Here is a 72,089-nt window from a genome sequence, read left to right as displayed (position 1 = left end):
AACGTCTTTGAAAACTTCCTCAAGCATCCTGGTGAAGAAAGCCGTGGGTTTGGGCCCTTCGATGTCCTCAGGTAAGCCGATAACCCTGATGTTGTTTCTGCGGCTCTGGGACTCGAGTTCGATTATTTTCTTCGCGAGTTTGTCGTTTGTAGCCTGAAGGTTGACAATGGCCTCCTCGGCAGCTCTCAGCCTTGCTTCTCGCGCGTCGCCCTCACACTTAAGTGTTTCCATTTTCTCTTCATGTTCATCCACGGTCATTATGACCCCATTGAGCTTGTTTTCGAGAGCTGACAGGGTTTCCTTAAAGTCATCCGAGATAGCAGTTCGATGTGATTCAAGCAGGCTTGTAAGAGAAGCCATGGAGACCTCGGAGTTTGGCTCAGCTTGCTGTCCTTTTTTCGGCGGCATGGTACGTTGTAGTTACTTTAGTCACTCAACAGAGGAGACGTTGGATAGTTTTTTGGAGAGAGTATAGCTTGTAGTTTTTGGTTTTAGCAAAAGTTAGAAATTCATTTGGGGGAGCGAGATACAGCGTGCGTTCCACGCGTTACCACATCACCTGTCAATAAGACACGCTGCTGGAAGGATCTCTGCTGGTCACTCTGGTAGTTTTTCACATCTGTTATGATGTGTAACCGTAGTAACAGGAAAGTTGTTCACCTGTTGGTGCAGCTAACTGAGCTTCACAAAAGCCCAAAAAATGGCCGGAAAAATACCCCAAATCTGGATGAGCTGAAGAGGAGACATCTAGGATGCAGAGCAGGAACAAACTGGAGGAAAAGGAGGAGGAAGTTTAAAGCATTTCTTCGCTACGTGTGACATCATCAGCTGAGCTGTTGCTAAGCTACAGAAACAACAGCCCAGCCCACTGATGGAGACCTCTGAAGGTTTCTACCACACCTTCCTCTCTGCTACACTTCAGCTGATTACATTTTATTTAGTTCTCTGTAACAGCAGCTGATCTTTATTAATAACTAATCCTGCAGGGATATAATTTACCTTCAGGGATTAATGAGTATTGTTGAGTTGAATTCAACTGAGCTCATTTATAAAACTGATTTTGTTTGATTCATTTAAATGTTGATAAAATTTTAGCATAAAATCACATTCACCTAGTTAATGATAAAGTTTCCCGTCTCATGGCCTCCCCGTCCCAACGAGATGCTGTAAGGTGTGGTTGAGGTGCAGCTTTGAGCTTTCTTTCTGAGGCAGAAACTGAACTGTTTTACCTTCTGTCAGTGCGAGGTCCCAGCCTGGAGCCCTGAGGCGCTCCTGAGTGTGAGACTCTTTCCCCTCGCCATCCTGGACATATGCCTAAAGTCTCTGAAGGATAGGTGGAGGCTCTAAGTTATGGGGAAATGTCTTCATTTGTAACATTCAGTCACAAGACAAAAGAAACTCCTTAAGTCTAAATTAACTTTAATGATTACAAATCAGTGGAGGTCTGCTCAGGGCCCAAATGCTAATTACTCCTTTCAACAGCGGCATTCCTCATCAACTGTGACAAACGGGCATTTGTAAAGTCATTAATAAAAATGTAGGAGGATCTCCGGGTGAGAAGGAGCAGGAACAACGAGCGCACAAAGACAAAAGGTGATGGAACAGAGCTGATGACCTCCAGGTGAACTCTGAGGGATGGCAGAGAAGATTAGTGTAGAACATTTAGCATAGAACAGCGCAGCATAGCATAGCATAAAAGGGCATATAGCATAGCATAAAAAAGTAGCACAGCATAGCATTGAAGAGGAGCGTAGCATAGCATAGAAGGGCAGATAGCATAGCATTGAAGAGGAGCGTAAGGGCCAAGTGGAAGGGTAAATAATATATTAGTATAGTAAGGTATATAGAAAAATACCTCAATGTAAGATTAAGTATTTAAAACATTATGTAAGTAAGTAACATTATCAAATCAAATTTATTTATATAGCACATTTCATGTACAAACAGTTCAAAGTGCTTTACATAAAATAAAAGCATTGCAGCAGGGAGTGCAAGAAGCATTAAAAATACATACAAGAATATAAAGAGAAACAAATACAATCATTTAAATGAATTTAAAAACAGGCAACAGTCTAGATAAGTTAAAAGATATTGTGCAGATTTCATGCATAGACACATGAGAAAAGAAATGTCTTTAACCTGGATTTAAAAATGTCTACATTTGGTGAAAGTTTAATCTCCACTGGCAGTTTGTTCCACTTGTTGGCAGCATAACAGCTAAATGCTGCTTCTCCATGTTTAGTCTGGACTCTGGACTGGACCAGCTGACCTGAGTCCTTGGATCTAAGAGCTCTGCTGGATTTATATTCTCTGAATATATCACAGATGTATTTTGGGCCTAAACCGTTCTGGGATTTGTAAACCATCAGCAGGCTTTTAAAATCTATTCTGTGACTGACTGGAAGCCAGTGTAAAGATTTTAAAACTGCTGTGATGTGTTCAGATCTCTTAGTCCGGGTTAAAACTCTAGCAGCAGCGTTCTGGATGAGCTGCAGATGTTTAATGCTCTTTTTGGGAAGTCCTGTTAAAAGAGTGTTACAGTAATCGAGTCTACTGGAGATGAATGCATGGATGAGTTTCTCCTGGTCTTTTTGGGAGAGGAAACCTTTAATTCTGTTGATGTTTCTGAGGTGGTAAAAAGCTGCCTTGGTGACAGCTTGGATGTGGCTGCTGAAAGTCAGATCTGAGTCTATCAACACTCCGAGGTTACCAACTTGGTCAGTGATTATAAGGTCCCGAGTCTCAAGATATTTACCAACGCTGACCCTCTTCTCTTTGCTCCCAAACAGAATGATCTCAGTTTTGTCTTCATTTAAATTGTAGAAAATTGTCTCTCATCCAGGTGTTTACTTCTGTATTCTGTGATCTACAGTATCAAACGCAGCGCTGAGGTCCAACAGAACCAGGACTGAAACATTACCAGAATCAGTATTCAACCTAATGTCGTTTAACACTTTTACCAGAGCTGTTTCAGTGCTGTGATGACGTCTGAAGCCTGATTGAAAGTTATCAAGACTTCCACTTTTATTCAGAAAGTCGTTGAGCTGGTTAAATACAACTTTCTCAATAATCTTAGATATAAAAGAGAGATTAGAGACAGGTCTATAGTTGTTCATCATAGACGCGTCTAGAGTTCTCTTCTTTAGGAGTGGCTTAATGGCAGCTGTCTTTAGTGACTTGGGAAAAATGCCTGATGCCAGTGAGCTGTTAACTATTCGTAGGAGATCACTTTCTACTGAGGTAAAAACAGTTTTTAAAAAGTCGGATGGTATTATGTCCAGAGAACAAGTTGTTGATTTCAGCTGCCGAACTGTTTCTTCTAGGATTTTTAAATCTACAATATTAAATTGTGACATAACGTCAGAGTTATTTCTAGGTTTTAGACACAAATTAGTTTTCTTGTTTGTCTGTGTTGCGTGAATGTTTTGTGTAATTGTTTTGATTTTTTGGCTAAAAAAGTTGGCAAATTCGTTGCATTTCTCAGTGGAGAGGAGGTCTGGGTTTAACTGTTTAGGAGGATTTGTGAGTTTTTCAACCATAGCAAACAGAGTTCGAGAATTGTTGACATTCTTATTAATCATTTCAGATAAATGCAGCTGTCTGGCCTTGCACAGCTCATTGTTATAACTACGCAGGCTTTCTTTGTACAGCTCATAGTGAATCTGAAGCTTTGTTTTCCTCCATTTACGTTCAGCTTTCCTGCATTCTCTTTTCAGGTTTTTGACTGTAGTCGTGTTTCTCCATGGGGTTTTCTGTTTGATCAAAGTGCTCTTGATTCTTATCGGTGCAACAGCTTCCATTACATTAAAAATTTTCAAGTTAAAATGATCCAGCATTCCTTCAACCGACTCTGCGCTCATTGTTGGTAACATAGCTATGGCCTCCCTAAACTGAGCACTTGTGTTCTCATTAATGTACCTCTTCTTAACTGAGAAGCTGGTTGTTTGAACATTCTGAGTGATAAGTAAATCAAATAAAATACAAAAATGGTCAGACAAGGCCAAATCAATAACCACAACAGAAGAAATATCAACACCTTTAGAAATGACCAGGTCCAGAATGTGACCTCGAAGGTGGGTTGGTTCTGTTACATGCTGCCACAAACCAAACATGTCCAGCACAGAAGAAAATTCTTTGGCATTACCATCCGTCATATTATCTATGTGAATGTTAAAATCCCCGGTCAAGATTAAATGGTTAAAATCAGTCGAAATAACAGACAATAATTCAGAAAAATCATCAATAAAACTTGCACAGTATCCTGGAGATCTGTAAATGATTAAGAACAGGATTTTAGGAACACCCTTTAAAATAAAACTCAGATATTCAAAAGAAGTGAAATCACCAAATGATATCTCTTTACACTGGAATGTATCTTTAAATAAGGCAGCCTCCCCCCCACCTTTCTTACCATTTCGGCATTTATCCATAAAACTAAAGTTTGGGGGGGGCTGCTTCATTAAGAACAGTAGCACTTGTGCTCTCTGTTAACCATGTTTCTGTCAGAAAAAGAAAATCTAATTTGTGTGAAATTATGAAGTCATTAACTAACAGTGACTTATTGGACAGAGATCTAATATTAAGTAAGGCTAGCTTTGTGGAGTTTACACTGGTCTCTGTTGTATTCTGAGTTGTACGTGGTACCGTTAACAGATTAGATAGATTCACCCAGGAAGTTGACTGTTTTCGATTCCTTCTTTTACTAACTAATACAGGAATCCTATTGGGCCCCAGCTTGTTCTCAGAACAGCTGTCAGTAGTCGGACTACCATAGCAGGGACCCTGAACGCATCATGGCATGGTATCTTTGTTTTGAACAGTACTGTCTTTGTTTTGAACTCTGGATGTTGTGCTACTGTGGGTTTGCCATCCCAACAGCATGACGTAAATGTGCACCAAGTAATCTGCATCCAGTTCGATTGGGATGCACGCCATCAGGTCTGAAACGCTCCTTACAGTTCCAAAAGATATTAAAGTTATCAATGAACTTAATCCCATGGGCGATGCATGCATTTGACAACCATGTGTTTAGGCCAAGAAGTCTGCTGAAAAGTTCAATTCCTTTACCCACAGTAGGAATGGGGCCTGAAACGGAGACCCGGTGTGCTCCACAGTGACACAGTCTCTCCAACAGCAGAGAAAGGTCTTTCTTCAGGATCAGGGTTCCATCTGGTTCTGTTGACCTTCAGCTGCTCTGGAGGAGAGACTCGAGGCTTCAAAAACATCTTCCATTTAAGGTTAAGCAGCCACAACGATAATTGGCATGTGGTCATCACGTGTCTTGAGCAGAGAAACCCAGACGTCCCTGTCCCCTGCCACTTCCTCCAGCTCTTCTGGGGGGACCCCGAGGCGTTCCCAGGCCAGCCGAGAGACATAGGCTCTGTTTACATTAATTCATTTCACCATTTCTTCGTGTCGGCGTCTTGCAAACTATTTACATTTACACACAAAGTTGCTGTCCTCTGAAACGGGGATCGGCTGATTCGCTAGTCACATGACTAATCAGCCATCACATCATACATGGAGCGCCCAAAAGCGGCGCTCCATGTACGGCTTGCGTTGCTGCAGTGGCTGGGTTCTCATCATAAAAGCTTGTTGAATCTGGCGCCTCCTTGCCACGTATTGTTGTGCACAGCGTACTACCAGCAGTAGGACATGGAGCAGGCTCCCATGCTGATCGTGGTTGTCCATGATTTCCATATTCTTCTCGATGACACAAATAGAAATGAAGTGTGTAATTGAAGTGAAGCACGCCTGTTTGTTTTTAGTTTCCCAGCACTCAAGTCACATGACCAACGATACCAGCCTAGCGAATCAGGGAGGAGTACGTCATAGTGATGTTAGCTCAGCACTGCGGATCCTCGTTTCTCAACGTTTACAACTGCTAAAATCAGCATCGTATGCGAATGCTTACGTGGGCTCCGGCGTCTTTGAATCCTTCCACCTATGAAGTCGTATTCCAGTATTTTAATGTAAATGGACAGTGCATCCGCGATAGAAACGATATAGAAACAGATTAGTATAAATGGCACCATAGTCTCTCCAACGTGTCCTGGGTCTTCCCCGGGGCCTCCTCCAAGTGGGACGGGCCCGGGACACCTCACCAGGGAGGCGTCCAGGAGGCATCCTAACCAGATGCCCGAGCCACCTCATCTGGCTCGGTTCTACTCTGAGCCCCTCCCGGATGACCGAGCTTCTCACCGTATCTCTAAGGGAGAGACGTTCCCAACAGACCCTCACAATATGTTTGGGCCTGCCAGGTCTGACCGGCCTCCTCCCCCACCAGCGGAGCCAACTCACCACCAGGTGGTGATCAGTTGACAGCTCCGCCCCTCTCTTCACCCGAGTGTCCAGGACATACGGCCGCAAGTCCGATGATACGACTACAGAGTCGATCATCGAGCTGCGGCCTAGGGTGTCCTGGTGCCAAGTGCACATATGGACCCCCTTATGCCTGAACATGGTGTTCGTTATGGACAGTCCATGATGAGCACAGAAGTCCAATAACAAAACACCACTCTGATTCAGATCGGGGGGGCGTTCCTCCCAATCACCCCTTTCCAGGTCTCACTGTCATTGCCCCTCTCGAGGAGGCTGGTTTGGAAGCCCAAGCCATGTGTCGAGGTGAGTCCGACTATATCTAGCCGGAACCGCTCGGCCTCGCGCACCAACTCAGGCTCCTTCCCCAGCAGAGAGGTGACGTTCCACGTCCCAAGAGCCAGCTTCAGTAGCCGAGGAACAGACCGCCAAGGTCTCCGCCTTCGGCTGCAACCCAGCTCACACTGCACCCGACCCCCATGGCCCCTCCCACGGGTGGTGAGCCCGTCAGAAGGGGGACCCACGTCATACTTTCGGGCTGTGCCCGACCGAGCCCCATGGGCACAGACCCGGCCACCAGGCGCTCGCTGCCGGGCCCCACCCCTGGGCCTGGCTCCAGGGGGAGGCCCCGGTGACCTGCGTCCAGGCAAAGGAACATGTTTTCCAATCATTTTATTCATCATAGGGGGTTTAATGAGCTGTTCTTTGTCTGGTCCCTCATCTAGGATCTCTTTGCCTTGGGTGACCCTACCAGGGGCTTAAAGCCTTGGGTAACATCCCAGACTCATTGGGGCACCCTAACCCCCCCCCACCATGATAAGGTGGCAGCTCATGGGGGAGTGAGTGAAAACAAAGGTACTTAAAACTAAAGTAATAAAACTTAATGTCCACAGTGCTGGAAGGAAGAAGAGTTACTCTCATGTCTCCAAATGAAGACTTTAAACTTTTAAATGGGGAAAATATTCTTTCATAATACTTTCATAAATATTCATGAAGAACCCCTGATGAAAGGAACTTTGGTTGGAACAGAGTATTTACAGGTGGGGGGATGATGGCAGCCAGAGGGAGGATGTGGGTGATCATGAAACTCTGAGCAGGGAGAAACAAATGGGAATGACCTGTTCTTACTGATTCCAGGTGGATATCCAGAGAAGAGGGGAGGATGCTGGCTGCGGTGCAGTGGTTGGGAGCCGGTCGCGGGCCGAGCAGGCCGGTAGGTGAACAGGAAGGTGTCGGGGAACACTGAATGCTCGTCCTTAACGTGGGAATCCAAAGCCAGGAGAATCATTGATGCAGGCGGCACTGCAGAGGACAAGAAGGCAGGATGAGTAATGGCAGATAAACTCACTGTGGCACACAGGAGTCGGCCTAATTACCACAGGGGCAGGGAGACCATCTGGTGAAGGCCGGCTGCTCCTGCAGCTCCTATCAGGGTGACGAGGACAGACGGGGAACAGGTGTGAGGGCAGGAGCAATCCAGACTCTGACGTCCTGGAGACCTGCTCAGCTCCACCTGAGGCCCAGAAACCACAGTACCACCACAGCCGAGCATCATCGTGACTATGAGTCTGTCCCACACATTTTAAAGTAACATTCTTCTGTCATCGTGCTGCCAAACTCACTGATTTAATGTGCGAGGAGCTCCTGACAGCATCCGTAAAGGTTTTTATCTTTTTCTTTATCATGTGGAACAACAGGCCCTGATCATGATCGGATCTTTAATATCTCCTGATGGTGGCCTGTATACGCTGAATTATCCAAAGCCCCTGACTCACTTTTTATGGAGTATCTTTAAAACATCTGTCGAGTCAGAGCTGCAGAGCCACATCATAGCTGTATTATAAATGAATTTCATCTTTCTTTAACCCCGCAGCGTTTATCAATTCAATTCAATTCAATTCATTTTTATTTATATAGCGCCAAATACAACAAATGTCATCTCAAGGCACTTAGATAGTAAGTCCAATTCAAGCCAATTGGAATTCAATTAATTAATAATAATCATAATTCATAAAATAATCCAATTCGTTCATATAGAGCCAATTCAAAAACAATTTCCTAGCTAAGAAAACCAACAGATTGCACTGAAAACTTTTTGTTTTTCGGTCCAATCTCCCGGCCTGAGCGGCGTGCCTGAGGCGACTGTGGAGAGAAACGACTCCATGAGGTCAAGTGTGGAGGAACAGACAAAAGGTTATTTTTATGACTGTTTAACCTGTGTTTAAAATGATTAAAGGATGTCCACCTCTAAAGGGACACCTTCATAAGCCCTCAAAGTGTTCAGAAGTCCATTAAAACTCATTTCATTTAGTCATTTATAACGACTCTGAGAGCCCACGAGCTCTTTGCATGTTGCTGTTTACAAAAGTTTGTAAAAGGATGAAAGCACTCAGATGAAAACATGTTATTATCATAAAACCTGCATGTTAAGCATAAATAAATCAGTATAGAACTGAAATACATCTCCTTTTCTCAGACGGGATCTTCTGTAGCTGTCAGAGCTGTTTGTGTTGGAGTTCAGCTGAATCATTTCTGATAATCTGCTGTAATCTAGATTTAACTAAAGTCTCTGTCAACATCCTGAGATCAAACATATTCAGTGTTACATGTTGAGTAAAATGTAAATAAATACACAATACAGTGAATTTTTAATCCAATTATTTATTTGCAATTGAACAAATAAATGGGGCTGTGGCGGGCTGCACGGTGGTGTGGTGGTTAGCACCGTCGCCTCACAGCAAGAAGGTTCCAGGTTCAACACCCAGCTGGGGCCTTTCTGTGTGGAGTTTGCATGTTCTCCCCGTGTATGCGTGGGTTCTCTCTGGGTACTCCGGCTTCCTCCCACTGTCCAAAAATCATGCATGTTAGGTTGATTGGCATCTCTAAATTGTCCTTAGGAGTGAGTGTGAGCGTGCATGGTTGTTTGTCCCGTTTGTCTCTATGTGGCCCTGCGATGGACTGGCGGCCTGTCCAGGGTGTACCCCGCCTCTCGCCCATTGACTGCTGGGATAGGCTCCAGCCCGCCCGCGACCCGATCGACGGATTCAGCGGTATAGATAATGGATGGATGGATGGATGGAATGGGGCTGTGGATAAAAAGGGTTGGACTGTCTACATGGAGCTGAGACGGAGGAAAATGACTTTAAATTGAAGTGGAATCTGCCCGAGCTGAAATCAGCCGGCCTGAAGCTGATTTCTCTTAAAGGGGAACTCCGGGGCATTTGAAGCGCAATCCCATTGCTATAGGTTGTCAAATACTGATAGTAGGACACAGGCTGGTGCAAATCGGCGCTCCCTGTGCGGCGATTGCGCTGTTTGCGCAGCCTGTCATGCTAGCCAAATACGTGGTGACCAAGGGGCAAATTCTAAACCGTCCACGTAAAACAACAACTTGCACACTGCAGAAATGTCACACCACTTTATAAACCATCCGACAATAAAGTCACAAGCCTTACCATCAAAACCATATGCATGGTTCTCACATTACTGGCATGGGGACGTTACAAAACAACTTTATAAACAGCATGTCACTTACCTCTTGTCGGTATGCGCGCACATGTGAAAGCCCAAAAGAGTCAATGGACGATACTCCCATATACAAAGCAATTATCTTCTCTAGAAAAACTGCGTTCAAGTATTTAAAACATTACAACAATATTACTGGGCATGAAACAACGCTAACCTAGCCGTATATGGTATTGTTGTTAAATACTTGAACGCAGTTTTTCTGGAGAAGATAATTGCTTTGTATATGGGAGTATCGTCCATTGACTCTTTTGGGCTTTCACATGTGCGCGCATACCGACAAGAGGTAAGTGACATGCTGTTTATAAAGTTGTTTTGTAACGTCCCCATGCCAGTAATGTGAGAACCATGCATATGGTTTTGATGGTAAGGCTTGTGACTTTGTCGGATGGTTTATAAAGTGGAGTGACGTTTCTGCAGTGTGCAAGTTGTTGTTTTACGTGGAAGGGTTAGCGCTTGCCCCTTGGCCACCACGTATTTGGCTAGCATGACAGGCTGCGCAAACAGCGCAATCGCCGCACAGGTAGCGCCGATTTGCACCGGTCTGTGTCCTGTCAGTATTTGACAACCTCTAGCAATGGGATTGCGCTTCAAATGCCCCGGAGTGTCATGGGCCAAAATAAGGAAAAGACTCAAAAGCAGATTTCACCAGGGCAACACAATTTTATTAATGAGGCTGGAAGGGCGCTGAGAAGTAACCTGGGCTGGAACTGTATGAGATGATATGAGAGAGAATGAGTTCAGGCACATCCAATCCAGATAAATCCAGAAAACAGAAGAGTGAGGTTTATCTTACAGTCTGAGAGGAGAGTCCATCCATAGGAGGGGGAGTACTGAGATCGGCTGGCTGGGTAGGAGAATCTGGAGTCGTAGGAGGGTGAGCAGGCAGGGAGAACCAGGTGAGTATCCTGAAGGAATGGAGGCTGGTGTGGTGAAGGATCCCAGCTGGAACCGAGAGGAGAGTCCAGGAACTGGGTGCAGGAATGTTGCTGTGAGATTTCTAGCAAGGGTTTCGGGGCCTGATTACCACAGAATATGGTTTGACGATCTGGCAAAGACTGGTGCTCCTGCTGCTCCTTAAAGCTGGGCATACACTGTGCGATTTTTGGCCCGATTTAGACACGATTTTCACTCGTGCGACTATTTTGGAGATCGGGCCGAGTTTTGGCTCAATCGTGCGTCTCGCATCGTGTAGTATACATGGGGTAACGACAAACGATTAAGCCCTCCCGACCACCTCCCGATCGATCGGATGAAAATCAAACTTGTTTGAAATCCTGGTCGCTCCTCGTGAGGCTCTCGCACAGTTGAAGCAGCTGGACGAGCCGATTTACCTCATCCTGTCACACTACGCATGCGCAAACAAAGGCACGGAAGAGAAAATTGTCAACAGAAGAAGAAAAAGACAACAGAACAGCATGGCAGCGACCGGCGACCGAGTCCGACGTGTCGTGTAGTGTGAGCAGCCAGATCGCATCAGACCATCGGGTCGTACAGTGTGAGAACAGGAATCGTGAGCTGTGACGTTTTATCCCTTGCGATTCACTCGTACAGTATGAGCAGCAGCTGAATCACGCGATTGAAAAAATCGCACAGTGTATGCCCAGCTTAAGAAGGCATCTTGATGACTGCAGATGGAAAGCAGCTGTGGCAGCAGGCCGCAACCAGACTCCGCCCTGGTGTTCAGTGAAGCCTGCTCAGCCCAACCTACAACTCAGAACACAGCCAACCAGATCATGACACGGAGTTCTCCTTTAAGCTCTAAACTCTGTAAACTTTAGCAACATTTGAAACATTTTCAGGTGAGAAAGTAGTCGGTTAGATCCCCAACGTGTTGAAAATCTGACAAAATACCGGCTATTTACAATTTTGTTCCCACGAATTCGGCGCTACTAAAGCTAGCCGCAGTGAGTAACGCACTTCCGCTTATTTTCACAAAATAAAATACCCGTTGCCTTTTAACATAGGGAAAGCCATTACGATACAATTGGTGTCCAGTCCAAGATGTGGTTACCAGCTGTCAGGTGGGTGATGACTGAAGAACATTTCCTCTTCAAACTGCTGTCCCACATCATCTCCTGCACTCTGATCACTGCACTCAGACCAGCTGCTTTCTACAGAGTCTCATCAACAACATCTTTAGAAAACGCCTGAAACATCTGATCTGAGATGTTTCACTCTCACATCAACAACCAGGAAGCTGCTTCAGCTCTGATCCAGAGACAAACACACACTCACCTGGTTCAACAACTTCCAGGAGGATGATGCTGATGGGATCATATATCTTTCCATCAATTATTTCTTCCTGGACGACTCGACACATTTTGGAGCCACAAAATCAAACATCTAAAATGCAAAAGACGTCAGAGCTCTGCACGCCGCCTCCTCCGGTGCAGAGCTGTGACGTCTGTCTCACTGAGATGACGTAAAGGTTGTCTGAGGTCGCTGTGCAAAACCTCATATATGAATCTGATTTAGGACCACGTGTGGAAGCAGCCTGGGTTTCTCAAACTTCAAAGTGTGCTGTACAACACAAAATAAAACAAGGCATAAAACACAAGAACAATGTAAAAACAACAATAAACAACAACAATATTAAATTGATAAAAAAAAATAGAACAATAACAGAAACAGAGTCTCATGCTGGGTTAAAAGCCAGGGAATAAAAATGGGTTTTAAGATGAGTTTTAAAAATGGGCAGTGAAGGGGCTTGTCTTATGTGAAATGGGAGGTCGTTCCACAGTTTAGGACCGGCAGCAGAAAAGGCTCTGTCTCCTCTGAGCTTCCGTTTGGCCCTCGGTACCTCCAGGAGCAGCTGATCAGCTGACCTGAGGTATCGGGCAGGAGCACAAGGATGGAACAGCTCAAAGAGGTAAGGCGGGGCGAGCCCGTTTAAAGATTTAAAAACAAATAAAAGAATCTTAAAATGGATTCTAAAATGCACAGGCAGCCAGTGGAGGGAGGCTAAAATGGGAGTGATGAAGCTTCATCTCGTCTTCACTGCTGCTGACCACCACACCACCGAGGCCATGTTGTCTGGTGAAATGCTGAGTGCGTCGTCTTCAGCGTCCAACGGGAAGTGAAAGGAAGCACAGCAAAATGTTTCCATGTTTAAATCCACAGCATTCTGCTTTTTCTGTATTTTCTCTGACATTTTCTCTGATTTTTGTTGCTAAGACAGAAAATTCTCCTTCTGCTGTTAAAAGTTGCCTTTAGTGACACTAAACTGCTGCTAACACCAGTATTTACACCAGTATTTTCATCACCGCAGCATCTGCATCCAAACTGAATCTCCATCAAAGGTAGCTAGAAACCTTTTTTTAATATATTTTTTGCAGGTGTTAAGCATCTTTATTTATTATTATTATTATTCATAAACATCTATTCTGTATTAAAACAGATGGAGCGAAAACACAAACTTCATGGAACATTTCTGGTTTATACGGCTCCTGACTTAATCCTTTTTTAATGCAAGCCATGAAGGTGGGGATTTGGCATATCGACACTTGTGAATATAATATTTAGTGATGATGATGAGGTTATTTACCAAGAACTCTGTTTTTTTTATCTTTGAGGATTACACCTACTTGGATGTTTTGAAGACATGAATAATTAGCTCTTACCTTACCTCTTTACATGAATTATTAGCCATGTGCATGTCTTTACACTCGTTTCAAGATGTGTTGTATAGGTTTTTATTTTTAGTACTTCGAACTATTGATCCAAACTATTTATTACAACCGTAAAAACTGCGGGGGAAGAAGTCATTTCTCGGTTCTGGTGCAGTATCTGCAGGCCTTTAGAGTTTCCTTTCTTCACAGCTAAATCTCACCGGATGCAGCGAACACGAAGCCAACAGCCCGAAGAGTGAAAGCCAGCAGCGGACTCACAGCAGCCATGTTCCGCTCAGACTCTGGTGCTGGTCACTAGTAAATTATGCTTTAACATTTCCTATAATGCATGATATAAAGGAGCGATGGGTCCCGTCGTGCCGGTGAGTCGGGCTCAGTGGGCGTCGCTTTAAGAAAAAAGTCACGTGACCGACAGCCGAAAAGGACAGTTTTTATTCTGAAGAGGAAACTGTCCAGTTTCCTGTTCGTCTCTGTTAACATATGAATGATTGACAAATGTGTATTCTGTACCATTTACCTGTTCCACACCACAAGGGGGTGCTATTGATTTTGGTAGGAGATGTGATCTGATTGGTGACGTCACATCCCCTGTGTGTATATATATGGGTGTTCTGGACTTGGTGGTTTACCCTGTCTTTTCTGGTATTGGCACGGTCGGAAGTGCAGTTTTGGTTGCTAAATAAATATGCCCTAGAGGCTGAAAAGAGAAATCACCTGGTATATTTCTGTGCTTGCAACTGTTGGACTCCTGCTGTGTTAGTAGTGCTACTGCTAACAGGTTATGGGCCCAGTAACGACGACAACAGTTGCAACAACGGAAAGTTTGGTAGCTAGTTTAGCGTGGTGAAACCGGGGAGCTAAGCTGAAGCTGAGGAGAATGGCGAACCAAAAGGCAAAGAGGCCAGCGTTTGACGGTAGGGCCGAAGAATATGAGCTCTGGGAAGAGCGGATGCTGTGTTGTATGCACCGTGTTGGATTAAGAGAGACTATTCTGAACGAGCCTGGTGGACCGCTGACGGCTGAGGAACGAAGCCAAGGATGAGGAGCTGAAGGCTGATGCTTACTGCTGCTGTTTGCGCAGCCTGTCATGCGAGGCTAATACGTGGTGGCTAAGGGGCAACTGCTAAACCTTCCACGTAAAACAACAATTTGCACACTGCAGAAACGTCACACCACTTTATAAACCATCCGACAATAAAGTCATAAGCCTTACCATCAAAACCATATGCATGGTTCTCACATTACTGGCATGGGGACGTTACAAAACAACTTCATAAACAGCATGTCACTTACCGGTTATTGGTACGCTCGCGCATGTGAAAGCCCAAAAGACTCAATGGAGGATACTCCCATATACAAAGCAATTATCTTCTCTAGAAAAACTGCGTTCAAGTATTTAAAACATTACAACAATATTACTGGGCATGTATTGATGTAATGTTTTAAATACTTGAACGCAGTTTTTCTAGAGAAGATAATTGTTTTGTATATGTGATTATCGTCCATCGACTCTTTTGGGCTTTCACATGCGCGAGCGTACAACTAACCGGTGAGTTACATGCTGTTTATAAAGTTGTTTTGTAACATCCCCATGCCAGTAATGTGAGAACCATGCATATGGTTTTGATGGTAAGGCTTGTGACTATTGTCGGATGGTTTATAAAGTGGTGTGACATTTCTGCAGTGTGCAAGTTGTTGTTTTACGTGGAAGGGTTAGCACTTGCCCCTAGCCACTATGTATTAGCCTCGCATGACAGGCTGTGCGAACAGCGCGATCTCCACACAGGGAGCGCCGATTTGCACCAGTCTGTGTCCTACTGTCAGTATTTGACAACCTCTAGCAATGGGATTGCGCTTCAAATGCCCCGGAGTTTTCCTTTAAAGGTGCAAAACGTAAGCCTGAGAAGGAATGTAATGTGTGCATAGAGGGGAAGTTTACTCAGTCGAGAAACAGAAATGCAACTGACAAGGTGAAAACACCACTTGAGATGGTTAATACTGATCTAGCTGGTCCAGTGACCAATGGTTCAATTGATGGTTACAGGTATATGCAATCCTTCACAGATGTGTGCACAGGAGTAGTTTTCACATAGTTTCTCAAAGCAAAGAGTGATGCCATACAGGCTACTGAAAAATTCCTGGCTGACGTTGCGCCTTTTGGCAGTGTGAAACGCATCCGGTCAGATAATGGGACCAAGTTTACAAGCAGAGAGTTTAAGACACTCCTGCAAAAGAACAAAATCAGACACGAGACGTCTTGTCCTTACTCCCCACACCAGAACGGGATAGCTGAGAGGTAAGGGCGCATTCTCTTTGAGATGGCAAGGTGTAAGCTTATTGGCAGTAACTTACCTAAGAGCCCATGGCATTATGCCGTTCAGGAAGCAGCCTACACCATGAACCGATGTTTTAACAAGCACATGGGCACAACACCGTACACAGCACTGACAGGGAAGAAGTGTGATCTAGCCAAGATGCACAAATTCGGGTCAGAGTGTTTTGCATACCAACAACACCAGGGTAAACTAGATCCGAGGTGTGAAAAGGGGCTTTTCGTAGGGCACGACACCAAGGGAAAAGTGCAGAAACACAGACTGGTTAAATTTATCACAAAGACCACATGTGACAGCGAGACTCAGACTCAGGACTTAGGATTTGACCCCATTGTACATATTGACAAGACAGACGCATCACAACCCAGTGTTCAGAATACAGACGTACAGACTGACAGTCCACAATCCCCAGGAGATGATGGCAAGGAGCACCACAGGGTGACGCCACAGGCCCCAAGCAGTAGGAGATACCCCACTAGAGAGCGTAAGCCCTCAAGTTATCTTCGTGATTACGCTACTCAGGAAGATAGTGGTGATGATGATAATACACTCACCAGTGTTGACTATTACAACCGAGCAGTGTGTGGTGTGCCACTGACCTTTAAACAGGCTATGGCATCAACACAGGCAGGTAAATGGAAGAGGGCAATGGACGAGGAAATGCAGTCACTAGAGGAGAACCATACCTTTACCCTGACCAAATTGCCAGAGGGCAGAAAGACAGTGGGAGGTAGGTGGGTATACTCTATCAAAGAGGGTAGTGATGGACACGAACAGTACAAGGCCAGATTTGTAGCGAAGGGGTATAGCCAGAGAGGGGGGATAGATTATGATGAAACATTCTCCCCCACAGCCAATATGACAAGTGTGCGTGTAGTCATGCAAAAGGCAGCCCAGGAGAACTTGGTACTACACCAAATGGATGTTAAGACGGCGTATTTACATGCACCCATAGATCGAGACATTTACATGGACCAACCTGACGGTTACGAAAAAGTGGGAGAAAACCTAGTGTGTAAATTAGAGAAGTCTATTTATGGTCTGAAGCAATCGGGCCGTAACTGGAACCAAATGCTACATAAATGTTTGATCAAAGACAACTTCACACAGAACCCAGCGGACCATTGTGTATACACAAAAGAGTCTAAGCAGGCAGGGAAGGTGATTATAGTCATTTGGGTGGATGATCTCATCATCGCAGCGAACAACATGAGGAGTCTAGAGCAAGTGAAGGCAATGCTCTCCAACAGGTTTAAGATGAAGGACCTAGGCAGGTTGAAACACTTTCTAGGCATAGACTTCAGTCAATCTGATGATTGTGTAACCATGTCACAACAGAGGTATGTTGAGAAGATTCTCAACCAATTTGACATGCAGGAGTGCAGAACACGTGACACACCGTGTGAACAAAAGGTTGATTACACTGATGATGCACCGAAGGTGACAGATGTAAGGAAATACAGGGAAGCTGTAGGTAGTCTCATCTACTTAGCTACTTGTACAAGACCTGATTTATGTTTTGTGGTGGGCAAGCTATCACAACATTTTGCAAACCCCACAGAGGAAAACTGGGTGACAGTCAAACATGCACTGCGTCATCTGAGAGGTACTTCTGACAAGCAGTTGATTTTTAAGAAAAGCAGCGATGGTTTAGGCCTACGGGCATACAGTGATGCAGATTGGGGCGCAGACACCAGCGACAGACGTAGCACGTCTGGCTACTGTGTGTACATGAGCAAAGACAGCTCACTGGTATCTTGGAAGAGTAAAAAGCAACCCACAGTAGCATTATCTACATGTGAAGCCGAATACATGGCTTTAGCTCTAACGATACAGGAATGTATTTATTTAGAGCAATTACTGAAGGGTATGGATTCCTATGAATACGTTCCAACTGTTGTTCATGAGGATAACCAGGGCACTATTGCACTTGTGAAGAATCCTGTGTGCAGACAAAGGTGCAAACCTGTGGACATCAAATATCGCTTTATAAGGTCAACCATTAAAGAAGAATGATGACACTTGTTTACTGTCCTACTGATGAGATGATAGCAGATGCTATGACTAAGCCTGTTTCAAAAATTAAATTGAGTCATGTTTGGTGTAAGCGTCTGATCAATTGTATATATTTTAAATACTGTATGTACGGTAAATGTGTTTGAGTTTGTGATTGTTAAAAGCTGTACAGGATACGAGTCACTCATAAGTGGGAGTGTTAACATATGTATGATTGACAAATGTGTATTCTGTATCATTTACCTGTTCCACACCACAAGGGGGTGCTATTGATTTTGGTAGGAGATGTGATCTGATTGGTGACGTCACATCCCCTGTGTGTATATATATGGGTGTTCTGGACTTGGTGGTTTACCTTGTCTTTTCTGGTATTGGCACGGTCGGAAGTGCAGTTTTGGTTGCTAAATAAATATGCCCTAGAGGCTGAAAAGAGAAATCGCCTGGTATATTTCTGTGCTTGCAACTGTTGGACTCCTGCTGTGTTAGTAGTGCTACTGCTAACAGTCTCTCGGACATACAGGTGTCAGAAAGCGAAGACATAACTGCTGATGATTCTTCAAAGCGCGCTTCGAGTCGCGTGTTGATGACGTTTTCAGGCACACGTGAGCCCCAGCGAACCAACAGCATTCAAGGCTTGGCGCATATTTCCAAATTTAAAAGCCGGCGACCCGCCAAAGATCTCCTGTAGAAACATCTTGTGGATTTAGAGCCTGATGGAGCGAGCTGATTGTTCATGGAGCCAGAGAGAGGAGATTTTTGAGCTGAACTCTATAATAATAACAACAATAATAATTGTGTGAAACAGAAAATAAATACTTTATTAATCCCATAGGGAAGAACACAGAATGAATAACATATATATATATTAAATATTATAAATAAAATTATTTTAATTATTATTATAATGGTGGACGGCACCAGCTGCTTTACATTTATTGCCCACTTGATGGCGGAGTTGAGCAACTGAAGCGCCATGAAGCTCATTTGTGAACAACTCAAAGCCTCATGAGGCTTCATCTCGTCTTCACTGCTGCTGACCACCACACCACCGAGGCCATGTTGTCTGGTGAAATGCTGAGTGCGTCGTCTTCAGCGTTCAACGGGAAGTGAAAGGAAGCACAGGAAAATGTTTCCATGTTTAAATCCACAGCATTCCGCTTTTTCTGTATTTTCTCTGATTTTTGTTGCTAAGACAGAAAATTCTCCTTCTGCTGTTAAAAGTTGCCTTTAGTGACACTAAACTGCTGCTAACACCAGTATTAACACCAGTATTTTCATCACCGCAGCATCTGCATCCAAACTGAATCTCCATCAAAGGTAGCTAGAAACCTTTTTTTTAATATATTTTTTGCAGGTGTTAAGCATCTTTGAGTGTCCAAAATATTTATTATTAATAAACATCTATTCTGTATTAAAACAGATGGAGCGAAAACACAAACTTCATGGAACATTTCTGGTTTATACGGCTCCTGACTTACATGAGAAAATATTTCATTTCTTGATATTTCAACTAAAACTAATCTATGGAATTAAAACTTCTCCAGGTTCAGATTTCAGTTGATCTCGAGGGAATCGTGAACATAAATAACAGGAAAGACACTGAAGACATTCATTTGTCTTTAATTCTGTCACACAGAAATACATTCATGAGGCCAGATTAGCACATTTGTTGTTTATGAAAATATCAAAGAACTCAAAATGTTTAAAAAGTGAAGAGTAGAGGACATCTGGCTCTGCTGGAGACTCTGAAAACAAACACACACAGTTCAGGCTGCAGGAAACACAACCCCAGGTGAAAGGACTGGTGAGACACTTATTCAGAGTCAGTGAAGGCAGTCAGCTGCTCCAGTTTAAGAAGCAGAAGGAAGAGCAGCACAGAAGCTCCCAGAGTCTGCTGGGAGTGTGTGTTTCAGCCTCCTGAAGAGAAGAACTGCCACAGCAAAGCAGCTGTTTGTAACAGTGAACTGAAGCAGCTTCAGCATTACTCTGTGCTGCTGCAGAGGCAGAGGTGAACCTGCACCTGCAGCGTGTTAAAGGCCTAAAAGGACTTTGGAAAGTTATATAACGGCCTCAGTTCCCCAGTGAAAAGGGCTTCAGTTGGATGAAAGAGTACAAATGTTCCAAAGCATAGAGATAACCCATTCAGAGTTTTAGCAGCTGATACACACGGAGATCATGGAAACACATATACTTAGATATGAGATCAGTAAGTGCTGCCAGCACACTGCACAGGACCCAAACTCTGAATGCTGAGCTGGAGTCAGGTTGGGTTATCTGAGCATAGAGGCTGGAAGCAGGGTGAACAGCTGACCTGCTTCCGTCCAGAGTTGTGAATAAAGAGCAGCTGTACCTCTGGTCCTGTTGGATCTGATGACTGTTTGTCCAGAAGTGAGGTGGTCTGTCCTGACTGCAGTAGACTGCAGCTAGATCGCTTTCTGCAACATGAAATACATCCAGATTATATCCCTGCAGGTAAAACTTTAGCATCACTGCTGCTGGGGAAAACATTAGATTTTCCTCATGCAGCAGGATGAAGAAGACGTGATAAGACGTGCTGGTTCCACTCTGTATTACAGCAGTACCAGAGAACAATAACTGACAACAGCTGATGTTTTCTGTTTGATTTTTATTTGGGTAAAAAGAATAATGTGTTCACCTAAATGATTCATTCATTCATCTTCTTTGCCTCCTTTATCCATTTAAGGTGGCCTGGAGTCTATCCCAGCTGCCTCTGGGCAGGAGGTGAGGTGCACCCTGGACATGGGACCAGTTGACCTAATCTGCAGGTTACGGATGCTGGGAGGACCAGGAGAGAACACAAGGGGAAACATGCTATAACTGAGGGAAACAATCCTTTATAAGTGTTTGTTTTTCTGATGTTTATTTCTGCCACCAGGGGGCGAAGTGAGCCCACACATTTCCCTGACACCTGAGACACCGGAGAGGACAAAGGTCTGTGTCCAGCTGCTGTTTCCCTCTTTGTCAGGCAGATAACCAGCTGATAACCAGCAGATAACCAGCAGAAAACCTGTAGATAACCAGCAGATAACCAGCTGATAACCAGCTGATAACCAAATGATAACCAGCTGATAACCAAATGATAACCAGCAGATAACCAGCTGATAATCTGCAGATAAACAGCAGATAACCTGCAGATAACCAGCAGATAACCTGCAGATAAACAGCAGATAACCTGCAGATAACCTGTAGATAACCTGCAGATATCCAGCTAATAACCAGCAGATAACCAGCTGATAACCAGCAGATAACCAGCAGAAAACCTGTAGATAACCAGCAGATAACCAGCTGATAACCAGCTGATAACCAGCAGATAACCAGCTGATAATCTGCAGATAAACAGCAGATAACCTGCAGATAAACAGCAGATAACCTGCAGATAACCTGCAGATAACCTGCAGATAAACAGCAGATAACCTGCAGATAACCAGCAGATAACCTGCAGATAACCAGCAGATAACCTGTAGATAACCTGCAGTTAACCAGCAGATAACCAGCAGATAAGCTGTAGATAACCTGCAGATAACCAGCAGATAACCTGGATATGCTGAACCTGTGCCGCAGTTAAGGCCCAGCTCTGTTTAATCCTGGGATCAATGTTTCCACAGGTGTTTTCAGCTCCTCCAGGGGTCCGTTTCACAAAGCAGGTTCAACAAACTCTGAGTCTATTCCTGATCTCTGAGTTGATCTACTCTGAGATAGAAAACTCTGAGTTTTCGGTTCCACAAACGCTGATTTGAGTGAGTTTAGTTAACTCTGAGTAGGTTCACCTTGAGTTTAGCGTGTGCACCACAACTTTAAAAAGCCAGCATCAATGGAACCCCGATTCGACGAGTCACCTTGGCAACTGGGAAGAAGAGGGGCTACTTTTTTCACCAACCTCGAATTGGAAATCTTAATGAGCTCATATGGCGAGTTTCAATACGTTTTTTAGAAAGAAGTGCAACACCGCTGCAGCAGCAAAAGTGTAAGTTTAAATGTAGTCCTTTGCAATCACAATAATATTACAGGGAAACTGCTTGAATGGTAGCCCATTCATTTATTTAATTTAGGTGCAATCTCGCGGGGGAGAAGCGCACTTGGCAGTTTAAGATGAAATATAAAAACATTGTTCAAACAGGTGAGACCTCGGCATGGAGGTACCTCATTTTGATCATGTTTTACACTGTGAAGTAAATATTAAGTGGCTATTTGACTGTGCAGTTATTTTATTCCCAACATAATGCTGTTTTCACACACATAAACTATGTCTTCTCATCTATATTATCCATCCATCCATTATCTATACCGCTGAATCCGTCAGTCGGGTCGCGGGGGGGCTGGAGCCTATCCCAGCGGTCAATGGGCAAGAGGCGGGGTAAACCCTGGACAGGCCGCCAGTCCATCACAGGGCCACACGGAGACAAACGAGACAAACAACCATGCACACTCACACTCACTCCTAAGGACAATTTAGAGTCATCATCTATATCATGTTCTGTTAAATAATTAAGCCTATTTAAACTAACACAGACTTCTACTGAGCCAACAGAAAGAAGGCAGATGGCCGTAAAACGGGTGGTGCCCAGCACCGCCACCTCTAACGGGAGGGCAGTGGCTGAGGGAATCCCCGGAGGGAATCCACCCCCAAGACAGAGTGCCTTTATAAAATATAATAGGCCTATATATGTCTTTTTTAAGCCTATTCATACAAATATTTATTTGTCTTTTATGTCTTTTTTTCTTTTGTCCCAACACATTCTGATGGTGCTGCTCAAAAAGATAATTCTCTGTAAATGCAAAAATCTGTGCGCGGTCTGATAACCATCTCCGACGAATATTTATTTCTCTGCGCAATAATGCTGCTCCTTCCACGGGATCGTTGTCAAAAGGACATGCCATGTTCGTGAAAAAAGTCGCCTCCTACTGTGCCTAAAGGACTTCTAGAAGTAGAAGAACTCGCTCTGCTGACTGAATGAATGAGGAAATCAAATGGCGTGTGTGGCTGAAAGAGGGCGGAGACAGAAAGAAACCCGAGGTTTCTTGAATAAAACCTGGTCCCGACCAGGTTAGGTTCAGAGAGTCTGTTACTCCGGTAACTGACCGAGAGGTTAAGTTACCTCTCTTTGTGAAACAGGCTAGAGTTACCCATCTTTCTCTGGTTTGAGTTACCTCCCTTTGTGAAACGGAAAACTCAGAGTTTCCCTCATTTCAGGGTTAACCTACTCAGAGTTTTCACTAAACCTGCTACGTGAAACGGACCTCTGGTCAGGCTGAAGCACAAAGGTGGGAACCTTTAAAGATACAGCGCGTCCTCACATTGCAGCCGGCGCGGTGGGGAGATGTTCCACGTTTCTTCCATCGACGCTTTATTCCTGCGCTCTGAAGATGTTTCTTTGTTATGTGTGACGGGGCTCTGGGAACCATTTCAGAGGAAAAAGAATAAAAAATCTGGCACCAAATGAACTTTTTCTCCTGACTTTAAGAGCTCCGAAAGGCAGTGAAGACGGTGGAAAAGGTTTGTTTGTGTAATTCTGTTTTCAGCCACCAGAGGGAGTCTCACCGACCCGCTGCCCCTGAATGCCATCAGGCAGGCTGAGGGGCACCATCAGAGGGGTGGAGCCAGGAAACCACGTGATGACACCATGATGTGTGTTTGTTCCAGGTGTTCTGAGCTAAAGCTGCTCAGTTTGTGTCAGCAGGTCCTGAAACATCACCGTCATGTCTTACTTTGGGCTGAAATGAACTTCAGCAGCAGCAGAGGAGGCTCTGACCATGGGCTGCTTCATGCTGACTGCAAAGGCTCATGGGAACTTTCTCTTTGAATCCAAGTCATTAGATTATCAATAGCCCCTTTCACACTGCCGAATAACCTCGTTTAATTCGCGAATTTAGCGTGTCCGCTGTTGCGTTCACACTGCCGACCCGGGCTGCCGCGTCAACTCGACTCGCCTTTCGACCCGCGTCGGACCCTAGTCTTTTTGCCGAGCCGAGTTTGATGTGAACGCAATTGACGCGGGTCGGACGTGGGAGTGGCGTGACGTGAGGAGTTTAAAAGACAGAATGGACAGCTTATTCAGAACAACAGCGACAGGTGAGGACAAGTTTTACTCTGTTTTAGCCTACATCAAATTCGAGACATTTTTGAAGATGGCCAACTGGGGAGACAAGGAGGTCCGCGAGCTCCTCAGCCTCCAAGCAGAGGACGTTATTTACCGCCACATTTCGGGGACTATAGTGCTCTTGTATTCTCCGCATATGTTCTTCGGCAGCATCCCACGTTGTAACCATCCACACCCCGTAAAATAACATCTCCATGAACTGCATATACAATTGCAAAAACGAGTCCTCAAGGTGTATTTAACCCTACCTCCGACGCATGGCTTATGCCTACGTCATTGTACACGCCCAGCGTTTTCTGTGTTTCGTGTGACGCTCTGCCACTAGGCAACGCCCCCTGAACTCGGCTTCAGGCGACACGGATCACTAACACGCCAAGCGTTCACATTGCTCGACGCGGGTCGAAGATGCAATTTGGACCCGCTAAGGTAGCAGGTCGCAGTGTGAAAGGGGCTAGTGTTGTCATCATTACTTTAGGTTTAGTTTGGCCTTTAATTTAAAGCACTTCTGTGGCCACGAACAGTTTCCTTAGGGAGGTTCCTGTGGATGAAGCTGTGCTGTTTTCCTCTTGTGGCAGAAAAGTGACAAAAACAACCTTCAACCCTGAGAAAAACCAGCTGCAGTCTTTTGCTGTTTGGCCTCACAGCTCATAGAATGGTAGAAAAACATGATATCTGACACGACTTTCCTCTCAGGGAGGGAACGTTCCCTGTTCCATGCTGAGTAACATGGCAATAAATACACAACACAGAGAGTTAGAAGTACAATCATTTCTTGGCAAAACAACAACAACAAAATGCAAAAATAATGAGTCAATTTGAACATTTACTGAAACATTTATTCTTATTTTAACACTGATGCAGCAACAAGCCTAAAAAACCTGAAAAAGATAAAAGATAAATTTCATCACATGATCACAGTAACATGATGACATCATCAGACTGAGTCAGAAAAGATGTTCAGAAAAAAGAGCAAATGTTCTGAGATATTTTTACAACGGTGTGGTTCATGAGAGCTTTCTGGAGTTTGAAGTGGCAGAACACCTGGATGCTGCTGCTTTAAGTGACAGTATGATATGCTTCCTGGAGTACAAGAAAAACCTTGTAGGCTACAATGGCACATGCAGGTGTTCAAGCAAAAACATAAGAAGTAGCCAAACATGCCTTCTATGTTCACTGTAGCTTGAACTTGGTTATAGCAGACGCTGTGAAAAGTGTGGCAGATGCAGGAAACTTCTTCTCATTTTTGGAACGACTGAATGTTTTCATCTCTGGGTCTTATGTACATAACAAAATGGCTGGAAGTGCATGAGATTTTTGATGGTGCACCAAGGGAACTCCAACGGCGAAGTGATACACGTTGGGCCTGTAGACCCACAGCATGTCTCAATGTTCTGGACAGGTTGCCTTCAAGGTGCCTGAAGAGATCTGAGAACCATCCACAGAGAGCTGGTGAAGCAAGAGGGATGTTGGCTCAAATTGATCTGAATTTTGCTGGATCTCTTGTTCTGTTCAGAAAGGTCCTGAGTGACTCCAAATTTTTATCAGACGTGCTCCAGTCTAAAACAGTGAACCATGCTAAGGCTGTAGAACTTATTGAAGCACTTAAAGAGACACTGGTCCAGTACCGTAGTTAAGCCTCTTTTGGGGAAATGTGGAGTGAAACACTTGATTTATGTCAACAAACTAACATTGACACGACTCAGCGAAAACCAATGAGGCCGAGACAGACAACGAAGGCGCTTCAGGATACTGTCATCCACCACACCTTGAGACAGCATGTAGTTCCAGATAGCAAACACACGTTTTGTGTCTCTGTGTACTATCCGGTTCTGGATAACGTGGTTGGAGATCAAACTGATTAAATTTAGTATATATACATCTGCCATTTGTTGCCACCCCTCAAAAATTCATGCCCCCCTCTCGCCACCCCATAAATATTTTTCTAGATCCGCCCCTGCCGAGTCCCAAAGCAGTTTATTGACCCTCTGAGTGATGCCTCTGCTGCTTTGTGCTGCTTTCTTGGCACTTTTTACCTGAGACTGATGACCACAGACGATATATTTTAGTCTTCCAACATGTTTCCTGTGAAGCAGCTTTGCTCATCAACTGTCTCTGGTTTGTTCAGCTGCTTGGTGTTCTGTCTCATGCTCTGTATCCCAATAAAGTCTTCAACTTGTTGGTTTCAAACTTTGAAGACTTGGAAAAATTGAGCGTAACCTGGAAAAGGCTTGAATTCAGTCCCTATGAAAAGAAGATGAAAAGAGAAAGTTTAGGATTCAACCTTTCAGTGTGTAGTTGATCCATGTAGTTGTCTTATCCACCAGTGACCTCATATTTCCCCTGATGATCGAGGGAAGAACTGCTTTAAACTTCCTCCTTCTTTTCCTCCATGTTGTTCCTGCTCTGCATCCTAGACGTCTCCTCTTCAGCTCATCCAGATTTGGGGTATTTTTCCAGCCATTTCTTGGGCTTTTGTGAAGCTCAGTTAGCTGCACCAACAGGTGAACAACTTTTCCGTTGCTACGGTTACACATCATAACAGATGTGAAAAACTACCAGAGTGACCAGCAGAGGTCCTTCCAGCAGCATACACACCAGCTCAGAAACATGTTTCAGAAGACTCTGTTTTCACAGAGAAAATCTGAAGAAGATGCAAAGAATTCTGGAATAATGGTGCTGACCTGGTTCGGTTCCACCTGAACCCAAAACATTTCATCCGGAGCCAAAAGCGTCCATCCAATTTGTATCATAAATCTAAATTTCTAAATAACTAAAGCTGACATGTGAGTTTATTATTTTATTTTTTTTTAATAGAATTATATTACGGTGGAATTCTGCAGTTAAAGGAAGAGGAAAACCTCCATTTAACCACGAGTTACAGCAGATTAAATCTATAAGTTAGTGTAAATATAAATATATATGGCGAAAAACACTAACTTCATGGTCGCACTGGAGGAAACTCAGGTATTCTGCAGAAGCACAGGAGTTCATCCCCTTCAGATCATGAAAATCTGACGTTGATTCCTGCTTTTAAAAGAATCAATCCCCAACAGTGAGACGACACTGCCACCAGGAGGTCATATTGGAACATTACACTATTGTTTGGATCCAGCACTGTGTTCTTCAACAACCTTCAGTTTTACAGATCATTACGGAGGTTGAAAAAGTAAACACAAACTACTGAAAAACACTGAAGCACAGAAGCAGCGCTCAGTGTACTTTGGGAGCAGGAACCCCAGAAAGACTTCTGGGGACTGAGGGTATTTTCCTCATTTTTACGTCCCTTCATTCATTTGCCTTTTTGAAGCACTTATTATTACTTATTTGAATTGGCTGATGTGACAATTCTTCATGCTGCTTCATGATTTTGATTAGTTTCAGGTGTAGTCTGAGTAAGAGGAAAGAATAATGCAAAACAAGAAACTGCAGCACTGATCAGACACGGCTGGATCTCAACAGGAAACACTCACTGAGAACCAGATCTAACGTGTGACTTCCACTGTGAGTCAGCCCAGTTACAAACTGGGTTTAACTTCTGAGGTTCGTCTCTGACTGAGGGACAGTCTCTGTCATGCTAACAACCCCCCGGCTGGCTCACCATGTTTTGCCACATATACACAACATGACGGGGTTCATTCGGGGGAGGTGACTTCACTGATGACCATCTGCATAGAGGAAGACAGTCCTGCGTAACATTCAGTCGCTACAGCGACTGTCTTGCATTTCTGGTGGTTACTTCCTGTTCAGCCAGGACCGTAGCGTCAGTCGCTAACACACAAAAGTCACCGCTGATCACATCTTTAGGCCAAAGTGGGATTTGTCAGTGAGATTCTCCCACTGTGAGCGGCAGAAAGCGCTTTCTAAGAAACTCTTAAGGACATAATAGCTGTGGGGACGTAATTACCACAAGAACACAATACAACTCCAAGTCTGTGCTTAACATTTTCCACTGAAATGCTCAGGGTATGCCAAACACAGTCAGCTTAAAACTAAAGGGAACAAAAACAGCCTGAAGCAGGTTTGAATGATCAGCGTTTCAGTTTGTACGTAGATACAATCCAATAAAGTATAAGGGTGTCGTGTGCACACTCTGCCACCGGGTGTTCTGGGTAAGTTGTGTAGCCGTCGGGGCAGAAGAAGAAGAGTTGTGGACTAAAACAACATGAGCAGCTCGACTGAGAGCATCTGAGATTACAGCAGAATGTCTGTTTGGTAAATCTGCTCAGTACCTGATTGTGTGAGTAACTGAGCAGTTGTAGAAGCAACAAACAGATCAGTTCAGTTTTCTCGTGTTAAACGGTTCAATTCAAAGTACCGTTAGCCTGCTTAGCTGCCTTTTCCCTCAGTGCAGCCATGACGTTTGGACTAAAATGCGTTCACACATCTGATTCCAACACAACAGACATTTGAAAGAGTTTCACAGCTTGAAGTTGAGCCTCGTGCCCTTTTAGTGTTGGAACAGCCTTAACTTTCAGCTTCAGTCATCAGCATCATACAGCTGTCTGGGAAGTACAGGGAAAAACTCCAAACCTTTTTCAGACTGCGTTAAAGATTTCTGGGTCTTTGGGGAAGATGATAAGGGTCAACTTTCCCTCGTAAGCAAACACATTTTCTTCACAAATATCTGTGTAGCAAGAACATGAAAAGCATGACAAAAGTTAACATCTGACCTTTAATGAAATGCAGAACAATGAAATACAGACGAGTGTAAAGCTCGTCTTTACATCAAACTGAAATGATATTGCTTCTTCAGATGTTTACATAAATACCCACAACTGGTGCAAAACTACTTTGTGGATCTTAACTTTAAACAAAACAAATATGTTCAGTATAACAGAATAAATTGTTGATTTAACCTTCTAGACCCCAACAGAATTTTACAACAATGCTCCAGATTCCTGAGAATTCCGAAAGAAATGGGCAATTTGAGAAACATTTCAAATAACCAAGAATAACTTGAAAACTAATGAAAAGTGTTCATTGTAAGTTTCTTTCTATTTAAAGATTGGAAATGGCTCTTTCAAATGATATGTGATCCATTAGGAATTATTCATTCATGTATTCCATAGACGACCATTGAACTGTATCAAAAAGGATATTTTGAGACTGAACAAATATTCACTCGTCTTTTTAACTTGAAATTGATAGTTATAGTACTGTAGGCATATTTAAGTATTATTTTGCATAACATATCAACATCTCAGGTGATTGAGGTGTTTGTTTTGGATTCAAATAATGCAGAGAAATAGGGGCAGCTATTTGGTAACCTTCCTCAGAGAAAAAAAAATTGGGCCCACTTCAGAACTTCACTACAGTACCATGACAAGACTACTACAAACAATTTTCCACAAAATGTATTAAGTATTTTAAATACGTTTGCACAATTACATTTATAAGATCGAGTTGATCATAGTCTAACTCTGGCAACCTAAATGCTGGGGCTATCACTTGGTGGACGAATGATGGTGACAGGTCCGGTTTAAAATTCTCGCATTATAATCAGGCACAACATCATTTGAAATGTTTGTTGATAGGCGCCTTACATAAACCGGGAAATATGTGTAGGCTACTTAGAGTACATGTGGCACCCCTGAGAGGGAATGGCCACATTAATATTATTTTATGTAAATGCTGTGTTAATGGGACACTTTTCATTAATGTATTTATTTTTATTTAAAACAAAAGCCGGAAAAAACATATAAAACGGGTTATTTTATTTTGAAAGCAGGGGGGCGGAACGTTTGTGGTTGCTCCAGGTGTTCGGGGGTACGGTAATAGAGCGCCACCTTTCGCTGCTCCCTCAGACACACTCTGGAGGAAAACAAAGAAGCCTCGTGTTTCATTACTCCGTTCTTCACCTGCTTTCACAGGTCGGTAGTGTGGTGAACACCGATAAAAATATTGTTTGTACTGTTGCTTGTTACCTGTGTTAATATAAACCAGAGAGTTAAGATGTTTCGGCCGAGTTAATTACAGGAAAAGCGAGTTTGTAACGAGGGAAGTTTCCCGTCTGGCCGCCATTAGAGCTGAGCTCGTTATGGTTTAGCGCTCGTTAAGGAGAGCCGGTGCGCTGGATATACTGTGAAACTGTTTTGGGTAAAATGTATTTCGTTATGGTGTTTTATGAATATTTACTGTTATATTAATTATATAAGTGACTGAGCTGATAAGCTAAGGGAACACGAGCACTAAGCAATTCTGTGTGGTTAACAGATTACTTACCAACATACTGGATTTCTATGATACACTTTAAATAGTGGTTTTAACAGTTAATTACTGAACAATACAAACAGGTAACGTGTTTACTGATATTGTTTGATATAATTTCTGTGTGTAAAAGAAGAAAGGTGATGAGTAGAGAAACTGAAAAGAGGGTTAAAGTGAACATGTGTCAGTTGAGTTAAATGTGAACAAAGAACCAGTGAATAAGAAGATTGTCTAGTGTTGACATAGCTTTTATTTTATGTAAAATAAATCAGACTCAGACACACTCTGGAGGAAAACAAAGAAGCCTCGTGTTTCATTACTCCGTTCTTCACCTGCTTTCACAGGTAACTTATTTGTCTACGCGGTCCCTGTGCACGGGGCCCGTAACATACACCAGGCAGGTAGTTAGATTACCAGTAGCAAACAAGGAGTTAGACTTTAAAAAAAAATCTACAGTTTCGTTAGACATTTCCTCTCCGGAGTTCAGCATTTCGAGTTGCTCTTGCTAGCACTGTCACTGGATTACATCGCTACAATAAGGAAGGACTTGGATTTGGAAATTATTACAACTATTACTACTATTTCGAGATCTTCAATGGTAACCAACAGATAAGGTAATGATCATCATCATCTTTGCTTTATTATCTCTTAGTTTAGGTGTTGTCTGGTGTAGGTGTAGTCTGTAGTATGCTCTGTTGAAGGACACTGACCGGCAAGCTCGCAAATAACTAACGATAAATCATCTGGAGTTAGCATGGCTAATCAAAACGGCTGTAGGTGACAAGGTTGGCCACTACATCTCAAATTTAGGTTGTATATCGATCTAAATCACATTTACAACTTACGTTCCGAGTCGGACAATTGCGAACCGGTGCAAATTGCCAACGTCTCTTCCAAGGTAAACATCCGCGGTCTTTTCGGAGCTGTCATTTTCTTGATCTTGATTTTTTTTAATTGAGTGGCTGAGGTAATCGAGTGATAATGAACGAAGCTGATAACTACAAAGTAATACTTGGCACACTGCGAACCAATATCAAACATAACTACAGTAGATAGCACAATTAGCCGGCTAGTGAATCTGCGCCCAAACGCAGAACCTCCGCTCTCATATCAGTCTCAACTGTGGCCAAGAGACATCCCTCAAAAACATGACAATATCTCGAAATAATTGAATACAAACATATATATTTTAATACAACAATCTGTTCATTAAGCTGTTGTGAACTAGTGAAGTGTGTAGTTACAGTTCAGCAACATCATTTTCCCGTAGTAAGACGTGTATTTTCATGCCGGCCGGCGGCGGCCGCTATGGGAGAATAAAGAACGGCCGGCGACGGCCGCTATGGAGTCTAGAGGGTTAAGCCAATCATTTCTCTGCATTGTGACTACGTTGGTGTCTCTTTAGACTACCTAATCTAGTGAAAGCTGCCCCACACTGACCACAGATGAAAGGTTTCACTCCTGAGTGAATACTTTGGTGCGTCTTTAGACTACCTAATTGAGTGAAAGCTGCCCCACACTGAACACAGCTGAAAGGTTTCTCTCCTGTGTGAATACGTTGGTGTGTCTTTAGATTAGATAATGCAGTGAACGCTGCTCCACACTGACCACAGCTGAAAGGTTTCTCTCCTGTGTGACTACGTTGGTGCATCTTTAGATGAGATAATCCAGTGAAAGCTGCCCCACATTGACCACAGCTGTATGGCTTCTCTCTTGTGTGAATACGTTGGTGTTTCTTTAGACTAGATAATTGAGTGAAAGCTGCCCCACACTGACCACAGCTGTATGGCTTCTCTCCTGAGTGAACACGTTGGTGCGTCTTTAAACTAGATAATGTAGTGAAAGCTGCCTCACACTGACCACAGCTGTATGGCTTCTCTCCTGAGTGAATACGTTGGTGTCTCTTTAGACTACCTAATTCAGTGAAAGCTGCCCCACACTGACCACAGCTGTATGGCTTCTCTCCTGAGTGAATACGTTGGTGTGTCTTTAGACTAGATAATGCAGTGAAAGCAGCCCCACACTGGTCACAGCTATATGGCTTCTCTCCTGAGTGAATACGTTGGTGTCTCTTTAGATTTCCTAATTCAGTGAAAGCTGCCCCACACTGACCACAGCTGTATGGCTTCTCTCCTGAGTGAATACGTTGGTGTGTCTTTAGATGATCTAATATGGTGAAAGCTGCCCCACACTGACCACAGCTGTATGGCTTCTCTCCTGAGTGAACACGTTGGTGTCTCTTTAGATGATCTAATATAGTGAAAGCTGCCCCACACTGACCACAGCTGTATGGCTTCTCTCCTGAGTGAATACGTTGGTGTCTCTTTAGACTACCTACTCGACTGAAAGCTGCCCCACATTGGTCACAGCTGTATGGCTTCTCTCCTGTGTGACTACGTTGGTGCGTCTTTAAATGAGATAATCCAGTGAAAGCTGCCCCACACTGGTCACAGCTGTATGGCTTCTCTCCAGTATGAAGCCTCTGATGATACCTCAGATTTGATCGTTTGATAACTTTCCCACAGTCCTTACAGCAGTGCCATCTGGATCCCTCTTGGGCTCTATGTTTCTGTAATGACAGAGAGGAAGAAGACTTAGATCCTTTTGAAGTTCACACAAAAGATTTATCTAAACTAACCTACGCTAACCAACATATTCTAACTGGACCTGGACAGACCGAGCCACACAGGTCTCAATATCTCAGATCAAACGTGAACGCTGAGGGTGCGTTTATAAGTGCCCTCAGCTATCAGCACTGTGCTCTGATGTGTTCTGCACACGTTCAGGTTTTTAGGTCTGCAGCCATTCAGCTCAACAGCCATCAGGGAAACACAGTCCGTTTTAACTCAACCTTTGTTTCTCTTTGTTAAAACAACTCTACAAACCTGTCATCTAACCGTTAAAGACCCAGAATATTACCACCACCAGGTTCAATTCATGTAACCCAGAGACTTTAAACACAAATAATGAAGATTAGCTCTTGAACCTCTCAAATCTGCAGACTGAGAGCCAGAAAACGTCCCACCATAACAATCTGCCCACTGATTTTCACAATTTTATCTTGTGCTCATGGAAAATTAAGAGGAAGCATTTAATGGCATCCACCAGAGGTCACCAGTTCTAATTCATACCCAAAAGCCAGCAAAAATTCCTGAAAGAGGAAATCCAAAGTCTAGAAGGTCTAATATTCTGGAAAATAACGACATTGAGGCTAGCTCAGATAACTTTATGAAAAAAGTCAATGATATTATAACGCACTTAACAACAAAAGGGTAAATCCAAGCAACATAGAAATGATCTGTCCTGATTGAACAATGAAATTCTAAAATTAAAAAAAAATAGAGATAAAGTCTTAAGGATGACCCGTGAGGTGAAAGCAGCTAATATGGAACAATCTAAATGAGTTATCTCCCCATCTTAGTGATCTACAGCTCCAGGTAAATGATGAGCTAACTGACAATCTGGAGATTACTGTGAGTTATCAATAGATTTTTCATTGGCTCAATTGAGGAACTTGCGAAGCCCTTTAAATCCTCACATATTTCATCTCTATAAAGGCCAGAGATTCATTTGGTCTTACTAGTGACCTTTTAAAGACCAATTAACAGGCTCTTGCTGACCCAGTTGCACATCTTGTTAATCTATCCATAAAACAGTAACGGTCCCATCGACATGGAAGATTGCTGGGTCACCCCCGTCTTTAAGGCCGACAAATGTCCAAAGACCAAGAAGAACACGAGGTTGAAGACGAGGCGGCAAGCGAGGAAAACGGCGATTTCAGCCAGGCCCGGTCGGTACTCGAGGGACTGGCTGCTATTACGAAAGAGATACGTGACCCAGTGTTAATTTCGTCATCTTTTTTTAATTTAGTCTTAGTCTTAGTCATAATGTCGAAAATCAATTTTAGTCTTAGTCATATTTAGTCATTGCCTTCCCAATTTAGTCTTAGTCTTAGTCACAATGTCGAAAATCAATTTTAGTCTTAGTCAAATTTTAGTCATTTTAGTCAACACTGTACATAATAGAACTTCTCCACACACTGCTTCTCTTTTTAACACATATCACACTGTACAGAATAAAAAACTTCTCCAAACACTGGTTCTCTTTTTTACATATATCACACTGTACAGAATAAAAAACTTCTCCACACACACACACACACACACACACATTAGCTAGTTACCGGTAGGTTGATCATGACTGGCTTTACTACTATAGCCAATCAATTTCAACACCACGTGCATCTAAGTTTGACTACTTTTCGGTCAGTATTTGCCACTCTCATAGTAGCTAGCTATGGTCTGGCGAATCTACTACCATATTTTACTCGCCAAAATATTCTGATCAACACAACACAGGCAGACATGTATTTGTCATTATCCCACTGTCCGAACACACTACGCTAACTGTTATGATTCTGACACACTTCTGATCATGTTAACGTTGAGTGCTGTTCACCATGCTTGTCGGAAAATAACCAATTCAATATAATAATCAGTCATGACCAATGTTTCCAAACGCTTCTGTGCGTAAAAGCATCTCTCTCCAATTGTTTTGATATGGGCGACAAATAACACCCTCAGCGTGACGCTGTCAGAGCTAGCTAGCTAACTAATGTTCTGTGGGACAGGCGCCGTGCAGGGACAAACAGGGCAACAGCGTGTAATCTTCTATGAAGTTAAAGAAACACTTATATTAACAATTACAAATTAATTATAAACAATTACATTTTTTAATGTCCATTTATCCATGGCTTGTAAAATTCGTCTCGTCTTAGTCTCGTTAATGAAAATCATTTTTTATTCTCGTCATATTTTTATTTTCTGGAAGCAATTTTGTGCGTCATCGTCACGGGAAAAAGGGGCGTTAACGAAATATTTTCGTCATCGTCGTGGTTGACGAAATTAACACTGACGTGACCTCAAAAAAGAGATGAAACAGGACCTTACGACATTCATAGATGAATTTAAAGAGGAGGTGAGGCGAGAGTTTTCCGGCTTTAAGGAGGAAACTAACAGAGCAGCGGAAGGATATAACCGAGGCACAGGTGCGAGTGGCAGAGTTGGAGGAGTGTAACATCGAGGCGAAGGAGGCCATCCTCACTCTACTAAAACAGCAAACAAAACTTCAAGAGAAGCTGACCGAAGTGGAAGGACACGGAAGACGCTGTAATTTGAGAATTTACAATGTGGCTGAACGGGACAATGAGTCTGTGACAGAACTGGTGGAGGGTCTCCTCCGCCGAGAGCTCGCGTTCCCGGAGGGAACCGAGCTCCATATCCAACGTGCGCCCAGAAGTCTCGGAAAGAAACCGCCACCGGGAGCATCTCCGAGGTCCATTGTGGTCAACTTTCTTAAGTACGAGACCAAAGAGAGCATTTTGGCTAAAGCCTGGAAAGAGAAAATAATAGTCGAAGGGAGACAGATATTTTTTGACCACGATTACCCTACCGAGGTGATGAAGAAACGTAAAACCTATTCTGAAATTAAAAAGGTTCTAAAAGATAAAAAGATACGCTTTCAGACACCTCTGAGTAGGATAAGAATCCACTGGTCAGACAGGCCCAAGATCTGTAATAGCGCTGAAGACGCAGCGCGGGACATGTGGAAAAGAGGGCTGGAGACGGGCCAGCAGCACAGCAGCAAACCTTCACTCGAGGAGCGGATCCGGAGAGCTTCACCGTGGCAACGCGCCGGAGAGAGGCAGCAGATAAACAGAGGGTCCGCCGCATCCGAGGACGCCAACTAAGACACAGCGAACCGAGCGAGAGAAAAGCTGCAGGAGTTTAGAAGATGAGGAGACGAGGAAGACTTTGGTCAACAGAGAGAGAGAGAGAGAGAGAGGGAGGGGAAGAGTCCCTCGGGAGCCCAGAAGAGCTAAAGGCTCACTATTTTTAAGGTAAAGGTTATACCATGTTTTTTTTATTTTTCATCTTTTTATCTAAATTTGATACAACAGAAAGGGTTCCACTAGAGAAGACTTGAGTGGCGACTCTTAAGATTACCCTCCCTCTTCTACAAATGAGACTTCTCTAACGTTTATGTTTACATTTGAATCGACAGAGAGAGCTACGAAGCTACTGATTGTTGGACTTACCTAGTAGGATGGGAAGGCCTATTTTAGGTATACCCCAAACCACTAGGGGGGGCCTTTTGTTCAGAAAAAGTCATCCCCCACTCCCACCAACAGGGAGACGGGGCCTATGGGGATTGAGGCCCTTTTTTGCTTGGAAGCTCAGTTTTTGTGTTCATACTTTGTTCATGGGGAAACGTTGGTTGACAACATTACAGTGGAGGGGCTAGGAATTATTTCAAGGGATACAAACAGTGCAACATAATGATATAATGGTGGTGTCGCTGAACATTAACAGCTTAAACAATATCAAAAAAAGAAATAAAGCTCTATCTAAGTTTAGAAGAGAGAAAATGCAGGTTATTTTTCTTCAAGAAACTCACCTATCACAGGAGGAGCATGCAAAGTTTAAAAAGTTGGACTACAGGAACTAATTTTCCAGTTCCTTTGGGCAGAATCACAAGATGGGTGTGGTGACACTGATTTCTAACACAGTAGAGTTCAAACTGATCAAAGAAGTTAGTGATAAGAAGGGAAGATATATCATTATAAAAGGGAAATTAGAAAACCAATTGGTGACACTGCTCAATGTGTATGCTCCTCCGGAAAGTGGAAAAACATTTTATGAAAAGGTTTTTGATCTTATAAATCTGGAAACAGAAGGGACATTAGTGTGCGGTGGGGACTTTAATGTGGTATTGAATTACGGGTTAGACACCACAAGTATGAAGAAAAACAAAAAACAAATGAATAGATATATGAATACAATGATGTAAGAAATGGATGTGCAGGATGTATGGAGAGAACTACATCCATTGATCGGGATTATACCCACTACTGAGCTCCACATGCCATGTACTGCAGAACTGATTACTTTCTAATGAGTAAAGGAGATATACACAAAGTGAGGGAATGTAAGATAGGGGTGGCTGATGTATCAGACCATAGTGCTATTTACCTAAAAATTAATTTGAACAATAAGAGGAAAAATACAGCATGGAACAAGGCATACTGAACAATAAGGGACTAGTTGGAGAAATAAAAGGGGAAATAACCAGATATCGGAAAGAAAATGACAATGGGGAAGTTGATCCGACAATCTTATGGGATGCCCTGAAGGCAGTGATCAGAGGGAGGTTGGTTTCACACACAGCATTTTTAAAGAGAGGCAGACTAGAAACATATCAGAAACAAACAAGATTTTTGTAATGGAGAAAATCACACACAAACAGGGACTTTGATTTAAAAAAAAAAAAAAAGTTATAAAAAAATAAATATCAAATAACTGTAAAACCAACAATTTTGAGCTGCTAAGAACATGTGTGACAGATGTAGCATTTTACAAAAACAAATGGCTGCACACAGCCTTGCAGGGGGCAAACATCCAACTACTGAGAGATGCTTTGATTAAAGTAAACATTTGTCTGTATAAACACATAAAACCTGCAAACACTAAATGCATTGCTACACATGTAGTATATGTAATAAACTCAAATTTAACTAAATAATTGGTCAAGTTTTTAGGTTAGTTTTTGATGAGGAGATGTTGCCTGTCCTTGAACACACCATGTGGATCCCCTCTCCACCATCCTCATCCATTGATCACGTTCTGAAAATAACAAACACAAAACAAAATGCAAGCACAATCATTAAACTGCACATAGTTGAACTATTCTTCTTCTTGGTTGAATGTCATTTTATTATATTTTATTGGGTTTTTAAAAATGCTTACCAATGCGTTTTCTGACCAGATGTCTGACACCGTTTTTTCGTGGCCAGTTTGTCAATGTCTGGTTTTAGGTCCTGTGCTGCAGCGATCCGTACAACAGCGTGGAGGTTGTCATCAGTGATGCGTGCTCGTTTTTGTTTAGATTCATTATTGAAAACATCTGTTGGCATAGATAGGTGCTCCCAAACATAGACAGAACACGAGCAGCAGGAGGACGAAGCTGTGGCATGAGAGCAGACGGCGGGAGACGGTAAAAGTCCTGGATTGTAGCATTCTGGAACTTTGCTCTCAGGCCACTATGGCTTTGAAGCTCTATTAGCTCCACCTGAAGGTGTTGGGGTGCAGTGCACACATCGGTGGTGAAAGGACTGGTAAAGATTGCAAAGCCAGAGTGCTGTGCTCTGAAGTCAGAGAAGCGTCGATCAAACTCATTCATCAACAGGCTCAGTTTGGTAGCTAACTGAGCACATGAGAAAGTACCGGGATATGAGGCTGAGATGCTCTGACAAACAGGAAAGTGGGCAAGATGGTCCTGTTTCACTTGGCATATCCACAGGTCCAGTTTACGCTGGAAAGCCGTGATGGTGTCAGACATCTGCGTGATGACTGGTTTGCGTCCCTGCAGCTTCTGATTCAGTTGGGCGAGATGCTCGGTTGTGTCACACAACATGGCAAAGTCACACAGCCAGCTTGGATCGGACAGTTCACACAAAGGTTTTCCCTGACTCTGCATGAAAAAAGCAACGTCTTCGCTAAGCTCAAAGAAACGTTTGAGGACTCTGCTCCTCCTCAGCCACCTACTTCTGTATGGTACGTCTCCGTGCTCCGAGCCCATCTCCTGTAAGAACAGCTGGAACTGACCATGATTCAGGCCACGCGCGCCAATGAAGTTCACCGCCTTCATGACCGTGGCCACGATATCATCCATCCCAGCACCTTCCTGCACAAAGCTTCTGGATGGATAATGCAATGATACGTTATCAGAGGCGTGTGACACTTACTTTCTTGCATTTTGTTCTTCATTAGTCCAACTAAGCCCAATTTTCCTCCACACATTGCAGGTGCACCGTCTGTAGTTAATCAGACCAAGTTTTCCCAGGGCAATGCATTTTTATTTTATTTTTTTAAATTTGCAAATTCTTATTGAGTTTTTGTTTTCCATATAGGTTTACAACCACAATTCCACATTTTTCTCAACATCCTTCCCGTATTCAACAAAGTATTGTGCACACATTCTGTATCTGTATTGAAGCATTATAACCCTTCTTTCCTTTATGTACTTCAACCTGCCCTAACACTTTCAATACCTGGCATTTACTGTTCGTTCTTCCAACCTGTCTCCTAATTTTCCCATCTTCTCATTTAAATTTACCTGCAAATTAACTATATACAATCTGTAGCTATGTAAGGGTTCCTCCTGTCCCGAGGGTTTTATTCAACAAAATCTGACCTCAATGGTGAAACAAAGTCCAACCAATTTTTCCAGTAATTCTTAAATTAGGGCAATGCATTTTTACTGACAGACTTCTCCACCGCATCAAAAATGTCCCGTTGTGGTCCCATGCATGGCAGCCACATCCAACAGCTCCTCAGGGACAGAGAGCTCCGACTTCAGGCCTCTAATAAAGATGGATAGCTGCGCTGTATCCGTGTTGTCTGTGCTTCCATCAACAGCTAATGAAAAAGCTTTATAGCGGGGTGTCTCTTCGGCCAACTGTGTTTCCAGGTTTCCTGCTAGTTCCTTAAAGGAGAACTCCGGGGCATTTGAAGCACAATCCCATTGCTAGAGGTTGTCAAATACTGACAGTAGGACACAGGCTGGTGCAAATCGGCGCTCCCTGTGCGGCGATTGCGCTGTTTGCGCAGCCTGTCATGCTAGCCAACTACGTGGTGGCCAAGGGGCAAATTCTAAACATTCCACGTAAAACAACAACTTGCACACTGCAGAAACGTCACACCACTTTATAAACCATCCGACAATAAAGTCACAAGCCTTACCATCAAAACCATATGCATGGTTCTTACATTACTGGCATGGGGACGTTACAAAACAACTTTATAAAGAGCATGTCACTTACCGGTTGTTGGTATGCGCGCGCAAATGAAAGCCCAAAACAGTCAATGGACGATACTCCCATATACAAAGCAATTATCTTCTCTAGAAAAACTGCGTTCAATTATTTAAAACATTACAACAATACATGCCCAGTAATATTGTTGTAATGTTTTAAATACTTAATCTGACTCTGTGTCAATGGGAAGCGTAACCAGCGGCTGACTTGCTACTTTTGGATGCCTTAGGGCGTCAGGTTTCCTGTGGGGGGGGGGGGGGGGGGGGGGGGGGGGATTGCTCTATAGCCCAGAGAAGGCATGCCAGATTTGCACAATATTGCCATGAACGAGGGTCTCCACCTGAACCAGCCCAGGCAGACCAGAAGGTGTGGTGCCAGAAGACCCCCCTCATGGACCGCCCCATCCAAAGGGCCATCATGATGAGGCAACAACTGATTGCACGGCTTTAGTTGCAGTCATCGATCGCCTGGCCATGGCGAGACGTTTTTTTTATTTTTTTAAGCTATTTTCATATTAAACCATATTCTTTTTTATTTATATTTTGGTGTCTGTATGTGGCGTTAAACTGTGGAATCGACTGGGGTTAGAGTACAAACAGTGTCCAAATATTTATCAATTCAAAACAAAATACAAGGAAATGATTTTGTCACGGTATGGGAATGAAGTCAGGGGCGTTTGACTGTTACTTGGTGTTCGCAGGTACCATCATTATTTTTGTTTTGCTTTTTGAGGATAATAATTGGTAAATAATGATGAGTATGGGGTGATCACGTGTGTATAGTATGTATGTGTGATATATAATAGGTGTATGTTATGGCTATATGTTGCAGTGATGTATATTATATGTTAACTTATGAATACTGTTGATGCAGTTGACTACGGAGTATAGTGGGAATTGAAAACTATTGCGGATTGGATGGGGGTGGGAGTAAATAAGCTTGTCTTCATCCCACTCCTTTTCAAGCTGGTATTCTGTTGTTTAATTTATCATTTGTTGTTTTCTATGCCCAGTGGGCATAAATGACTGTTATTTATAAATAGACATATATTTATTTTTTGATTTATTTTTAAATTCTGGCTTGAAATAAATAAACAAATACAAATACAAATAGACATTACGAACTACAGGTGACACTGAATTAACAGCACTCCTAATAACTTCCCATTTCTTCGCTTTAGCAGATCCCGTAATTTCACTGCTGACACTGCTAAAAATGACAGATTTTCCTTTCTGGGTCTCTGAAAGCAGAACTTCAGTCTCAGAGCCCCTAAAGTTGTTCTTTTAGCGCCTTGATGTCGTTTTCATGACTCAACTTTTCCTGGCACAGGAGAGAGGAAGCACTGCCTTATATGGTAAACTTTTGGGCGTGGAGTATGCAAATGTATTATCCTCGTGCATGTGCACTTAAATACGCACAGGTGGGATTCATCATTTACGCAGGTCGTTTACACACTTTTTCCCAAGTTAAGAGCGTTTGTTGAATCTGACGTGGCGTGTTCGTACGAGACCTAAAAGTGAGAGAAATTTAGAATAAGAATACGAAAATGTTCTTGCATGAGGCCCAATGTCTCCTAACCCTGCAGTATCAGTGAGCTGCACACAGTGTGAGCAACTCTCTGTTAGGACAACACGGCTCGAGCAGAGGATTGAAACGCTGCAAGACATTCGTAACAACGAGGAATTTATTGACTCTATTCCATCCCACGTGACATCACAACAAAAGCATCAGCCATTTTGGACGTGAAAACGAGTAGTCTACCACAGCCAACAATGGAGGAGCGAGGAACATTCAAAGGAAAATATCGATTCGATCAGTAAGGTTTACATCATGCCAGCATATTGTTGCGCGCCTGGGTGTACCAACAGTCAGCAGACGAGGAAAGATTTGTCTTTTTACCGGATCCCCACTGACCTTGAGCGACGGAGAAGATGGATCACGGCGATCAACAGGAAAGACTGGCAATCTTCAGTATACCAGCGGTTGTGTAGTGACCACTTTGTTGGAGGTAAGTGTCGAATAAAGATATCATGCAAAGGCTTTACATTGCTTATACATTTACCTCGCAAGGCTTTACATTGCATGGCGGCCAGTGTGTTTAATCAAATAGGTCAAAACAACCCACTAACACCCTTGTTTCTGTAGTAGCCAGCACCATTAGCTAAGGACTAGCTAACCTTGCATTCCTTTGTTTGCCCTTTGTATGCCCTTGTTGTGTATGTGAGGGCATATCAGGCGTAATGCCCCACAAATAAATGTTGTAAACAAGAGGAACATTTTTCTTTTCAATCCCCTCAGTTTCCTGTAATCTGTAACAATGGTTGGAGAAAATAATGGAAATCAACGAGGGCAGTGTGGTGGCCGGCTGTCTGGCTACTTTTACATAGCGCTAGCGCATCAGTAAACCCACTGGCCACTCGACGTGTTTCACGTCTTAACAATGGATACTTAAACTTTTTAAGTACTATTGTTGCAGTCAGGTAGGACCTAGATGTGCGCAAAAAAAACGACCGGGTCTGTGCCATAAACTGCTATGTCTGTTTGGCGTTGCTAATGTGTTGATGTTGTCATTGCAGGCAAGAAAAGCAACAACCCCTTATCTCCGGACTACGTGCCCAGTGTGTTCCAGTACATGACGCCTCATCAAAAACGACGGGCAGAAACCAGCTTAGGGAAGTTTAACCAACGTCAGCATCTCAAGAGGAAAAAACGCGAGGCAGAGTGCAAGATCGCCGCTGCTCATTCCCTGATGGAACTGTCGTACTGTGACAACGAACAGGAGAACCTGGATTTTGATGCTGATGATGATGTAGCTCACCGTAGTGCGTGTTGCCAAACAGATCTCACTATGGCTGACATTGCTGCTTTGGAGATGGAGTGTCAAAATCTACGCGTTGACAACATGGACTTGAAGTCAAAGCTGGTTTCCTGTGATCTGCTGTCCGAAGAATCTCTTCAGAGCAATGACGAGAAAGTGAGATGTTTGACTGGTTTGCCGAGTTTTACGCTTCTGCTGTCCGTGTTAAGTCTTGTCCGTTTGCACGTGAAAGATACCCTGACCATGACATGTTTTCAGCAAGTGTTGTTAACTTGTATGCAATTGCGTATGAATCTGACAATGCAGTTCCTAGGCTATCTGTTTAATGTGAGTAGTTCAACAGTTTCATGAGTGGTTGAAAATGTACTTTCCATCATGGATGAAAACATGGTCCCTAAGTGTGTGATTTGGCCTGAAAGAGAAGATGTAAAGACATCACTACCTATGTGTTTCAGGAAACATTTTCCTGACTGCATCAGTGTGATTGATTGTTTTGAAATCTTTACAGAAACACCTTCAGACATGAGAGCAAAATGTCAAACATACTCAAAGTATAAATCTCATAACACAATGAAATACTTGCTAGGAATTACTCCACAGGGTGTGATCTCATTCATTTTGAGGGGATATGGAGGAAGAACAACAGATCCCCATATTACAGAAAACAGTGGCTTTTTAGATAATTTACTACCTGGTGACGTTATCTTAGCAGACAGAGGTTTTACAATTGAAGAACAAGTGGGCCTTTATTGTGCTAAAGTAGCAGTTCCTGCATTCAGAGGTAAAAAGCAACTGAGTCCTGTGGAGTTGGAGGATACTCGGAAGTTAGCCTCTGTGCGCATTCACGTGGAACGAGTGATTTGGTTTGCAAGGTCAAAATATACAGTGCTGCAGGGTCCTGTACCAATATCGCTACTGTACAACACTGATGATGACACTGATGATGATGCTTTGTTTACTACTCTTGACAAAATGGTAAGTGTTGCCTGTGCTCTGACTAACATCTGTCCTTCTGTAATTCCTTTTGACTAGATCATTATCTGAGATCCTCCCTGTAAATATTGTCACACTCTGTAAAAATGTACATTTCTGTAAATGAGTGACATGACTTTTTCAATCCAATCTTCTCTTATCCTTTTGCTGTGAAGAATAAATCCATGTACATATACTTCAACAACTTCTTGTCTGTGATATTTAATTTAAGTTGCATACTGTGTGAAAATGTCAGTGCAATTAACTCTGGTCTCAGCACATAGGGAATAGAATGTCTTTTAATGTAAACATTTAGAAGCAGAATTCACAGTCAAACAAGTCAGTGCAAACAAGTTATTTAAAAGGATAATGACATGTATATAATAGTGCTATTTACAGACAATGGAATAAAATAGAAGATTAAGAATAAAATACAAGATTTATATATATATAAAAAAAATAAGAGCCAACTGTCTAAAGTGGCAAGCATACTGGGTACATTTGTCAGACCCTCAAACATTACGCCGTCTTGCCAACTGATGCCAAGACTCTGCAGTTGTGACACAGCCATTTCCTCTTGGGGATATTTTTCAACCCGAGACACTTCAAGTGAAATAGTTTGATCTGGCACTGCTCGGAGTGGCATGTAATCATGCCTGTAGTCTGCACTGTTGCTTTGCAGTAGCACCATGTAGCTTGTGAGGCAGTTGGTTGTGGCGGGGGTAGGATTTGTGGGCTTGTAAAAGCCTTGGCTAACAGCTCTGGAAGAATTCCTTGTTTAAAGAAGGTGGTGGCAGCAGCTAGGGCAGAGCTGAAAAACTGGTGGTCCGCGGCAATGCGCTCAATGAAGAGCTCCTGGTTTCCCTCCTTGGTGCACCAAGTTACAAAGTCACAGTGCTGTTTTCCTGTGACGAACAACTGAGCCTGTACCTGGTAGTAGTACCCGTGGTCTCGCTGCAGGTTGTAGGCGCCGTTGCTCAGTTGCAGGCAGAAGCCCCGGTTCTCTGCAGCTGCCTGGAGTCCAACGTCCTTGCCACTGAAAGGACACTTTATTTCCAGCAGTCCATCACCACAGCAAGCACAGGAAACGAGGCCATCAGGAGATGCACCCAGGAACGAAAAAGCTGGGTTGATCTGAAGTCCAGACTGCTCCACTTTGAGGTCTGTATGGATCTTGCTTTGCAGCTCCACGTAGCACTGTCTTGCTCAGAGGCGCAGCTTGTCAACAGGCAAGGCAGGCAACTGCTTGGAGCCCCGAGCCACTAGGGGGCCCCCGAGAGCTGAGGTGCCAAGGTCTCCGCGGATCCTTAAAAAGTATTAAAAAGTCTTAAATAAAAAATACGTTTTTTAAGGTCTTAAAATGTCTTAAATTTCGCCGATTTTCGAAGAGTGGCATTAAATTTCATCTGGGCGGAATGAAAGAAAGATATGTCTGGAGAGACGTTCAAACTTTTGTGTGTGCGCCAGTACTTCCGGTGAAAACTTCCGGTGATTTGACAGCTAGCGCGTCAGGTTAGTAACCTGACTCAGGTCATCTGGCTGCGTTCACCAACTACACGCAGGGGCGTTCCCTTTCCTCAACAAAGGTTAACTTATAGCCGAGAAGAAAGATGATAATATAACGTAGCTAAAAAGACTAGCTTTCTTCAGTAGCCTAATGCTTACCGATTTAGCAAGCCTAGCAGCCTAATTGCTAATGCTAAACGCAGTAACGTTACCAACCATACCCCCCGACGTCAAGGTGTTAGCTGAGCAGGAGCAAGATTATGGGGCTGGCAGAGTTAACTTCATAATGGGTGAGTGCAGGTTTCATTCACTTGTTTTCATTCTTTCACAGGATTGATTCACTTCGTTGGTTTATCCGATTGCTGGCCGCCGAGCCATTATGTGTCTGGGTTTGTGTAGGTTACTGATCATGGTTGTTAGCAGTTGATAGTCAGGTTGTGTGACGTGTGGGTGAGTGTGTATTTTTTCTATGGGTACGTGCCATTGACTGTATGAGCGGTCTGTGCTCGTTTTTTATTTAGATTGGAGATACTTTATTAATCCCGAAGGAAATTAAATTTTGTTGTGTGGTTTATGCAATGCAAAGTCACTGTCCATAGTCTGTGCTTCACGTGAGTTGTCCAAAGTTCTGGTTTAAGTTAACTTAGGTAGTAAAATCGTTTTGCTAGTTGTAAAAGCACAGTAGACATAACTCGAAAATTAGGTTCAATTATGGATTTATTTTGCTCAGAGCCTCAGACAAACAGACAGACAAATGGCAGCGAAAACACGCTCCTTCGCAGAGACAATTGGGCATGATTATCCTGTAGTGTGTGGTGTTCCCTTGTGCGTTCGAATCTTATGCGATCATGTTCACACACTGAAGCACACATTTCACACTGGACTTTTTTTCAACACCGAACAGCCTAGAGTGTAGTTTTAATATATATTTTTGCCGTGGTAATGGTCTTAATTTTTATTCTTAGAGGTCTTAAAAAGGTCTTAAGTCATTAAATTTGTTGATTAAAAAATGTGCAGATACCCTGGGTGCATTCAATCAGAAATTTTCTAGTTACTTTATGAACTGTCATTCAAGGCTAGTGGAAAATAAAAACCATACTTATGAAATCGATATCATGAACAGCTTTACTTGTCACAAAGAATCTTTAAATGAACACAATTATTATTGGATGGCCAGCTACACCCGGTAGATAAATAGCAACAGGCGAATATCAAGTGCCAACGTAGACAACGTAGTCTTTTTTAGTTATTTATTTATTCTTTACATGTATATTTTAAAAATAACAATGTTTCTCATGTTTGGAACATGTTTGGAATAAAAAGAGGTTTTATTTCATACACTTTTCGTTGGTGTCAGATGTTTTGGTGACGAACACTGGTCGGTAGGGCCCCCTAGGATTTTTTTGCTTGGGGCCTCCACAGACTCTAGAATCGCCACTGGTCTTGCTTGCTCCTTATTGTCACATCCCCATCTGAAATGCATATGTAAAAAACAAAATGCATAGTATTAAGTCAGATTGAAAGCTTCTTCCCTACTACAATCACCATAATTATTAGGCTGATGTCAAAACAAATCAATGAACAGCCTACTTCAAGTATTCTTATGTGTCTTCATCAACCATATTATAATGTCTCAATTTATTATCGTAGGCCTACTGATGTGTCATTGTCTTCTTGCATTACTTATGGTCTTGGAGGGCCAGATATGGCAAATAAACAATTTAAACAAAATAAACTTTGGCTTTGTGTACTTTGTTGCAGTAAACAGGCATACCGTGTTGCTTCAGTTGCAATTTTTTTTGTTTCTGGATAGCAGATCTGGCGTATGAGGCTCTTAGCAGGACTCACAGGATTGGTCCGTACAGAGTCCTTGAACATGGAAGCTGTGATCCTGCCCTCCCTCATAGAAAACCACAGTTTGGCCTTCGCCTGCAATCTGGTCTCCCGCTCAATGTGTTCTGCCTGTTAGAAAACAAATCCAACGCATTGTATGAAGAATGTTAAAATAGAATACAGTATGTAGGTGCATACAATGATATGGACAACTTTTAAATAAAAGTGCCCACTCAAACAAGTCATGTGATAAGCTGTGTTGGGAGTAACGTATTACAAAAGTAACTGTAAAAAGTTACTGTAATGCAATGCTTTAGCTGTAACACAGTAATGTAAGGCATTACAGGGCAAACATCTGTAATATTTACTTAGTTACAATGCTAAGTAACTTATAGTAAGTTTAATTTCTGACATTTCAGGTACTGGTACACTTTACCTGCTCCTCAGTAATTGTCAGTGCAGAGAATGCCTTCTCACATTCAGCCATTAGGTCAGTGTGAGACAGTTTCCTGTGTTCCGGGTTGTAGAAGAGCTCTGTCAATGGCTTCGGCAGGCCGAGGGCAACCTGTTTCGGGATGTAGTCCTTGCAGTACCCTGGCAGCACGGATAGTAGTGCGGGCTTGAGACCACTGTTCTTCAGGTTTTCATAGAATTGTGCTCAGCTGTGATGGGTGGCACAGTGCGTTTCTTCTTCTCCGGCTTTTCCCCTAGCGCTGGCTGGCCAGTGCGTTTTCTTCCTGGGTTGGTGAAGTCGATCTCTGCCCCTGGGGCAAACAGGCTCTTGCTTGTCTCGATGGAACCCTGCTGTCCCCACTGCCTAGGACCATCTGTGCAGCTTTTTTCTTGGGCTTTTTTTACAACTGCGTCGAGAGCGTAAAGTAACGCTGCGATGTGCGAGCACACTTCACCAAGCCCTGCCTTGCAAGTACAATGTCCAGACAGAACCGTTCCATCCTTTTCGATCACAGCCCATGGTTTCAGCACTTCGCTAGAGAGCGCGCACGAGTGATGAACCTGCAATATGAACGTAAAAAAGCCAACATTACTTTCTGTAACTGTACCCTCATAGTGCTGCTCACCGATACAGGGAAACGTTTTAATCATCCAAATGACAGCACCACGTAACATTACTACGACATTGCTACTGAACTATTGAGAATGAGGAGTCACGTGACTCCGGTCGGCCGGTCGGCCATGTTGGCAGAAGACGCTAATGGTTGCCAGGGGCAACATATACATATGCATGCAAAATAAAGATAAAGCCTGAGAGGGATTTTCCACGGCACACCAGATGATCTCTCACGGCACACTAGTGTTCCCCCGTGCCATTTCAGGGTTGCCTTTCTACTAGATAAAACATAACACAGCGCCTTTAGTAAAGCACTACGACTTGGTCATTGCAATTCTCGTAATAGCAAGATTATAACACCGTGTCAACGGGTTTACATGTCGTTTATCCTGGTGAACAACGTTAAATGAAAAATGTAAACAAACCTTAGCTCTAAAAAGATGGCGCCCACCGGCTCCAGGGACGATCCACTGGTAAAGGCAGGTCACATAGCCCGACACAAAATATTTGTAGGCATCCAAACTCTTGTATGCCTTTAGATCATTTCCCGTGTATGGCGATGGGTTTTTTACATTATAAATATAAAGGTCGTGGGGGCCGAAGTCGGGTAAAGACGAGGCGGTGGCATGCTGTCGGACGTCTGTAAACAGCCCTGGTGGAAGCAAGTGCACGTCATTTTCTAAACCTCCAATTTTCAGCTTCTCCAAATACCTCTCCCTCTGCTGGCCCACTAAATGCCCGACCTCGCTGGATAGTGGAGTTTTTTTCTGCATCTTGTTCTTTCTTCTTTTATTCAATTTTCAGTCTGTCTGTATCGTTACTCGCAAATCGTTGTCTTCTATACGTCCAAAATGGCGGTTGCTTTACGAAAGTCACGTGACTGGGAAGGGCAGTCTGTGGAGCCTTCATGTGCCAAAGGACTAATTCAGATCGTTCTACGCGGGATCACAGCTGATGTGGAATCTCACACTGCAGACCTGGCTGACACACTTCCCTGGATCTGTCCAAATGACACTGGAATATCTGGTGAAGCTCCCAAACCGGACGGTCCGCCTGACATCTCCCACTGGAACAGTGTTGGTGCCAAACCCAAATCATCAACCCCAGCCAGGATCTGGTCTCATGTTGTCTGTCGCAGAGGTAAATCCAGCACGAAACCTAAACCTCCAGCACTCACTCCGCCACCTGAAGTTCCATTGCAAAATAGATACGATCCGTTGACTCAAAATAGAGTGTGTGATGATGAATGTAACCCAAACATGAAGACAAACAAGAGAAATGGCCCCAAAACTCAGCCAAGGGCTAACCAGATCATCAGGAGAAGCCCAAATCCCACAACCAAGGTGAGGACTGCAGAAGCGATCGACACCTCCACACAAAAAGGAATAGACACCATTCTAATCGGGGATTCTATAACACAGCATGTCAGAATGGCAAAGACGGAAAATATAACTTTTTCTGATACATCAGTCAGGGAAGTGATAGATATTTTGCCGACTGTTGAGTTGAAATGCATGTGATGTAGTTATCCCATATAATCTCTGTTTGTTGTATTGAGTAAGAGTGTAGGCAAAGTGAGCCTTGCTCATTTGTGTCTGGAGGTCGTAAATTCTTTGTTAGGAATGCGGCCTGAAACTGGATCCCCTTGTCCTGTCTTTTGAGATGTGTTGTAATAGGATACCCTTTTCTTTGTTTGCTCTTTTGGATACACCCATTTTCCTAATAAAGATGAGGATGCGTGCAGAGATTGCTTCAGAGCGGATATGGAGATTGTACCTGAAGGGTCTCTGTAACGCTCTCCTCATGAGTTTAAAAAGTCCTATAACGTCTCTCTCGCTTCTTTATAAATTTGTAGGTATTTGAACCTGACACCGACCATTCTGTCTACTCATCCAGATGGCACGAGGATCATTGTCCACACAGGGTCTTTTGATATTCTGAGAAGGAAGACTGGCTTTGAGATCCTGAAGAAAGACTTTTCTCTGCAGTTGGAGAGACTGTGTTACTATGGAGCACACCGTGTCTCCATTTCTGGCCCCATTCCTACTGTGGGTAAAGGAATTTAACTTTTCAGCAGACTTCTTGGCCTGAACACATGGTTGTCAAATGCATCGCCCATGGGATTAAGTTCATTGATAACTTTAATATCTTTTGGAACTGTAAGGAGCATTTCAGACCTGATGGCGTGTATCCAAATCGAGCTGGATGCAGATTACTTGGTGCACACTTACGTCATGCTGCTGGGACGGCAAACCCAAACATGACTGTAGAGATTAGACTGAAGGACACAGCAGCGAGGCAAACAATCCCCAGCTCTCCCCCCTCACCAGACCCTTTACTCCACATCACCCAAGGTCTCCAAAGGATGTCTCTATCCCAGCCAGGACTCCAGCGACCACCATCAACCGAGAAACGCAGGGCAACCCCCCCCCCCCCCCCCTCCTCCTCTTACATCATCTGTCCTGGCAGAGCGGACTGAGATAAACCAGGAGTTATCTCATAGAGAGGAACAAACAAAGCCCAGCAGAAACCCTGAGGAGGAACTCCATCTGCCCCCACCCGGGAACAGTTTCGGAAAGGAGAGACATCAGAGGCAAGAAGAGGGGTCCTTATTTGCCCCCAACCCTCTCAACAGCACCAATGAGCAGGACCAGGGCCCAGGACCTTCCCCAGGCCCCCAAAGCCCTGACAGGTCATGGCGCTCCTCACCCTCCCTTTCTCCCTCCTCCCCTCACCTGAAATTCACTGAGCAGATGGAGCGGGTCAACGCTGGGCTCAGATCTGCCCCCCAGCCCAATCCCTTTTTGTGCCCCATAAACCCCCCACCAGAGCGGCCAAAGGTTCGCCACCGAGCCCCTCCCCTAGCAGAGCAGCCGAAGCAACGACGCTCAGCCCCACCCCCTCCTGTCCCTCCACGCCGCCATCATGTTCTGTCTCCGCAGTCTGATGTGTGATGTGTAGAGGGTCCGGGCTGCGAGGATTATGGCAGTTGTGACTTTACCCAGGACAAGCTGGGACCCTGTTTGTTAGAAGGTTTTAACATTTCTGTACTTTTAGGTGGCAGAAGGAGAAATGTGGCCCAGTCAGAACTCAGAGAGTTGCACTCTGAAAGATCTTTAAATAAAGTAAACATACCTTGTGTGCCACAGACTGCTCCCAAACATGAGGGGGCAAATAATACCTCTAAAACACTCAAGTTGGCTTTATTAAACGTTAGGTCTTTAGCTGGAAAACATTTTTAATGAATGAGTTTATCACTGAGCACACCCTGGATCTGATGTTTTTAACTGAAACTTGGTTAGAGCAAAATAACAGTGCTGCTGTTCTCATTGAGTCGACCCCTCCTGGTTACAGCTTTATCAGCGAGGCCAGAGTGAGCAGGAGAGGAGGAGGGGGGGCAGTCTTATTTCATGAATAATTTCAATGGAAGCAGTTATCTCCTGGAAGTTTTCAGTCCTTTGAATATGTGGCTGTACAGCTGAAGGCCTCATCCAGAGTCCTGTTTCTGAATGTTTACAGGCCCCCCAAATACTGGGCAGACTTTGATGACCTCAGTGAACTGCTCTCTATGATCTGTGTTGACTTTGACTGTGTAATTATTGTTGGTGATTTTAACATCCATGTGGACAATCCTCAGGACAAAGGGACTAAAGACCTGAGTAACACTCTGGACAACTTTGGGCTGACTCAGCATGTAACAGAGGCCACGCACAATAGGGGGCGCACTCTAGACTTACTGATCTCTGAGGGTCTGAGCATTTCAAAGGTTACTGAGTCTGATGTGGGCCTGTCGGATCATTCCTGTGTTTTCTTTGAGAGTACGATTTCACTGCACACAAATGTCTCAACAGCAGTGATCTCAAAACGGTGTAGAACTGAAAACAGTAGTGAGATCTTTAACCAGGTCTTCTCTTTAACACCTGCCCCGTCCGGGGGTTCAGTCAATGAGCTCGTCAGTAGCTTCAATGCTAAAATGTTAAATGTTATGGATGCTATTGCTCCCATTGAGGTGAAGGTTATCTCTAGAAGGAAGAAGTCTCCATGGCCAAATTCCACACTGGTGAAAAATGGGAAAAGAGAGTGTCGGAAAGCTGAGCGCAGATGGAGAAAAACAAATCTCCAGGTTCATTATAACATCTATAAAGTGAAACTTCACTCTTATAATTTACAACTGAGGAATGCAAGAAAGTCCTACTTCTCTGACATCATCACCAAAAACAGTCCTAATGCTCGGGCCTTATTTGCTACAGCTGACAGGCTAACAAACCCTCCTGTGTTAGTGGCAACTGAACTTCATTCCACCATGGCCTGCAATGACTTTGCCAAATTCTTCACAGACAAAATCCAAAATAATAGACAAGCAGTTGGTCCATCAGCAGCAGGTTCAGCATATGTAACGTCTCCACCGAAAACCGGTTTAAACACCATGACACAGTTCCAACCCATTAACAGCAAAGACCTGGAGGACATCTTACGTCAGCTGAACTCCTCCTCTTGCTGTTTAGACATCCTGCCAACAGCTTTTTTCCAAAAGGGTCTCAAAGATTTTGGAGTCAGACCTGTTACTGATCGTGAACTTGTCTTTAATGTCGTGTGTGTTTCCAGAGCCACCAAAAACAGCTGGAATCAAACTTCTGCTGAAAAAGGACAATCTTGACAAGACACAAATGAACAACTACAGGCCTGTCTCAAATCTCCCATTTTTAAGTAAGATCATTGAAAAAGCGTTTTTTTCAACAGCTTAATGACTTTTTAAAACAAAATAACTGCTATGACACCTTCCAGTCAGGTTTTAGACAGCACCACAGCACTGAGACTGCTCTGACCAAAGTGTTTAACGACATATGTCTGAATACAGATGGTGGAAAAATGTCAGTCTGAGTTTTACTAGATCTCAGTACTGCATTTGATACAGTTGACCACCATATATTACTCAAACAACTGGAGAACTGGGCGAGTCTTTCCGGAACTGTAAACTGGTTCAAAACATACTTAGAGAACAAGAAGTACTTTGTGTCAATAGGTAACTTTACATCTGAGCAGACAAGAGTTGCATGTGGAGTTCCCCAAGGTTCCATCCTGGGACCTCTTCTGTTTAACATCTACATGCTCCCACTGGCACAGATTATAAAAAACAACAAAATAAACTACCATAGCTATGCAGATGACACGCAGATATATATCACAATGTAACCAGGAGACCGAGGCCCTGTACAGGCTCTTGGTCAATGCATCGAGGAGATTAATGACTGGATGTGCCACAACTTTCTCCAGCTAAACAAAAACAAAACTGAAGTAATTGTGTTTGGAGCCAAAGAGAAACGATTACAGGTCACCACAGAACTTCAATCTATACACCTAGAAACTACCAACCAGGCCAGAAATCTGGGTGTAGTGATGGACTCAGACCTAAATTTGGAAAAACACATTAAGGCAATAACAAAGTCAGCCTACTATCACCTTAAGAATATATCAAGGTTAAAGGGTCTGATGTGTCAGCAGGACCTGGAAAAACTAGTCCATGCATTCATCTTTAGTCGGCTTGATTACTGTAACAGCATCTTTACAGGTCTACCTAAAAAGTCAGTTACTCAATTGCAGCTTATTCAGAACTCTGCTGCTCGAGTCCTCACTAAGACCAAAAAAGTGGACCACATCAGTCCAGCTCTGAGGTCTTTACACTGGCTGCCTGTCCATCAGAGGATAGACATTAAAATTCTGATGCTGGTCTATAAAGCTCTGAATGGCCTAGGACCAGAATGCATCAGTGACCTCCTGACCCAGTATGAACCTTCCAGACCCCTCAACTCATCTGGATCCGGTCTTCTATCAGTTCCCAGAGTCAGAACCAGACATGGAGAAGCTGCGTTCAGCTTCTATGCTCCACATGTCTGGAACAAACTCCCAGAAAGCCTCAGATCAGCTGAAACACTCAGTGTGTTTAAGTCCAGGATGAAGACACACCTATTTTCAGCTGCATTTGAATAAAGCTCAGAACTTAATCACATTTTAACTCCTGATTTGATCCATTGTTCTTATTTCTTTCCTTTTTGTTTAAAATTTAAATCATGCTTTTTATTTCTACTGTTTTAATGTATCTGTAAAGCACTTTGAATCACCTTGTAGTTAAATTGTGCTATATAAATAAACTTGCCTTGCCTTCTGTGCTATGTTTGCTTTGTGGCAACATGTAACAGAACCTACCCACCTTCGAGGTCACATTCTGGACCTGTTCATTTCTAAAGGTGTTGATATTTCTTCTGTTGTGGTCATTGAATTGGCCTTGTCTGACCATTTTTGTATTTTATTTGATTTATTGATCACTCAGAATGTTCAAACAAACAGCTTCTCAGTTAAGAAGAGGTACATTAATGAGAAAACAAGTGCTCAGTTTAGGGAGGCCATAGCTATGTTACCAACAATGAGCCCAGAGTCGGTTGAAGGACTGCTGGATCATTTCAGCTTGAACATTTTGAATGTAATGGAAGCTGTTGTACCGATAAGAATTAAGAGCACCTTGATCAAACAGAAAACCCCATGGAGAAACACCACTACGGTCAAAAACCTGAAAAGAGAATGCAGGAGAGCTGAACGTAAGTGGAGGAAAACAAAGCTTCAGATTCACTATGAGCTGTACAAAGAAAGCCTGCGCAGTTATAACAATGAGCTGTGCAAGGCCAGACAGCTGCATTTATCTGAAATGATTCATAAGAATGTCAACAACTCTCCAACTCTGTTTGCTATGGTTGAAAAACTCACAAATCCTCCTAAACAGTCAAACCCAGACCTCCTCTCCACTGAGAAATGCAACGAATCTGCCAACTTTTTTAGCCTGGAGTTTTAACCCAAACTAAGAGATCTGAACACATCACAGCAGCTTTAAAATCTTTACTCTGGCTTCTGATATGTTGATTAATGTGCAGTGTCCTAACCAAATAAATAAGAAATAAAATAAAAACTTCCTCCACACTGACCTGTGGCCCGGTGGACCCAGAGGATGAGCCGGCACTGCTCCTGGTGGAGAGGTTCTGCTCCTGGTTTTGCTCCTGGTTCAGCTCCTGGTTCAGCACCTGGTTCTGCTCCTGCTTCAGCTCTTGGTTCTGCTCCTGCTTCAGCTCCTGGTTCTGCTCCTGGTTCTGCTCCTGGTTCTGCTCCTGGTTCTGCTCCTGGTTCAGCTCTTGGCTCAGCTCCTGGTTCAGCTCCTGCTTCTGGTTCAGCTCCTGGTTCTGGTTCAGCCCCTGGTTCTGCTCCTGCTTCAGCTCCTGGTTCTGCTCCTGGTTCTGCTCCTGCTTCAGCTCCTGGTTCTGCTCCTGCTTCAGCTCCTGGTTCAGCCCCTGGTTCAGCTCCTGCTTCAGCTCCTGGTTCTGCTCCTGGTTCTGCTCCTGGTTCTGCTCCTGCTTCAGCTCCTGGTTCAGCCCCTGGTTCTGCTCCTGCTTCAGCTCCTGGTTCAGCCCCTGGTTCAGCTCCTGCTTCAGCTCCTGGTTCTGCTCCTGCTTCAGCCCCTGGTTCAGCTCCTGCTTCAGCTCCTGGTTCTGCTCCTGGTTCTGCTCCTGGTTCTGCTCCTGCTTCAGCTCCTGCTTCAGCTCCTGCTTCAGCTCCTGGTTCAGCCCCTGGTTCTGCTCCTGCTTCAGCTCCTGGTTCTGCTCCTGGTTCTGCTCCTGGTTCTGCTCCTGCTTCAGTTCCTGCTTCAGCTCCTGATTCTGCTCCTGGTTCTGCTCCGGCTTCTGCTCCGGCTTCTGCTCCGGCTTCTGCTCCGGCTTCAGCTCCTGCTTCAGCTCCTGCTTCAGCTCCTGGTTCTGCTCCTGGTTCTGCTCCTGCTTCAGCTCCTGGTTCTGCTCCTGCTTCAGCTCCTGCTTCAGCTCCTGGTTCTGCTCCAGGTTCTGCTCCATTCTGGTCCGACTGATGGACTCTGCAACTGTCAGCACATACCATAAGATCCAGCTGTGGCGTGCAGCGTGTTAAACCACACCCACTTTTCTTCTTCTCTTGATAACCTTTCTGCACAGTTTTTAACCATCCAGTCACATTCCATTAAACTCATTACTGTGCTTTTTATTTAAATCCCTGTGAACTTTAAAATGCTTCTTTAAAGACCCACTAAGGTCACAGTTCAAAATATTTGTAGCTTTTTGATCAAATTCAGAAAAAATATGTAATAATAACTCTGTAGACCGACACCCACTGTGAGCAATATCCCATAAATCTCATCTGAGTCAGTGGAACACCATCAACTTAAATCATTTTACTACATTAAGACAATGACCCTGTTTGAGGAAAGGGTCCCAATATCATCTCAAAGACTGAGGTTCAGATTCTCTCTCCGTTTCTAAACCTGTTCTCATTTTCAGAACCTTTTTATCATGTGCTCAGTCCTTGTTGATTCATGGATAAAAGAAAATATTGGATATGTAAAGGAAAGTGAATAATGAAGCTTTCATGAGACACTTCTGAAGAGGACAGTCAGACTGTCTTTTAATGGGCTTCTGAGTGTAAATCTGAGAAATCAGACACTGATACTGAGGAGAACTGTATTTCTACTGCTCCTGTGATACTTTCCTGGATCATCCACAAGTCTTTATAATAATGCTATGACTCCACTTCACACAACTTAAGCTCTTAATGTAATTAAAGTATTTATGTTGACCATAATTAAGTCCCATTTTAAGATCTAATCATGAAATAGAATAGAATAGAAATAGAAAAATACTTTATTTATCCCCCAATGGGGGAAATTCAAATTCGTCAAGCAGCTCAACATTTTTTTAAATATTTACAATGATTGAATTAACAACAATAAAACAACAATAATAATTCTACTACTAACTAAATAATAATAAATGACTAAATGGCAAAATAAACAAATAAATAAAAATCAATCAATCAATTTGAGAAGAACTCAGCAGTCACTGTTATAAAGCCTTATGGCTGTGGGAACAAAGGACCTCCTGAACCTCTCAGTCCTGCAGCGCAGAGAGATGAGCCTCTCACTGCAGCTGCTCCTCTGTCCTGTCAGGATGCTGTGGAGAGGATGTTTATTATTCTCCATCACAGAATCTAACTTCCTCCTCATCCGTTCCTCCACCACAGCACAGAGAGGGTCCAGCCTTCTGCCTACAACAGAACCAGCCTTTTTCACCAGTTTGTCCAGGCGCCTACAGTTTCTGTCTGTAGTGCAACTCCCCCAGCAGACAGCAGCATAGAACAGTGCACTCTCAATGATAGTGTGATAAAACATGCACATCATATCACCGCAGACATTGAAGGACCTGAGCCGTCTCAGGAAGAAGAGACGGCTCTGGCCCCTCCTGTACACTGCGTCTATGTTGGCAGACCACTCCAGTTTATTATCCAGCACCACCCCCAGGTATTTGCAGGTCTGAACAGTCTCTATCTCCCCTCCATCAATGCAGACTGACTGGTATGGGATTACAGTACACAAATGGGCATATTGTGTACGTTAAACACATCAAATCACATCTTTTGGCTGAACACTTCTATCAAAAAGCCAAATGATACTCAGATAAGTCTGGAAAGAACCATTCTACATTTGACATTGATCATCAAACTTTTTAAATCACAAAAGATTTCAGCAAAACTACAGAAAGAAGTTAAGACAACTGCAGCTTTAGTGGAAAATGTGACAGGATGGTCAAAAAGTGCCCCAAAAGGTTAGAAAAAAAAGGAAGAAAAGGGCCCAGAAGTATGTTTCACACACAGCTAAAAGGATAAAGCTCCATTTTATTTGGCCATCTGGCCGGCTTATTGAAATCTGAGCTGAGGTTGTGTTTCTGGGATCGTCTAACGCTTTAACAGTTAGCATTAGCATTAGCAGGCCGGGCTAACTGTGAATAGCAGCCAGGCTATTTGAACTTTTTACTTTATGCTGCATGTTCTGACTGCCCGTGTCCAGGAGCAGGAATCAAACCAATGACACAGAGCACTTTGAAGACATTTCTGCTAACGTCTGACCGCTAAATTCATTCTTTTCTGGACTACCCTGCATGCAGCTTTCTGTTGCTATGTTACCAGATGTTCCGAGATGAGCCGAGATGAGCCGAGATGAGCCGAGGCTTCGCAGTGTGTGTCGGGTAATGGGCCGTTTCTCAATGTGAGTATTTGTCTGTAGTGATGTTTCCAACAGGGTCTTGACTTTGAAGCGCGTGTCCAGTGTCAACTTCGAGAGAGTCTGTCTGCAGACCTGCGCATGAGGACCGGAAGTTGATTCGAAGCCTTTCAAAATAAAAGCGAGTGTACCGGAAGCACATATTTTTAAACGTTTTTAAAGGTTATTGTGATAACGTGTACTAATAATTATAAATCATAACGTCCGTTCAAGGCTTGTCCTTTTGGTATCTTTATTGTACACACTAACACAACTGTAACAACATGTTCTCTGACTGCTGTCTGTCTAATCCTGTACATATCAGTTGTTATATTCCGGTCTATAAGTATATCTATAGGTGACATAGGTAGGTTATCCCTCTGGTGGCGTGGGGGTAGTACTGCATATAATATATTCAGGAAACCACATCCCTCCACTCTTAAGTTTAAAGTATTCCAGTGAAATTAACTTTTACAGTCACCTTCAGTATTAACCTTACTTTGACTATACAGTGAAATTATATACTGAATCTCAATAACAACCTAAGATTTCTTACAATAACTAAACTATGTTACTGTACTTCTCTTACAGGTTAAAGGTCAAATGCCAACAAACAACTGAAATAACTATGGCAAGGCTTGTTTACAAATGTTTTTTCTTTTCTTTTTTTACATTTTTTTTGTCTTTTTTTTTTCTAACTAGGAAGGTTGGGTAGACTGCCAAACCTTCCAGTGCATATCCCAGAGCGTATTCTGACTCTTTCTTGAGGGATGTCACTTCTAACTAACAAAGTCTCTCAGATATGCAGGAGTCTGTCTGGTGCGTGCAGATCTGCGTAGCACAGGTGTCTGTTCAGCTCCTGTCTCTGGCAAATGTTCAGCTGGAGGATGAACCTGGGCTGGCTCAGCAGGCTGCTCAGTCACTTCCCCTCCTACGGCTGTTGGAACGACCGGGTCTGCAGGCACGACCTCCACTGCTTGCTCTGGCAACTGCAGGCTGTCAGGCTCTCCTCTCACCTCAGGACTGGACAGGTCGTTCGATGATACGTGACGCTTGCGAATCTGGTCGACGTGACGTCTCATCACGCGTCCATCTCCTGTCTGTACCGTGTAGGATACGGGTCCAGTGTTCTCATCTACTACTGCTGGTATCCACTTCGGTCCATGGCTGTAGTTACGAACGTATACGTCATCTCCAGATGCAAAACTTCTCCACTTACTGTGTGTGTCGTGATGTTCTTTTTGTTTGAGTTGTTTCTTACGAATCTTTGACTTCACATCAGGCAGCAGAAGATCCAGTGTGAATGCAGTTGTCTGGACATGAGCATTTCAGCGGGTGTCAAGCCAGTAGTACTTTGTGGTGTAATTCTGTAGTTGAACAGAAATCTGGCTATTTTTGTTTCCAGTGTGTCTCCTTTTGTTTTCTTAATTCCTTGTTTGAATGTCTGCACAGCTCTTTCCGCGAGCCCGTTGGATGATGGGTGGAAAGGTGCGGATGTTTTGTGCTGTATTCCATTCTGTTTCAGGAATGTTTCGAACTCTTGACTGGTAAAGCATGTTCCGTTGTCAGATACTATGGTCTGGGGTAGACCATGTATACTAAAACATTGTCTCAACTTTTCAATAGTCACCTGACTTGTTGAACTGTTTGTTGGGTATACATCAATCCATTTGGAATGTGCATTGACGATGATCAGGAACATCTTTCCAAGGTAAGGACCGGCATAATCGATATGCAGTCTGCTCCAGGGCGTTTCAGGCCACTCCCATGGATGAAGTGGCGCCCCTGCAGGACACTTCCTGTTTTCTTGGCAGGTGTGGCAGGACTGAACTTCCTTCTCGATATCGGAATCCATTCCTGGCCACCACACAAATGAGCGTGCTAAGCCTTTCATCCTGGATATGCCTGGGTGTGTGGCATGCAGCTGTTTCAGTATCACACTCCTTCCTTTCTTCGGAACTACCAGTCTCGACCGCCCAGAGTACACATCCATCTCTCACACTTAGTTCCAGCTTTCTCTTACTGTACGGTTTGAACGCAGTATCCACCTCCTTTGGCCATCCTTTCAGGCACCAGAGTAACACTTGCGACAGTGTCTCATCTTTGGCTGTCCACTGTTTCACCTGAGCTGTGGTGATTGGTGGATCTTCCATCACATCCAGCATAAGGACTTGGTCGGCGTCGTCCTCTTCCTCCGTCTGTGGCAGAGGCAACCTGCTCAGTGCGTCTGCGTTTGCATGTTCTTTTCCAGGTTTGTAAATTATTTTGTATTCGTATGCTCGTAGCAGGATTGCCCATCGCTGCACTCTCGGTGAACCCATCTGAGGAACCGGCTTCTTCTCCTGGAAAAGCGATATCAGCGGTTTGTGGTCAGTGCTGATTGTAAACATTCGTCCATAGATGTACTTGTGGAATCTCTTTATTTCGAAGATGATGGCTAAGCCCTCTTTATCCAGTTGCGAGTATCGCTTCTCGGCTGGTGTCAGCATGCGTGACATAAAACCTAATGGTTTCTCACTGCCATCTTCCATGACATGGGACAATACGGCACCTACTCCGTATGGTGAGGCGTCGCATGCCAGTACCAATTCTTTGTCTGCTGAGTAGTGACTCAGGACTTTGGCTGATTTCAGCATCTGTTTGGACAATCAAAAAGCATCTTCCTGCTCTTTGTTCCAGGTCCACTGGGACTCTCTTCTCAGCAACTGATGGAGCGGAGCTAAGCGTGTGGCTAGTTTAGGGAGAAACTTGTTATAGTAATTCAGTAAACCAAGGTAAGCTTTCAATTCGGTCACTGTGGTTGGCTGTGGAGCCTCTTCAATGGCTGTCATCTTGCTTTGCACTGGGTGCAGGCCTTCCGCATTGATAATGTGACCTAAGTACTCCACCTCGTTTCTCAGGAATGCACACTTGCGTCTGTGAAGTCGCAGGCCGGCTTCCTTCAGTCTCCTCAGTACCTCGTCCAGCGTGTTAGATGCTCAGCTTCATCTTTCCCTGTCAATAATATGTCGTCTAAATACACAGCTACTCTAGGCAGACCCTGTAGCAAGCTTTCCATGGTTCTCTGGAAAATTGATGGAGCAGATGACACTCCGAAGGGAAGCCTATTGTAGGTGAACAGTCCACGATGTGTGTTGACTGTTAAGTATTTCTTGGATTCTTCATCCATCACAATCTGCTGATAAGCATGACTTAAATCTAGCTTGGAAAACTGTTTCCCTCTTGCCAGTGTATTAAACAAATCTTCCACTCGGGGAATGGGGTACTGCTCTAGGGAGGAGGCGTTGTTGACTGTTAATTTGTAATCACCGCAGATCCTGGCAGAACCATCCGGCTTCAGGACAGGTACGATGGGTGCTGCCCACTCAGCATACTTTACTGGTGTTATGATGCCCTCTCTCTGCAGTCTATCAAGCTCCTCTTCAACTTTTGCTCTCATGGCAAACGGAACTGAGCGGGGTTTGTAGAACTTGGGACAGGCTTCAGCTGACACTCGAATTGTGGCTTTCATGCCTTTTAACATGCCTAGCTCTTCTTTAAAAACATCTTCATGCTTTGAAAGTACTTGCTGTAGCCCTTGTTTCTCTGTTCTCACATGTTTTATCTCATCCCAGTTCAGCTTCAGTGTCTCCAGCCATGCTCTTCCTAGCAAACTAGGTCCAGTACCCTTCAGTACCACTAGGGGCAGTGTCTTCACTTGCTGGCTATAGAACACTTCCACATCTGCTACTCCTACAACTTTAATTTTCTCTCCTGTGTAAGATCTCAGTGAAAGCTTGGTTTCTTTTAGTTGTGGGCGCTTGTTTTCTTTCCACATTTCATTAAAGTTTGTCTCATTCATGACACTCACGCTACATCCAGTGTCAATCTCAAAGTTTACTTTCTTCCTATTCACCTCCATCTTTACTTCAAATGGCTTAATTCTTTTGATTGAGGTTTCTGTTTTAATGCAAGCTAACGTGAATGCTTCCTCTTGCTCTGATGAACTATCATCTTGCCTCTCACATACCTTGTGTGCTTTCTGTGGGCGTGCGCGTCGCTCTTCTCTGTTTGGTTTCTTTTCATCTGGTCGCGAGCTCCCTTTATTTTTATTTCGACAAGCTTTGGCAATGTGCCCTACTTTTCCACAAGCGTAACACTTTGCTTCTTTAAACTTGCACTCGCCTGCACTGTGTTGCTTTCCGTTGCATCTGTAGCACTCTTTCTTTTTCCAATCACCCTTTCTCTCCTTTCCCTCCGTTTTCACGCTGTTGCAAGCCAACGGGGCTTTGGAATGAAGGTCTTGTACATTCTTACTGGCGGCTTCGGCAGCTACGGCAATTTTAAATGCCTTCTCAAATGTTAACTCAGTTTCGGACAACAAACGTCGTTGAATCCTATCATCATTGATTCCGCAAACGAGGCGATCCCTTAACATTTGCTCCAGTGTAGTGCCAAAGTTACAATCCTGAGCTAGTCGTCTCAGCTCGGCTACGTATGCACTCACAGTTTCACTAGGCTGACGGGCACGAGAGTCGAATTTGTATCTCTGCACAATCTTGCTTGGTTTAGGATTGAAGTGGTCTTTCATTATAGTGACTATCTGGTGGTATGTTTTCGTGCTGGGCTTATCTGGACTCACCAGGTTCCGTATGAGCTTGTATGTGGCTGGTCCCACAACGCTAATGAGGATAGCTCTTTGCTTATGTCCATCATCAATTCCATTAGCTTCGAAAACCTGATCTAGAATCTCGCAGTACTCTTCCCAAGTCTGCTCCTTCGAATCAAATGCTGACAGATTTCCTACCGTCACATTCATCTTCGTTTCACGTGCTCTGGTCCTGCGTCCACCCTTTTGTTAGCATCGTTTCGTCTTTCGTCCGCCACTTGTTTCAATCAATCCACCGTCATCTTCAGTCAAGCACTTGTCATCGTCCTTGTATCCTCGTCGCCAATATGTGATAACGTGTACTAATAATTATAAATCATAATGTCCGTCCAAGGCTTGTCCTTTTGGTGTCTTTATTGTACACACTAACACAACTGTAACAACATGTTCTCTGACTGCTGTCTGTCTAATCCTGTACATATCAGTTGTTATAAGTTCCGGTCTATAAGTATATCTATAGGTGACATAGGTAGGTTATCCCTCTGGTGGCGTGGGGGTAGTACTGCATATAATATATTCAGGATACCACAGTTATATTTTTAAACGTTTCGCACTAGACCAGGGTTTCTCAATATGCGTACTTGTCTGTGCTTGCGTACTCGTGTACTTCTGAAACGTCATCACCGAAGGACCAAGTACTGTTCCAATTCATAGTACGCATCCAGAGCAGAGTGGTTAAAGAGAGTGGCGACACCATATGTCTATGGGCGACACTCCCATAGACTTCAAACAATGCAGTCACGAGGATCGTTGCAAAAGTTATCATATCTTTATTGAAAATCCACCAATAGCCTAAATCATATTCATTACAGTCTAATTTCCAAAGACAGGGCTCTACAATCATCAGATATACCGAGCACAGATACATGTTTATCACGTAATTGTCTTTACGTGATAAACATCAAACTTTCGAAGCTATAATTAGGTCTACATTACAATGCAGTTGTGTGTATCTGCATAGTATGATCGCTTAATTCAGAGAAAAGCAGACGGTTTCTCGCTACCGCTCAACGGCCTGCTGTGCGCGCTCCCGCGGCGGCAAATCAGATTCTGGCAGACAATCACTTTTTGGCACAACAACTGTCGTCTCCTCGTCAGGTCAGACGCCTGCTCTCCCTGATGCTGCATCCATTTAGGAAACCGAAAAAAAATGTATTTCGTTGTTCCTATGTTTCCCAAACGTATTATGTGAGGTACTGGAACAGTTCTTCACACAGCAGTGATTTCCAGGCATGTTCTTGCAATTCCGCACTGTTTAAACTTACTGATTTAAAAACACACGCGTACAATGTAAACGAACGGAGAGAATGGCGTTTTCTCGCTAGCATTCTGCCAACATGGCGGATAGGGGCGGGGCTCTGTACTATGACGACAACTCCTCATTCTCAATTGAAAGAAAGGAATGCGGAAGTCACGTGGGTTACGGAGATGCCAGAGTTTCAAACAAGAGACACAGCTCCGTTAACCTCAATTGCTCGTCAAGAACAATTACTGTTGTTTTGATTGTTGGGTTTTAAAACATTACCAAAATACTATATTGGCCTATAGTAATAATACATTTAATACAGTTTTAGTATTTCTGACGTATTTTCTCTGGTAAATTGATTAAATTAGGACTTTTTGGCATAGTGAGGCATTAGCTGACTGGTCTTTAATTAAGTAAGTTTTTTTCAGCATGACTTTGCAGCTGTGGTGATGAATTGATGAATTTCTCTGTTGTTGTCAGGGAGGTCAGCAGATGTGGTGGTCTACGATGTCCAAACCCATCAATTTTATCAAATACAGTTCACTGTTGCAGATTAATCTACACAACAGTATGAATAGCAGTAAAATTACTTCTTTATTAAGGCTTGTTTTTCATTTTCCATGATGACATTTTATAATAAAATGTTTGGTATAAAATCTGTTTTTTTGGGGTTTTTTTGCACAACTGACACATTTATTTTGTCATTAATATGGTTTTAACCAGAAAAAAGTTATTAAATTCATATTTTAATCCATCCATCCATCTATCCATTATACCCGCTGAATCCGTCGGTCGGGTCGCGGGGGGGGGCGGAGCCTATCCCAGCGGTCATCGGGCGAGAGGCGGGGTACATCCTGGACAGGCTGCCAGACCATCACAGGGCCATATTTGAATCAATTACCGGTAGTTAATATTTTACAATAGTTTTCTGGCTTGAAGCCCAATAAACAGGGTTACAGATGTTTGTTTCACATGTATTCAGTTCACATGAGATATACAGAATAATTAGGTCTTCTACAGAAAAGAAGAACTGATCCCAGCTCATCAGTCAAAGCATCTACAGCCACATATTTCCCTCCAAGTCATTTAAAGCTTCTTTAAAATAATTTATTCAGCCCAGCTTTGCCATTCAGCTCATTGTCCATCTGACACCAGAGAGAACAGACAGACTGAAGGACATCTTCTACAGATGGAGTGTTTGGGACAACAGGAGGAACAGACAGTGATGTCATGCTCTGTTGGAGGATGCAGATCTGAAGGTAAGCTGGACCACTGGCATGATTCTGTATGAAAAAGGACAAGGTAGGGGCACCCTCTACCATTTAAAACGCTGATAAATGTGTCTCTGCCGCTCCAAAGAAGAAAAACGTTGATAAAATACGTCGTCAGTGAAGTGATCAATGCACTTTATTGGTCAATATTTATCAAAAATTGCATGGTAAAAGTTAAAGTTGTAGTTTTTGTGCTCCGTCCCGCTAAGACCCGTTCAAGCTGACTGACAGCGCTGTGACGTCTCGAACTACGTAGGCTCACATGGATCACGTGACAGCCCTTCCGGTGACATCAAAACGTGTCGCAACTCTGTATTTAGCTCTGGATGAGAGACCTCTGAAGGTAGGTGTAGGTACCAGATCGGCTCGGGCTCCGTCGTCTGCTGAACACGTCACACAATATGGCTGAACGCTGGAATGGGAGTACATTGTGATTGGCTGTACGTCGGACAGTTGTGATTGGCTCGTTTTTTCTTTCATCTTATAACCTTATGTGTGCCTTGAACATGTACAACCCGATTTACCTTTGTGTATACATGCCACATATTTCTGTAGATTTTGTTAAAAAATTTTAATAAAAAAAAAAAAGTTGTGATTGGCTCAGACAAACTTCGTTGCGTTCGACTTTCACGACAGACAGACAGATAGATGCCATTTCTTTAAGCTAATTTTTTAGTTTGTGTATTTGTCTTATTTACTTAGACTATATGTATATGTATATGTATATGTATATGTAGCGGCGATCTTTCGTCCCAGTACTCCACTTTACCGCTACTGCTAAGCAGTCTTCTTGGCAATAAGCTTGATACTAAAATAATCTTCCAAGGCAGTAACTTCGTTCAAAAAAGGAACTTTAATTGAAAAAGCAAAAAAAAAAACAAAGTTACAAGATTCGCTAGTATAGTGTTGTATTTACGTGTCAAAAAACTGTCTTTCTCCTTAGGCTGCTTAACCTGGTCTGATCTAAAATGGCTGTGATGTCATCAGCAGCGTAATTAATTATCATTAGCCAATGTTAATATGGCTCTTACAGTTCTAAATAAGGTCATTAATCTGGACCAGCTTGGCTTTATGACTTTACTGCAGTAACTCACATAAGTAAGAAGCTAAAGCTGAAGTGGCCTTGCTTGGCCGTTAATCCCACTTTGTGGTACATCCGGCTCAGATCAGCAGAACTCTCATGAAGGCGTGATGGAATGAATAAAGTGGGCTGCTTCAGTGCATGGAACGAAAGTTACGTATGTAACTACGGTTCTATGAATCCTGGATGACCGCCAGAGGTGGTGCTTTCAAGCACTGGATGACTCATACCAGAAAAGTCACGAGGAATCCAGCACCTACTCACTTTACTGAGAGGAAGCAGCAGAGTCGGGCAGCAGGACCACAGCCAACGGGTGGGGAGTGGCAACATTCACTCGATAGAACCTGGAAAAAGTACTCGGTGACGCCCATGACGCTGCCTCACAGATGTCCTCCAGGGGAACGCCCCGTAGGGCTGCCCATGATGTCGAGACAGCTCTGGTGGAGTGGCAGCTCACCCCAGCTGGCGGGGGGTGCCCACTTCCCTTATATGCCTGGGTGATGGCGTCCACCACCCAGTGGGACAGTCGCTGTTTAGAGAGCGCACAGCCCCTCCGAGGGCCACCATAGCAGAGGAAGAGCTGGTCCGACTGCCTGATACCGGCAGTCGCGGCCACGTAGGCTCTCAGAGCCCGCACAGGGCACAGCAGTCGTAACCTGTCCTCCCCCTCCGGGAGAACAAACTGTGCCAGGTGGATAGGTCTGTTGAGGTTTGACGAAGACAGCACCTTCGGGAGAAAGGCGGAGTTTGGCCATAGGGAAACCCCCGAGCCATCCGAGTTCCACCTCATGCAGGAGTCGCTCACCGACAGAGCATGCAGCTCCCCGACGCGCTTCGCTGATGCGATGGCGAGGAGAAAGGCAGTCTTAGCGGAGACCCACCTCAGCCCTGCCTGAGCAAGGGGTTCAAAGGGAGGCGAGCACAGAGCGCCGAGCACCAGGTGCAGATCCCATGGCGGGGTGCGCCGCACTCGTGGGGGGCGCAACCGCCGCGCACCTTTCAGGAAAAGGGACACCAACCTGTGGCTCCCCACCGTGCCGTTATCCACTTGAGCACGCCGAGAGGAAATGGCTGCCACATACACCCTCAGGGTAGCGGGGGCCCGGCCGCCATCCAGGAGTGACTTGAGGAACTCCAGAATCTTAGGGACAGTACAGTGCACAGGGTCCTCACCCCTGTCCAAGCACCATGTAGTGAACAGCCGCCACCTCTGTTCATAATGCGCCCGGGTAGAAGGCGCCCTTGCGTTTAGGATGGTATGGTGGACATCGACAGAGCACTCAGTCAGCAGCAGGTCGGGCCCTGCAGTGGCCAGACCCACAGCTGCAGGTGGGAAGGGTCGGGATGCCAGATCTGACCCTGCCACTGAGACAGGAGATCCCTCCTGTCGGGGAGGCGCCATGGGGAACCGCTGCAGAGCCTGTGCAGCAGTGGAAACAAGGTCCTCCCTGGCCAAAAGGGGGCTACCAACAGCAGCCTGTGGCCCTGCTGGAGGACCCTCTGTAGTGTAGGGACTATCAGAGGGATCGGCGGGGAAGCATAGAGGAGAACCTCTGGCCAGTCGTGGGCAAGAGCATCCTGGCCCAGGGGACTGCTCTCCTCTGTCCGGGAGAACCAGAGGGGGCAATGGGTCGACTCTTCTGAGGCAAAGAAGTCCACGTTTGCTCTGCCGAAGGTGGTCCAGATATTGAGAACCACCTCCGGATGAAGCTGCCACTCTCCCGGCGGAGGCTTGCAACGGGAGAGCAAGTCCGCCGTCTGGTTTCGTTCCCCGGGCAAATACATTGCCCTCACGCTGGCTAAGCGTGGTGCTGCCCACAGCAGGAGGTCCTGGGATGCCTGCAGCAGCAGTGCAGACCTGGTGCCACCTTGGTGGTTTATGTGGGAGATGGCCGAAACATTGTCCGACCGCACAAGTACATGTCGGCCCCTCAAGAAAGGGAGGAAAGCCTGCAATGCCCAGTGCACAGCCCGCAGCTCCAGTGCGTTGATGTGCTGCGAGCGGTCCCGCGCCAGCCACAGCCCCTGAGCTGTCTGGTTCTGCCACACGGCACCCCACCCCGAGAGGGAGGCATCCGTCGTGACTGTCTCCCGACGGGATGCAATGGAGCCCATGGGCATGCCCTGGAGGAGAAACGAACGCTTCCTCCACGGGGCCAGGGCAAGAAGGCAACGGTGGGACACCCTGAGCCTCCTGTGCCGGTGTCTCCTGGCATCCAGGTGAAAGCTGTGCAACCACCTCTGGAGGGGACGCAGCGACAACAATCCTAAAGGGACCACGGCAGCCGCAGCTTTCAGTTTCCCCAGGACGCGTAAGAACTCCACGTAGTGGAACCGCCTGCCTTCCCGAAACGGGAGGAGGCGGCGGAGGATGTCGTCCACCCGCCGTGGCGACGGGCAGGCCGTCATGGTGACCGTATCGAGGGTCACCCCAAGAAAAACCGTGCTCTGTGATGGGGCCAGGCCACTCTTTGTAAAATTCACCCTGAGGCCCAAACGGGCCACATGGGAAAGAAGACCTGAGACTGGGACGGCGCACAGACGAGCCAGTCGTCCAGATACGGCAAGATCTTCATGCCCCCCGACTGTAGGTGCGAGAGGGCTGCCGTCACACACCTGGTGAACATCCGTGGGGAGAGGGAGAGACCAAACGGGAGCACCCTGAACTGGAAATGACGCCCCTGAAAGGTGAATCGCAGAAACTGCCGATGGTGTGGCGCCACAGGAACGTGAAAGTAGGCATCCTCCAGGTCTATTGAGGTAAACTACTCCCCTCTGGAGACCGTATGCAGAACCTCTGCAGTGGTCAACATATGGAACCTCAGGACCTTCAGGAACCTGTTGAGGTTCCTGAGGTCGAGGATAGGACGGAATCCGCCATCTTTCTTTGCTACCAGAAAGTCGAGTAGAACCCCCCGGGGTGCAACAGGGGATCTGCCGGTTCGATGGCACCCTTGCCCAGGAGGACGAACAGCCCCTGGGCGAGGGCTCGGGCTTTTGCCGGGTCGCGGATGATAGTCATCCTGACTCGGACATGGGTCGTGGGCCGACGTCGGAACTGGAGTTTGTACCCGTGGGTCAAGGTGGAAAGAACCGGGTCCCTGGTGGAAGCAGCCCAGTAGCTGAGCTGCTGCTGGGAAAAAAAGCCGACGGTCGGCCCCGTGGCCTCAGCGCCGGGCCCCCGACCTCTAAAGGCTCCAGGGGCACGACGGGCAGTACGTGAGACCTGAGGTTGCCCAGGGGGCAGTCGTGAAGGCGCCCGCCGCTGAGCAGGCTGAGGCCTGTGAGTGGGTGCTGCGTTGTGGGGCAGCTGGACGGCCCCTAGGGTTGCCAGGCGGCGGCGCGCTTCTGTGAAGCTCAGACAGCTGCTGTCGCGTCTTTCCGGCTTGGACCGTGCGCTCGAGGGCTTCCAGAGCCGCGGAACCAAACAGCTCCCCCGGTTCCACCGGAACACTGCGGAGGGTTCTTCTGCAGGCCTCCGAGAGAGGGGACTGCGCCAACCAGACCTGGCGGCGAGCCTGAACGAGAGTTGCCATTACCCGTCCCAACTCCCTAGACATCAGTGCAAAGGCCTGTAGAGAGGCGTCAGTAACACTGTGGACAGAAGTGTCCAGCTCAGTCTCCTGCAGGGATGATGACAGGGCGAGCAGCAGGTGGGACATGGAATTACCCATGCGAGCCATGCGTGCCCCCGCCTCATTGGCCCTCGCCAGCAAATCATCCGTAAACCCGGTACTGGGGGCGAGGACACCTCGCCTCCTGTCTCAGAGCCTCATCGGGTGAGACGATCAGGGCGGCTATAGTGGGCTCAACCGCTGGCATGCGGTCCAGGCCGCACCTGGATGCGTCCTGCATGGCTGCCAGGGTCCGAGCATCAGCTGTTGGACGAGTAGGGGCCCTAGGGTCCCTCCAGAATGTCTGCAATTCCCTCAGATACTCTTCTGATGGAGGCCCGGTTAATTCAGCGGGGGGTGAGGAGTGCCTGAAAAAGGCACTGGCCGAAGCTGACTGAGCCTGCGGCACGTCCAGCTGCAGCCTGGCTAGAGCCGTACGATCGGCTGCTCCCATAGAACATTCCTCGATACCACCCGCAGAGCTACGGGCTGAAGAAAGGGAGCCCGCTGCAGAGGGACGGGAGGCTTCGTCTCCCGGGAGCACGCCCGACGCGTAGTCCTGAAACATAGTAGCCGAAGCTGCTATGGAAAACGCATCCTCCTCCGGCCCGAAGGAGGCCGTCGGAGGAACAAGGGCACCTGGCTGGGTTGCCCCAGCCCCAGGTTGGAGGGCCAGGAGGAGGGACTTCATGCTGTCAAGCTCCGCTGTCAGCTGATCAACTCTGGAAGTAAGCCCGGACCCCTTAGCCCTCTTCCCGGAGGTGGGGCCTGCGGTCTCAGCAGGCCGACGCCGGGGTCGGCTAGACCGAACCGGGGCCAGCCGCCGGTCAGGGGTCAACTGGGGAAACAAGGGAGGGCCCAACAGGCGCTCTACCTCAGCCAGCCTAGCAGCTCTGACAGCATGAGGTAAGATACCACAGTTCATGCAGGACTCGTCTGAAAGACCCTGCCTAAGATGTCCGAGGCCAAGGCACGAGGGACACAGATCATGGCCATCCTCAAGCTGTAGAGGAGCCATACAGGCCGAGCTGGAGTGGTTGTCATCCATGTCGGGACCACCAGCTCTATATATATATATATATATATATATATATATATATATATATATATATATATATATATATATATATACACACACACAATATATTTGAAATATGTATGTATTTATTTATCTATCTATAGATGGATGCTGGGAGAGGGGGGCAGCAAAGCCGCCTTCACCGACAACCAACTATAGGCCCCAGGAGAGGGGCTAGTTATGTTTTTTTTTTTTTTTTTTTTTTTTTTACTTAGCTATAGTTGAATGCTGGGAGAGGGAGCCGCAAATGGTGCCTTCACCGACAATCAACTATAGGCCACCTATGCTGGGAGCGGGGGGCGCACACGCCGCCGTCACCAGGAGAGGGGCTATTGTTTATTAACTTATCTATAGGTGGATGCCGGGAGAGGGAGCCGCAAACGGTGCCTTCACCGACAACCACTATAGTCCCCCTGTGCTGGGAGCGGGGGGCGCACACGCCGCCGTCACCAGGAGAGGGGCTATTGCTGTATTTATAGACTCGTCTATAGGTGGATGCCGGGAGAGGGAGCCGCAAACGGTGCCTTCGCCGACAACCACTATAGGCCACCTGTGCTGGGAGCGGGGGGCGCACACGCCGCCGTCACATGTCGGGTTCCACATTTCAACATCTCTGCTTTAGAACTGATCCAGACATATTCTTTGTGTCCGAATATGAAACTTCTGCTCCATGAGAGCCATTAAAGCATCATCCAGGTTTAAAGAAGCGGGTGGATCTGCAGGACAGACAGATGAAGGATGCAGACCTGTCGCTGATTCTGAGAAATGTGACGACTGATGACAGAGGAACATATGAGTGTCCAGTCGTCCAGAGTGGAGACGTTGGG

General features: G+C 44.7%; 1 protein-coding gene and 1 long non-coding RNA gene across 2 annotated transcripts; both read right to left on the bottom strand.

Annotated features, from left to right (window-relative positions):
* Window positions 1-31,516: 31,516 nt before the first annotated feature.
* LOC142395936 (uncharacterized) lies at window positions 31,517-33,782 on the bottom strand. The gene is made up of 2 exons (XM_075478486.1): window positions 33,771-33,782; window positions 31,517-32,719 (listed from the first exon to the last, which is right to left on the bottom strand). The coding sequence occupies exons 1-2, from the start codon at window positions 33,780-33,782 to the stop codon at window positions 31,517-31,519; spliced, it is 1,215 nt and encodes a 404-aa protein (XP_075334601.1).
* A 12,709-nt stretch (window positions 33,783-46,491) lies between these two features.
* LOC142396092 (uncharacterized) lies at window positions 46,492-48,307 on the bottom strand. Its single transcript, XR_012772505.1, has 3 exons — window positions 47,590-48,307; window positions 47,095-47,282; window positions 46,492-46,792 (listed from the first exon to the last, which is right to left on the bottom strand). It is a non-coding gene; the product is annotated as an uncharacterized LOC142396092 (long non-coding RNA).
* Between the last annotated feature and the right edge of the window lie 23,782 nt (window positions 48,308-72,089).

This window comes from Odontesthes bonariensis, chromosome 12, assembly GCF_027942865.1.
Source record: "Odontesthes bonariensis isolate fOdoBon6 chromosome 12, fOdoBon6.hap1, whole genome shotgun sequence".
NCBI lineage: Eukaryota > Metazoa > Chordata > Actinopteri > Atheriniformes > Atherinopsidae > Odontesthes > Odontesthes bonariensis.
The sequence above is the reverse complement of the archived record's forward strand: the minus strand, read 5'-3'. Positions and strand labels throughout refer to the sequence as shown.